General features: G+C 43.3%; 1 protein-coding gene across 1 annotated transcript; it reads left to right on the forward strand.

Annotated features, from left to right (window-relative positions):
- Positions 1-1,342: 1,342 nt before the first annotated feature.
- CIAO2B (cytosolic iron-sulfur assembly component 2B) lies at positions 1,343-46,657 on the forward strand. The gene is made up of 5 exons (XM_085613028.1): positions 1,343-1,541; positions 18,082-18,161; positions 21,499-21,624; positions 36,350-36,395; positions 46,301-46,657. The coding sequence occupies exons 1-5, from the start codon at positions 1,415-1,417 to the stop codon at positions 46,396-46,398; spliced, it is 477 nt and encodes a 158-aa protein (XP_085469154.1). The 5' UTR covers positions 1,343-1,414; the 3' UTR covers positions 46,399-46,657.
- The last annotated feature ends 25,432 nt before the right edge of the window (positions 46,658-72,089 follow it).

Below are 72,089 nucleotides of genomic sequence, written 5' to 3' on the forward strand. Positions count from 1 at the left end.
TGTTTCATCAGACACTAGCTGATCCAAGCTAACGTCTAGGGCTATTGGGATATAGATGGGGCATCGATAACCAGTAGGGATGTTCTCTTTCATCTAGATTTGCAGGAGGCTCTAGACAGGAGAGTTAGCGGGCAAGACTATAGCTGTTTTGGTGGGGGGCTCTGGCGGCGACGGTGGTTGCCTCCAGAGCTGTGGCGGAGTTACAGGGAGATCTGGAAGCAAATGGGTATCGAAGGGTACCTCTGCGCGGCACCATCGGGGGTGCCAGAGTCCAGGAGCCTCATGGGAGGTTCCTGGAAAACCATGTCGGCGCCCCGTTAGTCCTTCGGGCGGTTGTGGGCCTGAACAACCGGGGGCTTGCCTTGCTACGCTCCGCCCTGAAAGGGGCGTGAGTAATAAGGGACCATGATCCGGGAAGAGGATCACTGAAGGGGCAGCACAGATGGGGTTCGCACCAGTGCTGCTTGGCTCATCAGGCGGGCAGGCGGCCCTAATTGTTGCCTGCCCTTGGATCGTCCGTAAGATAACCCACCATATTACATAACGGTGTATGTAAAAAACCTGCAGCAGTTTTTACCTAAACAAAATTTGTGTGATGTGTTTTATTTATGCGTAGAACATGCAGGCTATTGTGAGGGGGGGGGGGGGAATGTTGCCTACTGCTGGTGCTATGGTTACGCAAGTCCAGAAAACTTTAAGCACATTGGAAGTCCTGACTACCGCAGAAGGCAGAATCTCAGAATAAATACCTTGCGTTATCAGTGCAGCAGTGAACAGTAGCAGCCTGGAGCAGCACATAGACAGTAGCTTAGATCTATTAAAAGATCGGGTAGCCTCAAAATGATTTACAGATTCTCACCTGGGTACTTTAAAGCGTCGTCTTTTATAACTATCTTTTTATTCTACTTCTTATGTAATCTTTTAAATAACGGCACTTTGTGGAAAGGTTTTAACTAACTGTGCAATTAATAAAACAAACTTGAAACTACATAGCTGCCAATGCTTCCCAGGTCCATTTGTAACTAATTAGGCAAGTCATGTTTTTCCTACGAATTTTGGAACTTGCAGACTAATTTAAGCAATATAAAAGGGGGACTGCAATTCCCAGGATTCTAATTATAATTCTAGTCACACATGAACCTGAAAATGTTGGCAGCTTTGTTCTGGAAAAAAACTGAAATCGTTTTTAATTTATGCCAAATTTACTCACATATGCGACTTTTAGGGTTTTCTCAGTTCAGACGCACCTTTACTTTGAAAGTGCCACTGTTTTAAGATGGCCGTCCAGTAGTTTTGCCCGGCCCTTCGTTACTGGGGCTTCCTAGAGTGCTTTCTCATCCGGGATATAGGTGACAGCTTCCGGGGAGGCTTCGGCACATTACTTCTTGCATCGGAGTTGCTTTCTTCCTGCAGCATGACCGGGGGGAATCAACTGGAAAACGCCAACCCGCTCATCTACCAGCGCCAGGGCGACAGGCCGCTCACTGCCCGCGAACAGGACGAGGACCTGCCGGACCAGATAGACGAGCGAGAGATCTTCGATATCCTGGTGTAAACGGGCTATATACTACTCTGTACTCTTAGTTCCCATAATCAATTTGTACGGTCTGCTTATTTCTTTTTAGTATCGACAGAGAAAACAAATTGGAGCTTTTTCAGGAAATTGAATGTTTTGTGCATGACTACCAAATGGTTTCAAGTAATTTAACTAAATTCTACCTCTGAGTTTACAACTCATTGTAATTTTAAAGCTTCAGGTCAGTTCGCCAGACCCAAGACCTCAACCCATAGAAAGCACTGGTAAATTCTCTGGGCTGGAACATGCTGTCCCTGATGACATGGTGTTGTATGGTAACCTTATTCATAGTCAGCGTAACTATTACCTTCTTTATGCTTTTCTGCTTCTATATTATTTTTAGCAGTTTGAATTTGCAGCATATGCTAATCGCTAACACAGCTACGCATCCCCTATTATGACCATAAAACATTCTATCTTAATGCCTCTTTTCTGTATATGGAAGTTACATCATGTCATAAATATAGGTTGGCATGGTTTTCTAGTTGGTGGTCTTTAGTTTTAATAAGCAATCCGTGACTTATTTTTTAGTTTTTTTTTGTAGAACATAGTAGGTCCTTGTGGTAATGGAGTTATTTATATGGGTAATAACCACTGAAAAACCCTTGGGTCTTAGTTGCCACATGGAGAAAGAAACTAAAGATTATCTTCGTTATGCTTGTGGGGGAATCCCTTTGTTCGGATGAAATCCCTCAAATGTGGAGGGGCGGCGCTGGGGCTGGTAAAATTTAAAGTTGATGAAAAAAACACTAAGCCGACCGAGGTGAAATCTGCTGCAAAGAACAGTGGGAAGTGCCAGAGGAAAGGCAGCAGTACTCCTGCAGGAGTTACAGATAGCAGTTGTTCAACCTTTTAGCGCTGTGAGGTCAAGGGCAGGAGTATAAAGGCAGGCAGAGCTAAACGTAATCCCCTGGACTTGAAAATCAGGATCACCCCGTCACTGCGGTCATACTTTAAAGTACAACCACTGGTGTTGGATGTTGTGAAACAGGGGGAGGCCCTCAGAAGGAGCTCAGTAGGCCAGCTGGAGTTAAGGCCCATCTCGGAGTAGATAGAGGCTGCTGGTAGCCCCCTCCCTACAGTACCAACTTTACCTGTAACTCCTGGAATTGCTCTAACAGGTATTTGGACAAAGGAAAGGATCTTGCAGGAGAAAAAGCCCTGGCTTGTCAAAGTATGGCAGCTAGTTGTAGCGCAGAGGTGGATAAAGTCCTTGAAGATCGCAAAATTAGGGGGCCCTCAGTAGCCTCTCTCGAGGCTCTTTTTTCCCACCCTTTCAGCAGACATCAAGAAGGGGTTTTCAGTCTCTGAGGCTAATCAAGGTGACATTAGGGATTTTTGTGAGTCGCTGGAGAAGAAAATCGACCTCCTAAATCCAAGAACAGTCCTTTTGGAGAACACAGTGGGAGAACTAAGGGACGACCTGGGAACAGCAAAAGCTGATATAACATCTCTCAAGAGGGAGGGGGTGGTTCTTTGGGAAAGGCTTGAGATGTTAGAGAATAACTCTCGGAGAAATAACTTGCGCATTTTGAATGTCCCGGAGGGGAGGCACCCCAACAGGACAAAGCCCACGAAGGTTCCTATGAACTTTCTCACCTATTCTTTAAAAGAAAAGATCCTTAATATGGCCCTAAAGGGGAAATCATTGAAAGCCAGAGATTTTTCATTCGAAATCCGTCCTGATCTTGCCCGTGCCACCCTGGACAGACAATGGGAGTTAGGCAGGAAGTTGGATGACTTAAAAAAGCTTGGTGCGGTTGCCCAGCTTAATTTCCCTGCAACTCTGAAAATTATGCACAACAACAAAATGCATAATATTAGATCAGTGCAAGAGGCGAATGAGTTATTAGACCGTCTCGGCAAAAATGGGAAATAGCTGACGGCCGAGTATTTATAGACGATACTTACACTTGGGATCTTTGGGGCAGATCTAGCCAGTAGGGTCCTCTTTCTTTAATACATATTTGGCCATTGCCTATTTCTATATGAGGTATTAGAGAGGCAATTATAAATACATGTGTATATATATTCACACAGGGACATACACTGGAACACTTAGTTAAGGGAAGTCAAAGGCGGGGTCCTAGTTTTCTCCTTTTTCACCTTTTCTAGTATTTGTTTATAAGGGGAAAGGGCGGGCTGCCCCGGGGTGCAGCAACTGGACTACATCTGTCCAGATAAATGGGGGAGGGGTTCTCCACAAGGTTTTTTGGGGGGGGGATTATGGGGGCTAGGGTGGGTTGCATGGGGTGGGAAGCATAGGGGTAAAAAATATAAAATTTCCTCATTCACCTTATTGTTTGTTTGTTCAGATTATCTTGGTCTCATTACGATTGGTCTGGTGTTGGCTTACTCGGAGACTCAGTCGACTCACAGTTCTCATGTTTAAAACTTCATAAGAACGATTCAGCTTTTGCCTTGGAATGTTAATGGCCTGCGGGTGAAAACCAGAAGGGCCAAAAATGTGCAGTATATAAAAGATTCTCCCGCGCAGGTCATTATCCTCCAGGAAACTCATCTTCTAAAAGTAAAGATGACTGGGATATTTAAAAATTTAAAGTGGGTGGAACATGTGATCTGTTCAAACCAGAGTGCTAATATCAGGGGAGTCGCTATATTAATCAAAAAACAAGCAAATGCCCGTATCCTAGACTTTATAATTGAACCAAGTGGCAGGTGGGTCATTGTGAAGTTGACCATTTTAGGTTCTCTGCTAACTTTGGTGGGCTACTATGGCCCAAACCAGGATGACCCTTCCTCTTTAAAAGACATTTTTTCAAATCTTCTGGAATATCCAGACCCAGTTATTTTGGCTGGGGATTTTAACATCGTCCTGAATCCCAAACTGGACAAGTCGCCTAGTAGTAGAGCTAGGGTGCCTTCTAGCTCCCGGATGTACCTCCAATCCATGATGGCACAGACTGCACTTTGACATTTAGAGGGACAGATCAGGTCCCCAGCCAGGAGTCTCATATTAGAACAGTAAATACGGCCACAAATCAAGAATTGATTACATCCTGGTCAGTCATAACCTTAGGGGTAAAGTTAAGGATATCGACTATTTGTCTCCTCACCTGTCTGACCACTCAGGGGTCTGGATGGATTTGGCCTTGGCAGATGGAGAACATCCTCGAGTCCGGACGTTCGATTGAACTCTACTTCTTGATGAAGCCGAGATGAAGTATTTATCTCAGGAGACTGAGTTTTTTTTTTTTTTTTTTTTTTTTTTTTTTTTTTTACACGAATCTGCGCTCGGCTGGGACTCCGGCGGTTTGGGACTCCTTAAAGGCTTTTTTAAGGGGCGTGATTACGAGCAGGGTATATCATAAGAACAGACAGTATAGGGAGGAGGTGGCTCACAAGGAGGCAGAGATGAAGATAGTAGAGCGGAGTTTAAATGGAGAGGCTGACTCAGAGAAGCACCAGGAAAATCTCGCCAAACTAAGTAAATTAAAGGATCAGTTGGATACTATAATTCGGACGAGGGTCACAAGCAGGTGGGAGGCGAGTAAGCTTGCTCATTTTGAGTATGGAGAAGGTGCAGGTAAGCTTCTGGCGTGGAAGGCCAAGTCCGACAGGACGCGTAATCTGATAAAACAAATTGATAGTGCAGATACGGCTACCGCTCTGTCTATGGACGAAGAGATTGGAGGTGCTTTCTTTCAGGGGTTGTATCGAGAGGATAGTGCAGTGGATAAAACCACGGCTATGGAGTGGTTGCAGGGGAGCATGCTCACCCCCCAGAATTTGTCCCAGCAGGAAGATCTAGAGCTGGACATATCTCGGGAAGAGGTGAGGAATGCCATTCTTGCCTGTAAAGGAGGGAAAGCTGTTTGGGGGAGGTGATATTTCCCACTTTGACACTGCTCTTTAATGAGATTTTATCTGTGGGCACAAGGCTCCCAGGTTCATGGGGAGAAGCTACTATTACTCTGATCTTGAAAGCAGGTAAGAACCCAGCGAGTTGTGGGTCCTATAGACCCATCTCGCTGCTGAATGCAGATTATAAAACCTTTGCCAGGATCCTGGCAGATAGGCTGGGTTCAGTAGAGGGAGGAATGCTTCACCCCAATCCAAAAAGTTTTTGTTAAGGGCAGGAATCTAGCTGACCTCACATATGATTTTGTGGGTGCAATAGATCTGGCTACTACCTTTTCGCTTCCCCCTCGCAGCAATGGCATTAGCTGCCACTAAGACCTTTGACAGGGTCAACTGGGTATATCTCTCGGCTGTTATGGAAAAATTTAACTTGGGTGAGAAGTTCTGCCGAGCCATTCAGCTCATGTATCGGGACCCATCGGCGAGACTCCTGGTAAATAGACTAAACCTTTTAAGATCGCCATGGGTACGAGGCAGGGCTGCCCCCTTTCCCCATTTCTTTTCAATCTGTATATTGAGCCCTTCGCTCAGCGTTTAAGAGAGGAGTCTAGTATTCTGCCTTTCAAGTATGGGGCTTGGGAGAGGAAGGTAGCCCTGTACGCCGATGATGGTTTTGATTGTTTATGCTGATCTCGTGACTACTTTTTCCCAGGTCATCAGCTTGGCACAGGACTTCGGGCAGGTATCCGGTTATGATGTCAACGCGGAGAAAACCGAGGTTATGACTTGGAACCTGGCGGAGTGTCAACATCAGACCAAGCGTGACATGAGGGTGAGAATAGTGCAGGACATCGATTAAAATCTCGGGAACCAACTTGGCAAATGTCTTTAGGGAGTGTCAGAAATTAATGAAATTGTGGGCCTATCTCCCCATGTCCAAAGGGGGAGGATTAACCTGGTTAAGATGGTAGTGCTATCGAAAATCACTTTCCTTTGCAATACCATTCCTCTACATTTTAAAAAACAGCCATAGCTAAACTTCAGCAGGCAATCAATTAATTTGTTTGAGCTTATAGGGCTACGGGGATTGCCTGGAAGAAGCTGAGATGTAGGAGGGAGAAGGGTAGCCTTGCACTTTGACTTGCAATATTATGCATGGGCCTTCCAGCTGTCGCACTCGAGAAAAACGCCAGACGACACAGGGGTGAGGGCAATGTTCTAGGGTGCGGGTCTATCTTAGGAGGGATTTCTGTTCAAATTTGGAGAACAGAAGTTCTTCAAAAAGATTAGGCTAAAAGTCCTGCTGGGGATGGCCCGAATATGGGCTAGTAATAAACAGTGCACTGGTCTCAACTATTTCTCAAGTCGGGCCACCCCCCGGTGGGACTCTCTAAAGCCTATCAGACTGCCTGAAAGACAGGCTAGCATTACCACTTAGAGCAGTGGGACTTAATGTGTGGGGGGACCTCACTTCGGAGGTTCAATTTTACCATGGCTGTCACTATATAATAGGCTAGAAGAGGGCATGTCTAAGTTTAAATATATTCAGTTGCAGAGTTGGTCCCAAAATTTTAAAAAACCTATAGGCATAGGAAACACCCTTGAGGAACAGCTAGTGGTAAGACCGACGGGGAGGAAGTAGGTTTCTTTCCTTTATTGGACCATTGAGGAGGCTATCGATTGGAGATTTTAAACTGGCTTAAGAACTATGGGGCTCTCCTTGCCAAACGAGCAGTGGGAATATTTGTGGCAAACATCTTGTTTGCTGCTGTAAAACCAGCTTGGCTGAGGAGGAACCACTTGTTTACGGTTCATAGGGCTTATTTATCTCCGTTAAGATTGACCAAAGTGTCGAAGGGGCCTCCAGTCAGCTGTAAAGAATGTGATCAAGAGAGTGCCTCTGACATGCATGTGTTTAAGGAATGCCCGGCGATAGCAGAATTATGGGTAAAAGTAGGAACAACCATCACCGATATTTTGTAATTTCCAATCCAAATCAATCTTGCCCTGATAATCTTTGGTATATCTAGTGAAATTATGGGCCCTGCTAGGTTGTTCCTTTTCTATGCAATACTGTTCGCTAGGAGGGAAATTTGTAAAAGATGGGTTGAAGTTGCACCTTCTTCACATTCTGAGTGGCTGTCTTCTTAAATTACAACATCCAGGACAGATCTGTGTAGAACGCAGAGTAGTAAAAAGAAAGCACTATGGGATTTCTTATTAACATGGTCCAATGCTTAGTTTTGGGGACTTATAATTTAGTGTCGTTAATGACTCAAGTTTTCACCTATAAAGAAATCTGGATCCTATGATTATGCCTCTTTGCAACTCCCTTGACTGTGTTGGGCCTCTTAGTCTTTCCTTTTATAGGCCAACACTAACAGTCACCGGGTCTACTTGAACCGGAGGGGAGTGTGACCACCCCTCCATCTTGGGGCCAGTGTCATTTTAAGGCTGTTGTGTACCGGCAGGCGGGGCGCTTCCGCCTTGTCCCCATCCAGTAGCCCACGTCTCTTGTATATTGAGTAGCGGTATGGACAGCTTATTTTGTTAACTGGGGTTCAATGTGAATGAGGATTTAAAAAAAAAAAGCATCCAATAAAGCAATATTTGCCATGTCATCCCATAACATCACTTTCACCATCTGAAGGCATTTCACAGTTGAGTATACTCCCAGATGAAACAACCACATAAAAGATCGCTCCCATATAGTGGAAAATTCAGTGTCCTTACAGCATGACGTATACTGTGCTTCCCATGAGTATCTGTTTTTGCTACATTATGAAAGGGACTTTTTTTTCCATATCTACTGGAACCATTATATTTATAATACAGAACCTGGGCTGACTCACCTCAAGTTTAACACTTAAATCCTCCCCTTATTGTGCAGCAAACATAAAATAATACAGCCACTGTTGTGTAAATGACTTAACGGAAACAATGCACATTGCCCCTCCACTTCCTTTTCCCTCCTTTAAATATATATAGAAAAAGACATCAGTTTGCTGTGTAGTAGAAATAAGCAACTGAAGCAGTATTAATGCTGTGTTCACCTAGAAAATCAAAAGCAATTCTTCATGTTCGGTTGTGGGGGGTATTTGATCTGTGAGCAAGGCTTGTAACGAGAGGTCATAAACCTAAAGATTTCTATTATTCAGAATTGAACGGTGACTGGACTCTCACTGTCTGCTTACCCATCTGGCTGTGTCTTTATTTTTATCCCACTTATGCTTAGTTAGATTTTTCAGTTTTCTGCTTCTGTCTTGCTTGCCAGATAGTAAATGTCAAAGGTGGAAGAAGTTAAGAGTTCTCATCTTAGCAGCACTGTTTGATGAAAAAACATGCCTTTTAAAAGACAGAACATAGGATACACAGCCAGGCAAAAGAAATGTGCCCTCAGTCATAAGTGATATCCATCTCTACCACTTGCATAAATAGAATTCAGAGGCACTCTGGTGGCAAATTGAGTGCTACAGATATTTTGATTTGGCTCACATTGTATCTCCTGGGACAGTATTTACAATGGCATTATATCACCTGTACATGATTTACGGTATCGTGTTTTTTTGTTTTTCTTGTTTGGCTGGGTAGGTACACTTTCCTTTGAGCACTATTTCGTAGTGATACAAACTTTACTAAATTAAACATCACATTTTAAAAGTTGTCTGTGTTTGTAATGGCCACATAAGTAATGTGTGGGAAAATATATCTTTCAGAGTAGTCTACAGCAACTTTAAAGTGTATTGTTTTTCAAAAATGTCCCAATGCATATGTTGCTGTATACCTCAACATACTTTGGAATAGATACCTTTCTAGTTGCCTATTTAAAAATCCAATTGTTCCTCATTCCCACAGCAATGTGTTAGAGGGTTTGGTTTTAGTTTTCTTAAGGCTAAATGTGTTAAGAAAGAACCACCGTCTCACTGCATGTTCACTTCTGTGGACATCAATTACGTTATTTTCTAAAGAGTGCTGATGGTGAAGTACTAAAATACAGACAGTGCTTTTAGAGGCTGATTCGTGCATTTAATTATATCTTTATTCCTCATTTATGACTTGTGGAGGGTTTAATCCTCCCCACTCATGGTAGTTTGCAATATATGTCATGTCCGACATAATGTCACTTAAGGCACACTATGTGAGTAGTCATGTATGAAAGACTGCATTGATGGTTAAGAGTTTTGGTTGTAGGTTTTGACTGTTTAGCTCTAGGAAAAAATGTAGGAGAAGGAGAAATCTTCCCGGTAAGGATATTTAGTTATCCAGAAATAGTTGTATAACATATAAACAGAGTATAGACCAAATTTTCTTTATCCAACTGCTCTCACCCACTTCTAATTACATGCGAGTTTGCCAAAGTGTAAAAGTAGATCCTTAATATCTTCCTTTGTCCTACAGTACTGTACATTTTACATTGCTCTTCTCCTGGATTGTTTCTTTAATTTGGGTGCTTCTGTATGCGTATTTGTAATAATTTTTTTAAAGAATATGTTCTCTTATATTTTACCATGGTCTACTTGTTATGTTGGCATAAATGTGCTTATTATTATAAGACTACTTGGAGTTCTTCCTCTTGAAGTCATTCACTTAATGAGTTTCCATTTGGGGAGGTTCTTTCATGCCACATCTTTGTGACATATATATTCTTCTTGAACATATATATTTTTTGATTGCAGTCTTCTATTGCATTGAAGTTGACACTCTTCCCACACCTGTCCTTATATTTGACTGAGAAGTACTTATCCAGTGCCTCACTATTACTTGTTGAACAACCTTAATTAAAGTGAATAAATATGATCATTGCCTTCACAGGTTCCCAGCCAACAAATGTTTAACACCTCTTACCCACTACTTACTTCTAGTAAGTGGCTGGCTTCATATTTCTTAGCTTATGTTGAGAAATGTTAGCCCGGGTACAACTGAAACATTGTAAAATATTGATTTATGTTACATTGAAATGTGTACATTTTATTATCACTGATGCAAGGAGGTACGGTTCCTCTAGTAGAAAGAGGGTAAAAACATATTTTATTATGATATTAGATCAAAGCTCTTCAACATAGTTGAACACTTATTTCCCTTCCACCCTCTTTGTTCCATTAAGTAATTGTGTCTTCTGTTTTGGTGTACAGGAATTAGATTTGTAACACGCACCTAATCACCTGTTCCTGCACACTTGCTACTATTGTATTTTCATGCTGTATGATAGATTTCAGTTTCTGACCAACGACAGAGTAAGCTTGCACGGGTGGTAATTCATTTATGCAAAGTCATCTCTATCTGGATGAAGCTTTTATCTGCACATAATATTCCACTTTAGTTAATTCTTGCTTCCTTTTCCATATTCCATTATCATTACACTTGAAGACATTTGGTAAATGGTAGTTGTCCAATATTGGTATATATTGCACCAGATTTAAACTTTCTAAGGCCTCGCTTATATTAGTCAAAATTTGGGCTGCACTTTTCCTTAATATTTTTTAAAGCATGGGTGTCCAACCTGATGGAGGCATCCCTGAGATTCACTTCCTTGAGTTAATGCCAAGTGAATTCTTCTTTTTTTTTAATTTTTATTATTAACACCAGTGAATAAATGGTACAATCAATTTCATAGTAGAAGGCTCATAGTTAATTTGGATTCAGTCTTTCCTAGCCACCTTTTGGTTTCCATTCTTGCATATCAACCACTGGATCTTTTGTCATTCTGTTATAAAATATATTTTTTTTATTTTCAGTGTAACAAAATATTTATGTAAAATGGGTGACGCCACCAATTTCATTATGAAAGGAAATTGAGGTAAAATTGACAGGCATATACAATTAACTAGGCCTAACAAAGACATTTGTAAATTGCCTACTCTTGTGTATTTCGATTTTAATGCTCGTCTACTTAGTTGCACAAGCCTCTCCCTTTTTGCCATACTTGACTGAAATTCCTAAATATTTATTTTTTATCAGACTTTGAATACTTCTTGTTTATATGTCTATATTAGTTACCTTAGTTAATTATCTTTTCTTAGTTTTTCTTCAAATCCTATTGTAAACTGTAGTATTTTCATATTATTAGCAATTTTGTAATTATTATTAGCAATTTGTAGAGCAGGAACCATCTGTTTGCAAGTTAATTACTAACAGGTGGTTTGAAAGGTCGCTCCCGCAAGGGAATCGCCAAATGTGCACGCGTTGCAATACAAAGCAATGCATACACGTTTTTGGGAGCAAAACTGAATCGGTTTCAAAAGGTCTTTTCCTATGCAGCGCAGGCGAGACCTAAAAAGGAATAGGGCTCAGAGCCGAGCCCTGAGGTACCGCATGTGTGATTTCCTTGAATTCTGACCAAAAAGGAGGCAAGGAGATTGCTTAGAATCTGTCCGACAAATATGACTTACCCATTTCAGGAAGGTACCATCCTCCCCTATCTCCTTCAATCTACTAAGTAGTATTTGGCGGTTGACTGCGTCAAGATCAGCTGATAAGTCTAGTAATATCAGTACTGCAACCTCACCTCTGTCCACCGTCACCCTCCGCTCATCCATCACTAAGATTAAGGCTGTTTCTGTCCCGTAGACTGGTCTTAAGTCCATTTGCGCCGGTTCTAGTAGTCCATAGTTTTCTAAATAGCCAGTCAAAATATGGCTGGCATATTTCTCGACAATTTTTACCGGGTAGGGGAGCTGAGAGACTTGACAGTAGTTACTGTGTCGTTTGCATCCGCCAATGGCTTTTCAGTAGAGGGGTGACTAGAGCTTTTTCCACATGAACGGTACCATGCCCATGGACAGGGATGGATTACACACTTTTAACAAGTCAGGGTGCAGTTCATCAGCTCTTTCTTTCCATAAAGTGGGAGGGATTGGGTCCAGTAAAGAACCTGAAGAAATTGACATGGCCAACAATCTAAAGTCCTCTTCATTTAGAGTCACCATTTTTTCTAATTTACCGCATGATCCTTCTAGTGTTGCTGTGCTGCTGGGCGCAAGAGTAATACTAGTTAAACCCTTGACACCCCCAGAATCACTTCCCATCTCGCAATTATTGTCCTTTTTGTATATCATTATTGATCATATCAACTTTGTTATTAAAAAAAGTCAGATAACTTATTGCACAGTTCTACTGTTTGTTTTATGCAGTCTGCATTTGCCACCTCTTTAACTATCTTAAATACTTACTTTAATCTATTGACCGCTTCAGTAATGCACCTAGTATTGTAGTTTTTTTTTAAAATTTCCTTCTTTTAGGTATTTAATGCAGATTTTTAACTGCATCTTAGTTTCTAGATAAGTCTTGTACCATAGCCTCTCCATCTTACTACAATTGGCTTTATTGTCCTACAGAGTTTCTGTAAACCAAGGCACTGAGGGTCTTAATTTTGGTTTCAATTGTTTTATTGCTATTATTATTTTTTCTAATGTTTCTGTAATGGACGTTTGTATGTTCTCATAGTTTACATCCACTCTATTGTTCTCGTGATGACAGTTTGAGTTGTCAAATAGCCTCCTCCCCCCCCCCCCCCCCCCCCTCCTTTCAGTTTCTTTAGTTTGGCCCATGCTCTTCCTTGTGCTATTTGTGTTGATGTTTTACTATCTCTGTAATATGGCCCTGGATAAATCGAAGATCACAAATGCGTGGTCCAACTAGCTTACTGGGGTCAGTTCCCTGACTTGAATCATACCTGGTGGAGCAAGGATTATATCAAGGGCGTGGCCTCCCTGATGTGTTGGGCCTTTAATCTGTTGCTGCAGGCCTAAAGCTTAACAGGAGCTTAAAAAGTCTCTACTTTGGTTTTGTAAGCTATCCTCAGCCCAAATATTAAAATCCCCTAACACCAGAAAGTTAGCGTGGGTCAGGGTCAGATTTGAGACCTGTTTAAAAAATGGTTGCAAAAAATCCTGTAAGGTCCCTCTCCCTGCTAGAGCTCTCACGTCCTTTATTTCAGGGAGAAGCCCAACAGTTCGGCTCCCCTGTAGTGGGTCAATTTGGAGAGTCACCAATGTCTAGTTTTCTTTGAAAATATATCCTGGTGAGCATGTAAAGCCCAAGTCAACGCCTGAGTCTGGGGGAATCCAGGTTTCTGTGATGGAAAGAATATCACGTTAATTAGAATCCAGCAACAGGTTAATTTCTGCTTGCGCAGCCCCTGTGGAGGGTATCAAGACAAGTACTTTCTTCCCCTCTTCAGATCTAAGCTTATAGAGTTCTTAACTGGAGTATGTTAGTCTCGGGGCTGACTGCTGTCTACCCGAATCAAAATTAGCAGCATGGTTGGCACTGGCTGCTTCCGGGATGTTGATTGGCGCAGAAGGGCTTGCCTTTGGTGTGCCTTCAGCATTCCAGCGGAGCAGTCGTGCCAGGTTGCTGCTTAAGTAGCCCTCCTTGCCTCCAACAAAATCAACAAGGCCTCTCTCACACTCTGTGCCCGAAAAATGGCAGTTGTCAAGCGGTTTTATCAAAACAAACGGATAGCAATGGTTGAAAATGATGTCTTAACTCAATCAATCAAACGTTTGTAGAGCGCACTACATACCCGTGAGGGTCTCAAGGCGCTGGAGGTGGGGGGGAGGGAGGGGGGGGCGCTACTGATCAAACAGCCAGGTCTTGAGTAGCCTCCTGAAGGTCAGCAGGTCTTGGGTCTGTCGTAGGCTCAGTGGGAGGGTGTTCCAGGTCTTGGCGGCGAGGAGGCAGAAGGATCTCCCGCCGGTGGTTGTTCTTCGGATGCGTGGGATGGTGGCGAGTGTGAGATGAGCGGAGCTGGCGGTTGGGGATGTAGAAGGAAAGTGGTTTGTTGAGGTAGGCTGGGCCGGTCTTGTGGAGTGCCTTGTGTGCGTGGATGAGGAGCTTGAAGGATATACTCTTGTTGACGGGCAGCCAGTGCAGGTTGCTCAGGTGGGGGGTGATGTGGCCGTGGCGTGCTACGTCGAGGATCAGTCGTGCCGAGGCGTTTTGGATGCGTTGCAGTCGTTTGAGCTTGGTCGGGGCACCCGCATAGAGGGCGTTTCCGTAGTCGAGTCTGCTGCTGACGAGGGCCTGGGTGACTGTTCTTCTTGTATCTGTCGGGATCCACCTGTAGATCATGCGGAGGGTGTTGAAGCAAGAGGAGACGACGGCGTTGACTTGCTTGGTCATGGAGAGCGTGGAGTCGAGGATGATTCCCAGGTTGCGTGCGTGGTCGGTGGGTGTCGGGGCTGCCCCCAGTGCAGTCAGCCACCAGGAGTCGTCCCAGGCTGAAGGGTTGGAGCCGAGGATGAGGACCTCCGTTTTGTCCATTTTCAGCTTGTCTGCTGATCTTCATCCAGTCAGCGACGGCCTTTATTCCTTCGTGGAGGTTGCCTTTGGCGGTGATGGGGTCCTTGGTGAGGGAGAGGATCAGTTGAGTGTTGTCGGCATAGGAGATTATGTTGAGGTCATGCTGACGGGCGACTCTGCGAGCAGCAATCTCCCACTGGTAGAAAACAATACCCCAGGCTCTGTGCAAAATTCGTTTGTCGTAAAAAGTATTTCAGTAAAACAGTTTCCCGCTGGTTAAAACGACTCCCCAGGCAAAATATTTCAGCAATAAAACAATCTAGCAGTAAAGAAAAACACAAAACAAACACGTTCACGCATCATGAGATTGATCAGAATATTTTTTAACGGACAATCAGATCTGCATAGAATACTAGTGTTTATTCCTATCTGTGCAAGATAAGTTTTAAATTAAGGTTGAAAACGAGGAAGATGAATTGAGGTATAGGGGAAAGTGTCCGCAACTTCAAGGCTGAAATTGCAAGGAGTTAGGCCAGAAATAACCTGAGTCAGGAGGAGTATGCTAGATATATAGACAAGACAACCGCAAACAAGAATGTAAGATATTGTTCATACATAATTAACATTTTACTCTTTAAATGTACAGATCAAGACATGTTGCAAATTAGACATCACCAGACACCTCCCTTGAAGGATCATGCAGGTTTGAATATTGGCACAATTGTTTTGACTCTACATTCTAGCAACATTGTAAAAATGAGGTCCCTTGATTTGGGTAATCATAAACATAATATTCTAGTATTCTAATACAATATAGTTTGTGATATCTGCGAACTGCAAGAATGTAATTTATTATAACGATTTTACCACTGAGGAGGAAACTTCGAAGCAACCATGGGAAAGTAATTGAGGGAGGCCTATAAAATCTTACAAGTGAGTTGTTTATTATAAGTAAATAATCAATTTGCCTTTTTTCCTAGAGATTTGCACATACGTTGACATTCCCGCTACAGGTCAAATGGTTGTTCAGGCTCAAAAACGTACAGCATTACTTTTGAGCAAATACGTTTTGTTTTATGTACGGCACACTGCCATGTAGCAATCTGGACAGACATATCCCTGTTAACATATAAATGTACATAGGTATTGGTATTTGGGTGTCTGCTGAGCATTTATATCATATGCGATGTAGCAATGTACACGCTTATTTGATGGTCACAATCTGACATATTGCAGTTTGTGATGGGCACACATGGCACATGTAGCTGGTACATAATGTTCTTCGTAAAGCTTGCTGATGTTGTGAGCATTTTATTGTGATCCTGTTTTCATTTCATTGATACTTTAGTTTGTTGTAATTATTTTATTTGGAATTATTTATGTTTCAATGTTTTTATGATATCCTGGTGCATATTTGTTTTTCGCAGCCAAACATTCTACACATGACCTGCTAAGGTATGACCTCACTGATGCACAAAGGAATGTATGTCGCACCTATCTCTAAATTTGTCGACTGCAACAGTATCTTGAAAAAATAGCCTCAGGATATGGATCAGGCACTCAACAGGACTAAGCTGGGAAAATCAATAATTCGCAGCTAGCTGGAATGAGGCAACACAAACAAGACTGCTTGTAGGCTTGATAAAAAGGTGATGCGAGGAGTGTATGTGACTGGAAACAAGGTATGAGTTGCATCCATAAATAGGTGCTAAGGGTATACAAAGGATGAAATATTAAACCCAAGAGATGGCCTGTATGAAGAAAAATGAGGGGACTTAGCGCACTGGGAGACGAGATCTTAGGACCTTGGTGTTCAACGGGAGGACGCAAGTGGATTGAGCGCAATATGTGCAGAGTAGAACACTTATTGAAAGCTGTGGCTGACAAGCATGTCTAAGGAGGCGGATCGCGCAAGTTTAATATGGAGTACCTTTCGAAGTGTTGCTTAGCTGTGAAGAATGAGCAAGAATGGTTTTTGCAATTGATTTGATACTTGCTGGATAAAGTGGGTGTTAAAGTGAGTTGTAAGTGGTCAGCCAGTGGGGGAAACCAATTATCCTTGGAATATCTTTATGCTACTCTCATTTGTATACAGTTCATTTGTGCACTAGACTTTAATGGGTTTTTTCTTGTTTCCTTTCCTATAATAAAATAATCGAGCCCAGTGGTTGGGAGAAAAGTAGTGAGATCTGGGGTTGAGTCTACTTCCTTCATTGGCAATTGTTTTGTTTACATTTGAAGTAGTAGCACCCCCCCCCCCTCTATTGCCTTACCTTCTCCATGGTTAATTAGGTATTATTAAGCTCTGGCAGCAAAAGGGTGTGAGTATCACAGTTGTGGCACAAGCTAATTGTGCTTTTCCAAGTGTAAAAAGTTAGAAAGTGGGAAGAGTGCACCAATGCCCAATTTAACCATATTTTTCAGGCATACAGAAAACAAACTTTATGATTTGCTCTTGTGTCAGACTATAATCTCTATTTTACCCCCGACTGTTTGACTAAAGCAAACCTGCCATCAGTCAGACTCAGAACACCAAACTCGAGACAGTAAGTTTCTGTTCGCCACTTTTGGCTATAATCAGTGCATCAGTTAGTATTTTCACTTGGGGCAGAGTTTAACAGTGTGTGTACAGATGTTAAGTAGTTTTAGTAGACTGCACAGAAAACGTTTGTTACAAATGAGCAGCTGTGCATCTCGCTGTTGAAATGAATTCCTAGGGTGTGGGCAAAGAGGAACATATCATGACTTGTAAGGAGTGGGCAGAGTTTTGAGGATGTATGTTTTGATGGTTTTAGCTACAGGAACCACAAAGCCACCTAATGCTAAATAGTTGGTAGTTGGATGATACTGCAGAGCTTCAGTTTGTGGTAAGAGTTGCGATTTTGGTGTCATCTCTCATGGAGAGAAGCCATACTTAAAGAAGGTATAGCCATGAAAGGGAGTGTCCAGCAGAAGAAGATCGGTGAAAGAAAAAAGAGCCTTATTTACCAAGTAAGGTATCGGTCTCTTAAGAATTCCCAAGAATCTTAAATCGGGGAAAATGGCCCGGCTTATGGGTGGTTTGACTTGGAGTAATTTAGTTTTAAAGCTGGATTACCTGGCTTAAAACAGTTTTAAGATAGTCAGACCTGATGTACAAAGTTTTCCATGTTCTACTGCAGTCTTAAAAAGTTCTTACATCTGGGAAAAAGGAACACCTTTGTAAATCATGCCCTTGCTATACTTGCATAAGATGATCAATTTGGGGTCTCGGGCACCTTTTGTCAATTTTGGTAGCCTAGGTAAAAATTGTGATAGATATGACTTTTTCTTATTGGTCATGCTTGTGTTTTTGTTGAGGGAAAATAAGGCTAAATCAAAATTAATTGGGGAATTTTGCTCTTCTGTGAAATTGGTAAAGCTCGGTCTACATGGTGGATCTTTTTCCTTAACATTTCTACATCTTATCCGTTCAATCAATGATCCGGAGCATCCCCTGAGTTTAGAAGAACTGAATGTCGTAGAACAAGTTCGGGTCAAAGTAAGTGGGATTTTAATTTTTTTAAATGTTTATTTCTTTTTCAATCCCTACACGCTTTTACATGTGTTCCTGAACTCCATAGCTATCCAGAGAGGTTCTTGCCTCTACTTCGCTTTATCTTCGCCTGTTTCCCACGTGTATCAACATATTTGTAAATGGGGAAGATGGAAATCAAAGCTATTGGGTTCGTTTTTTTTGTGTGTTTGTGTTTTTTTGGGGGAGAGGGGGGTGGGAGGTGGTTGTTTTTTGTTTTAACCTTGATACTTAGTGTGGAAAGTTTACATAGACCATTTGTTGCTTACTTAGTCTCCATATAAAGCAGAACCACGTTGCAACCTCTTTCAGGATCAACACTTCATCTGAAGTCATTATTGCTTTTACACTCATTGATTTTTTTTTTCCCTGACTGATTAGACTTTTTTTGTTTTACTAGTTGGGTGTGTCTTAAGTGCATTGAGAGAGCTGAATTGATGATCATGTGCTTCGTTAGTGATTTTTTGCAATCCTAAATAAAAGTCTTAAGTAAAAGCGTTATTTTGAGGAATTCTAATATTAACAATCAATTTACATAGATAACCTAATAGTGTCAATCTTTGTTTCTAAAGATGGCATTCCGTTTTAGTGCTTCTGTGCTAATAGGCAGTCCTAACACATTGAATAATGCTTTTAATGTTAGCTCGATTACTAGGCAATTAGAAATACAAAGTGAAGTCTCGTACTCCCTCTACTCCCCAAGGCTACCCTAAAGATAGGTTTGTCTGATGTCTGTTCTGGCATGGTAAGCTTGATCGGCTTGCATTTGGTATTCTCTAATGTTTGAAGACACTGCAAAATTGGTGGTCTATTAAGACAAGCTTGTCAGTTGCTAGGCCTTTAGTTCACTTCTCGCGTCCGGATACTGGACTTACACTGTAGGAAATGTTAATGGTGTCACCCAGCCCCTCCAAGCACTAGTGTTTCTAGCTGATTATGTACAGTTTTACATCCTTCACTTAAAAACTTCTTCAGTAGATTTTCTGGTTTCATACTATGGAGGGTCCTCTGCTAGCTGTCTAATGGCCTATATGTTTTAAAACCAAGGCAGCAGCACAGGGCTCTGTTGAGTTTGCCTCATTAATGTTAATAATATCGACATACCCTATAGGATTTTCGGACTGCAGTGTACCTTCACAACTTCTTGCCTTCTACGGCACCCTCTCTGTGAGGGGTCTTGTTCCTCTGCTCTACCTTACTGTCACCAGGCTTCATCTCTCCAGAACCCACGCCATGTTGGGGGAAATTTAGGAGACCCAACAGACGTCTATTCTTGATCTTGGCGAGGTGAAGGTGTGCTGACTGTGGGGTCCGCTTCTCTCCCATTCCTGCCCCTTAACCATCATACCACTTCCATTATTTTTTAATTACAATTTTGGCTAGCTGGAAGCCAATCCTGCACCGTTAAATTGAGAATGTAAATAAGTGGTTTAGATAACGATCTGTATACAGTCTCTCTCCTTCACTCCACCGATTGTTTACTTCTGGGCCAAAGCAACCACACAAGAAGGATTTCTGTTAAGTTAAATAGACTGAAATTGGACGTGGAGGTTTTCACACTGCCCCTCCTGGTCTCCCTCAATTTCTACATCTTGTTCTACTAACCTCTTCACTTACACCACTCTGCCATCTTCTTACTGATTTAAAAACTTGATAAACCTGAATGAAATTCATTGATAAGGTAAATAGATATCCTTTATGAATAAGTCGGCTATGCACACCCCCATTCCTTCTCATTTATCTGTTGTTCCCCTCTTCCACCAGTCTGTCACAAGTGTGTATTCACTAGGAGGCCATCAGTATTTCTGGCCTCAGTCGTTAACTTCTCTATTTTATCACTGCCTACCTTCTTGCTTCTCTCTGTGCTCTGTCTCCCATCACTTATCTTCTCATTTCCTTCTCTGTATTCTAGAGTGAAGTCACAGAGCTGACGTTGGAATAGCAGTCACCAATATTGCAGACCTCATTGGCCTGATGGAGTTTGCAAAGAATATCCACAAAGAAGCTTCAGAAAACCCAAAACAATGGTGCCAAAGTCCCACTGGGCATAAATTGTCTGACATATCCCAGACTAACTTAAAACACTTTAGTGGTAATCCTTTAAAGAAAAAGCACAATTTAACGTGGTTCTTATAGCAAACAAAGCAGAGTGTGGGGCAAAGTGTCCACCTACCACTCATGGCACTGGATTTTTCCTTACCAATTAACATGCCCACATAGACCACCCAAGGTTGAGCTGATCAAGACACGAGGCATTTGAAGGCAGGTCACAGAGATCCAGGGAGTGAGGCTTTAAAATGGATTACCAATATATCTTGTTTATTTCCCTTAGTGGAGCACAGCAAAAGAGGATGCATTTTCTCAGTTGAATTGATAGACACACTACCTTGTCATCATGCAGGAAACCATCATTATATAAACACCTATTTATCTCCAAATAATGACCACATACTTGTTTACCAAGGTCCACTGTAGCGGTGCAGGGAGGGAGGAAGAGAATGTCCTATGGAGTATGCCTTCCAAATTCATAAAAACTGAGATCAGATAAATCTTAACCACATAATTGCCTGCAACTCCTTCTGCGCCTCTGTTTATGGAAAGTTTGTTCTTGGTCTTCATTTCGAGATGCCTATATTAGCTGTGAATGAGGATCTTGTTGAAAAGAATGAGAGAGTTAACATTTTAGATGTGGCCCAGTAGCTGAACAGATTTGATTATCCATACGGCAAATGCTGAACAGAACTACCCAAATATCTTTGAACCCTGACTGCATTACCAATGTTTCATAAAAAAAAAAATGAAATCCTTGCTGGTTATCAAAACCTACCAATCGCTTTGGGGCCATTATAGCTTCTCCACTTCTCCCTGGCGCCCAAGAAGGTAAAATAACACACATACACTTAGTAAACTGTGTAAATGTATAGGTCTATGTGCAATACTTCACTATGCTTTACTGACGTCTTTGTGTTTCTGCAAAGGGCCAAAAATTAATATAGCAGAGTGTTTTTTAAACTTTACTTATACAACCAGTGATGTGTTTCCACAGTGAAAACTTTATGAAAGAAGTATTTATTTCAGCTATCTGAGATATATTGCATGTTGTACACAGCAAATATGAATAGTTACTTTAAAATAGATTTGAGGCTATTTAAGCTCCTCAGATTAGTTTTTTACCCATATTGTTTAGGGAACTTCTTTATTTCAACAACCACACATTCATATTAGGAATCTTTTGTTGGTGTTTTAGTCTTAAATGTTGATATCTTGTGACAAACATCTCTTATTATCTTTACCTCTCCGGTAGGTGAATGATGATGAAAGTTCGGCATCTGTGGCTTTTACTCCCACCATCCCTCACTGCAGCATGGCAACATTAATTGGTCTGTCCATTAAAGTGAAACTTTTGAGATCGCTCCCAGAGAGGTTCAAGGTGAGTACATTTTAACAGCAAAGCCACTGACTGTGGAGTATGCGTGATGAAATAAATTGTTTGGCTCCCATTGGAATTTTTTATTTTAATGAACTTGCTTGTCTCCCTGTTGCAGGGCAGGTTCTACAGAGAAAGAGAAAATATTTGTTATTGGCATTTCTGTGCCACGGTCTTCCATTGGTATGGCATTGTTTTCATTAGTATGGGGCAATTGTCCAATAATTCTCATTTTATATAACAGGGTGCTTGACTTGGCATTCTCGAGCAAGAGGGGCATGGTCATAACAGTGCAGTTGCACCTATTCTGGTCAGTGCCTTCAGGGTTCACTACACTGGCAGGGTACAGGGTCTTCCGCAGAAACACTGACCGCGTGATTACCATCACACTCTGTAGTTTTGAAGCAGCAACCAAGCTTGCTTTAGAAGGGGACAAGGTCACGCCTAGTGGATGGTATAGTCTAGAACAGTACCCCATGTCAGAACTGATTTGTTGGTGGTGTCATTGTATTCCCCCTCCCAAAAGGCAATAGGGGTGGAGGTGGGACTCACAATATGCTTTTTTTTTTTTTCCTGATCGTGCAGTGTTTGTGTGTGCATTTTTTCTTGTGCATCCGTAATGTAGCACCGAAGAAGTTGCCAAAGTCATTTCCTCGTTTCCAAATGGCATATCCCTCTATTTATGATGGAATGGCCACTCTATATTGAACAGGCCAAAAATGTTCACTTGTGTTCAGTGTGTTATAGAAGGTGGCGATCGAGCTTCTGTCATCACTTGCATTATATGGATGTGCCCTACATAAAGGGTGACCAAACTCTGTTGTCTTGTTGAGAGCACTTTTGTAATGATGCCCTTTGTGTTTCAAAGGGCATAGTCGGTGGGAGATTTTATCAAATTTCCAGTGGCTGCTGCTCCTCGTTTTTAATTGTGGTATGTATTATGCATATGCCCCATTTTTATGGCTTCTTGACTGGCGCAATATTAGTTATTAACCCCTTAGTTGCTTGGCCTCCATGCCCCCTTCCATCGTCAATGCTTAGCCCTTTCTTGGCTATTTGGGTTAGTTTGCGCTTTATCCATCTTATCCACCAGTTGAAGACAGTGCTTTAGCTAGAATGACAATTGCCTAAAGCTAGTTTAATGACCATAATTCTTCAGTCTGGTCTGGCTTCATCTGAGGCACTACTACCGGTTTAAGCCTTATTTGTCCCTTCTTGTCAGCCAACCTGTGAGCAAGTGGCACAGACCAGTCCTTGGTGATCTTAACCTTTTTGACTAAACACCTTACACCTAAAAACCTTTTGGTGCAGGCACTCCAGCATCCACCTTCTTAGTCGGTGTAACACTAAACTCCAACAGGGATAGCAGTTCTTCTGCTCTTCTCTTCCCCTTACTGCAGCTGTTCCCAAACAGCTTTGATTTAATCTTCCAGGTCCATGATCAGCCGGTTGGGGGCAGGATATGGTATTTCTTAAAGGTCAATCTGATAGGTTTTTACAAATTGTTTAAAGGGACTGCCATTGAGCGAGTGCTGTACTTGGAGAGAGCTTAGGGACGATAATTCTGTTACTTTCTTGTGCTGAAGAAGGTAGGAGGTCTTGGGCCTATGCTGGACCTCCAGCCCCCTAAAATCTTTCTGAGAGAGGACATTTTCAAAATGCTCATGTCCTCTCTCAGAAAGGAGTTCCGCCGCAGTCTGTAACAGACAATCTCTGTACAGCAGCCAGTGGGCTCTTGATCTTACTAGGGTTTATTGTCACGGGGTTGAAGTCCCAACTGAGGTCTTTGTAGAGTATTCCTTTGGGGGCTATCCTGGTCCCCATAATGTTCAAGACCTTGCTACCACTCCAACGATTCTGGGACATTCAGGATATGATCCTGACATTTCTGGCTCGGTCCTAGGTTTTGGTGAGGATAGTTCTGAGGCTTCTTGTGCTCTTGGCCTCCTGCAGCCTCCTCATCCTACATGTCAGATTGCACATGTGGACCCTGCAGTGTAACCTAACATTTCATTGGATTCAACATTGACATTGCCTCTCCAACTCTGCCCAGATCTTGCAAGAGACAGGCCAGGACCTCCAGCAGTGAGAGACGAGTGCCAACCTGACAATTGGAAGGTGACTGTCCGTTTCCAGCCAGGATGTCTCTGTTGTAACTGTGTTGTTACTGGGTTGGGTAAGCCATGTGGGTAGGCGGAGATCAGGCGCCTCTGATCTTCAGCAGAGATCCAGCTCCACATCAGCCATTTGGAACCTTTGCCAATCAGCCTAGCTCTGAAAGCCTTCCTTCCTACTGGTCATCAAAGGTAAGTTGATACAGGTTCTAACTGACAACCCAACCACCATGTGGTACTGCAATAGGAAGGGTGAGCTGGGTTCCTGGTGTCATGTTTTTTTAGGATAATCCCATCCTGTATACCCCATTTTACTTACATCATCCCATCCACACGACTATATCGATTCTAAACAGGTAACCTTTTACCCAATAGCTTGCTCCTGTCTCTTCAACACCAGGCTTTAGTCTTCTATCCGAATCCCTGTACCTGACGTACATAAACATGCCCCCAGGCACAGCAGATTTATTCTGTATAAGGGTCACCACTTTTTTTTCATCCTTGGCCAACAGCCAGCTGTGCGTGATCGCACTTGTTTAGAAAAGCATTGGCAATTGTTTTCAAAACATCCATGATTGTTTTAAAAACATATTGATTCTAGAAAAAACACTGGAGTAACCACTTTAGTATAAAAGACCCTCACTTCCCCCTACAAATTAGAGGAGAATTCCTTCCAAGCTGACACTGGGTCCTGCATGCTGAATCTTTGACACGCAGCGGTCTGACATCCCTTGCGGGTATGTCATCCTCGACGCAGAGACTGCGTCCGGTGAGGGGGCTGGTTCTTCCCTAGGGGTTTCTTGGCTACAGGTACACATAGCTATACGCATATACACCGACACATCCTGGCTAGGCTAGGTACACTTAGGCAAATTACTTGGGGTGTGCATTTTAGGAATTTGCAAGTGCTACTGTTTTTAACTATTTATGTTCATCTTATTAGCACTATGGTAGAAATGTATCTACTATTCACTATATTGGTACTAGCAATCTCTTTTGTATGCTTCTGTCTCCTGATTGTCATAGCACATATATTTTACACAAGGCTGTCGCTGGACCAGTAAATACTTATTGAAACATCCTAATCGTCATCCTGTGCATTTTCTGAGAGCAAGCAAGCATGAGTGTCTGAGCAAAACGTACTGTACTGTTTTCCACCATCCTTGAGGAATCAGGATTGTCATGTTCAGTGGTTTTCAGAGACTATCTACACCACTGTAGAATACATGGGGGTGGTAGTGGCACTGTAGAGCTAGCTGGTCTAACGGCTGACATATCTTGGGTAGGGGGTACGGAAGTGGTTGGGACACAAAGCCCTCAGTTTAGGTCATACAAAACGTGCAGGTCCTGGGGGACTCCTAAGAGCTACACAACACTGGATCCTGTGCCAGGAACCTGTACGTCTCTGGAGGTGGCTTCACCGTTAGAAGTTATTTCTGGTAGCCAGCCACCTAGCTGGGTCCCTGAATGCCAGAGTAGATTAGTTGAGCAGACACCAGCTTGCACACTACAAGTGGTGTCCCCATTCTCTGGTTCCTTGAACAGTGAACCATGGCCTGGCAAAATCTGTTCACCACTGTTAAAAGCATGCAGTGTCAAAGATCCTGCACCATGGTGTTTCCTCCAAAAAGATCATTGGGAGGGGGCGTGGCTTTGTCACCATGCTGTAAAGACGTACTGTGCGGCAGCTCTCTTGGCCTGGCTGGATATCCTGTACAAATCTGCACCCAAACGAAGGCATTGCTTCTGTTTTTTTGCCTCCTCATATCCAAAAACAGACTCGGTACATGGAGATGTAAAAACTTCCTCCGGGTTGCAATCGCACCAGAGCTGCTGTTGGATGAATATGACTGAGGCCTATGCTGTTGTGGATCTGAGCATTTTTCAGCACAGGAGACCCTGGGTGTGTTCCTGCTGGACAATGCTGACCTGCTGCGAGGGCCAGGGAAAATGACCATGTGAGGCAGCTGTTTTTGACCTTGGTGAGAACTGCACTCGGCTTGAGAGCTGAGCGGCTGTTGGACAGAGGGGCCTGAGGCCTTCACTACACCAGAACTGTGCAGTGAGCGGCTGGACAGAAGGGACTGGAGCTGGGCTGCGAACGTGTGGCTGAGCGTATCCCCGCTGCCACAGAGTGTAGAACTGCATAACAAGAGATAGCAACCTGCTGAGAATGATTGCAGCTGGGGCCAAGAGAAGCTGTAGTCGCTGACCACAGACGGTAGGTGCCACTCGGAACAGTGTGAGTTTGTGGAGAGTGGTCTAGGTGGTCCCCCTCCTCATTGTGAACAGGTGTTGGGGCTGCAAGAGGGATCCCGATGCCGGACTGACATGGAGAGCGCCTAGGAGGCCTGCAGGGGGGGGGGGGGGCTGACTGAGGTGGTGAGAACCACCGGGAGGCACATGGGTACCTCCACCCTAAGGCCATTATGGACTGGTACCATTGTGCATGGAGACCCCAACCCCACAAATACTTTAGCCCTAAGGCTCAACAGAGTTTGCTGTCTCATGCTTCAAGAACATTTGCAAGCTCAGCACTGTGAAGCCCGGTGCAAACTTAGCTGTTCTGGCTCCACAAAAGTAACCTCCCTGGTGAAGGGGACCAAAGGAGCAGCAGTGCCTCAAGAAGTCTGCCGGGAGGACATGAATCATGACACTGATGGCCCCACTTTTTTGGACGTGCTCAAGGCAGTCCAGCTAACAAGTACGTCACTGGTATACAAAGTTGATGCGATGGCGATCAACCTGAATCTAGTTCGAGCTGATTTGCATGGAATCATGGATCGGGTGAAGCACATGGTGCAACAGGTTGCAGATACTGTGCAAGATCTGTGCGACACCACCAAGGTAACAGCCTTTCATGCAGGATGAAAACCCTAGAATTTCGCATGGAAGACGCGGAGTGTAGGTCATGCAGAAATAACACACGCCTGGTGGGACTCCCAGAGCGTGCATAAGGCGACTGTCTGGAGCTTTATCTCGGGGAAATAGATTCTGGCCATCGGGCCCCTTGCTGCTGGGGTCTCAAACGAACAGTCATCTTCCACCTTCTTAACTATAGGGACTGAGATGTACTGCAGCAGGTGGCAAGAAAAGCTGGTAATCTGCACATTAAAGAGGCACAGCTCATGCTGTTGCCGAACTTGAAGCAGTATTTACAAAAACTCTGGCAATCTTTCGAAGCGGCGATGCAAACACTGCAACATGAAAAACATGATGTTCTAACTGGCCAAACTGAAAATCCTGGATAAGGGTAAAGGGCACTTCTTTATGGAGCTGCCCAAGCCTGGGACTTGTTGGGCACAAGTAGTGGCACTGCAGATGGTAGAGACCGGCAGGTGAAGCGGCACACTACTTCCCAGGGGGTCCAGTTAAGCCATACGTATGTTACTGAATCCCTCCTGCCACACGAAACGTTGATTCTGCTGACTCCGCTGCCCATTACTCTGTGAACAATGGTTGAAATACCGCCTTCAGTTGAGGTACATATGGGGGCTTACATACTAGCACTACCACTTTCCCCCCCCCCCCCTCCCCCCCCCCCCTACATGAGTGGGACCTGCTAATAGCAGTGGAATCTTGAGCTACGCCCCACGCAAAACAAACATATATATCAACATAAGAGTTAATTTTCTTTACTTGCCATGCAATGAAGGTTATTACCTGTTGGTATGTTTTCTTTTCTTTGTTCTCCAAGTTTGCACTGTTTGCATTGTTCTTGCCTACTCAAATACTGGCCGCATCAGTATCTGCAAGGATATACTGTCCGGTTGGAAGGTAGAGGCCTGGACGCCCCCAAGGGCACCCATATGCAGCAATTCTTATTCTTACACTTCGTTGACACACACAAGGCGACCCAGTAGGAGAGAGGCTGAGACACTTGCGACGCCTCGAGACACTACGATTGCCCACCCCAATCTATAGTCAATGGACGAGATCATACTGCTAACATGGAATGTTCTGGCCTTAATCACTACTGCAAGAGATTCAGGGCGTGAGAATATTTGCGCAGACATGGTGTACAAGTGGCTTGCCTGCAAGAGACACATCTGCTGATGGTGGAAGCACAAAAACAGACACGTAAATGGATGAGTGCTTCCTTCATGTCAGTTACCGTACACACGTGAGTGAGTGGGTGGGCATATGGATTTCTCCAAGCCTACTGGTGAAAATGTATGCCCAGAACATAGATGATGGTGTGTTATTTCCCCAGTCTTGGACAAATGCTCGCACCACATATAGGCATGCCACTAACCTAGCTAGGCCACCTTAACTGTCTTGTGCACGGCGATCTAGATTGCAACTCCCCCAAATCCACCATATAAACCTAGAATGTCTATCTTGCTTTGTCAAGAGACGGAAGACCTGAATTTTGTGGACACCTGAAGACAGAGTAACCAACAGAAGTGGGAGTTCACACACTACACGGCCCCCAGCCATACATTCTCCAGAGTAGACTACATATAGGCAGATAGAGGCCAAGCGCAGTATGTGACGCAGGTAACTCATATGGGGAGAGCACTCTCTGACCACTTTCCTGTGTGCGTGTCCTACTCCATAGCTACATATAGAATACTTATACCTACGCGGTGGCTGCCAGTGCCAGCCTTACATGATGCAGAATTCAAATAGACCATGCGCGAGACAGTTGCATAGTATTTTAACTTGAACGACAATACAGCCAGCACCAGAGCAGTAAAAAAGAATGCCCTTAAGGTGCTGGTCCGCGGATTTGCCAACTCAAAGGGTAACTTCAATAATTAGGACTCTGGACAAGGACATCCAGAATATGGATGGTGAACTTGCACACTAACAAGACACTGCCTGGGAGACCCTCAGGCCGTAGCTCTGTTTGAAACCTTATGCGCAGATATAACGAAGAAAAAAATGGAGAAGGAACTGCTACAGAACCGTACGTGGCCTTCATGTCCCAGGATGTTGAAAAAGCATTTGGCATACTGTCCTGACATTACATTTTTGCAACACTAAGGGCCATGAATGTTGGCCCAGCATTCATAGCACTGACCGAGCTACTATACACTAACCTTCTCGCCAGGGTGAAAACAAATTTGTTCATATTGGCGGAATGGGAGTTGAAAAACGGCATGCGGTAGAGATGTCCGCTGTCCCCTCTGTTCTACGTGTTAGTTTCCAAACTACTGCCCTGTTGGCTCAGGTCTCTCTGACAGACTGGCCATTGAAGTGGGAACTGTGAAACACCTATTATCCCTATACGCCGACAATCTGCTTTTATAGCTGTGAAACCCTGTGGTTCTTCTGCCATGCCTACTGATTCAAGGCTCTATGAATTTCTGGACATAACTCCCCTCTGTCAGTGGCTGGGCTCATTGCAGTCTCTAAAATGATTACCTCAGTTTCTCCACCTTTTTTAATGCAGCCTCTACATGGTACCCTAAGAATACATTGAGAGATTCCTCTACCATAGAAACACATTTATAATGGCCAAGAAAAGGAGTAGTGTAAAAATGGGCACACTAGTATGCACATAAGAGGTGAATACAGGTTCCAGGGGTGGAGGCGTATTACCTGGCCTAGGAGCAGCAATTTGCAGCTGGCTGGTTCGAAACTTCTGCCAGCACAAATGGGAGGCTATTGCAGGGCTGCGCTGGGAAAGAACTTCTGCCTCAAAAGCTCCTTATGTTGCCACATGCACTGAACAAGGCACCCCCCTATATTACGGGACTCGGCACTCCTATGGCAGAGATACTACAGGTGATTGGGCAGCCATATGCCTAAGAACTATCGTGATGGTGGATACCCTAATTTGCCCTTCTGGACTGCAACATGTATAATGTCTGAATGCAAAAAGGGAGGTTGCCTCATACTAGCGGACATCTGGGAGACAGAAGTAATGACCTTTCTTAACTGCCATGACGCATTTTCAGGTATTGAATGGGCGATACTTGAATTATAACGCCATGAAAGGTGTGATGTGTGAGTTTTGGGATGATTTTTATTTGTTTTTATTTTACAGAGTTTTATATAGCGCGAATGTGACCCGAATCGGGTATCGGAGTGCTTTACATAGCACCAGGTGCATTACACATACTGGACCTACTGATCCTGGCAGACTGCGTAATCATCACACAGCTACTTGCAGCCATCCGAGAAACCACACGCAAACATCCTCTGCACTTGTGTGTGAAATAGTATGCCAACTGCACACCAAATCCTTTTTGGACACGCAATTGAGACAAACTACTGCTGATAAAAATATATTTTTTAAAGGTATCTAGCAATGCTAGATTTTGCTTACGCTCTTTCGACTCTATACACTGCACAAACATGACACCTGAAGAGTGGCACCACTTAAACCCTGACATTCCAAGCCAATGTCCCAATTGTGGTGCATAGGAAGCTATATATTATCACCTGGTCTAGGAGTGTATTTAAATTGCTGATTATGGGGGAGGGGAGGTGGTAACTTGATACTTGGAACATAGGTCATTCGCTGATTCCACCAGCGTGTCTCCTAGGTATTGATGTCATAAAAGCTCAATATAAGATCATTAAGAGATTTATACAGCTTTCTCTCCTGTTTGCGAAGTGTCAAGTGGCAATCCATTGACTGAGCCTGAAACTCCTGGAGACCCAAAGCTGGATACATGATGTGACAGAAAGGACAACAGCAGAGGAAATCAGAGTGTCACTGACTAGAACTAATAAGCTACAGGATGATCTTGAACTGTGGAAAGCATTGTCGTGTGCACTGATCTACCCCTGAACCATGTACACGTTCCCGCCTCTACCTCGCCAACCTCATGTGAGAAAAGGTAGGACGGACCAGTCCCAAGTCATATTAATTGCCCGGACAGGGCCACAACAGTGTACAAAGACCTCATGAGCCTGAGCATTTGCCTTCTCATTCAGCTGCCACTTCTGGAGGACCTGCTGCTCCAGCAACATGAGGAGGTTCCCACATCCAAATTTTTATTCAGGACTTCTCCATCTTCATGCGTGAACATTGAGAAGTGACGGTTGACTTCTTTTGACTTGCAGCCTGACATGGCCTATGTAATTCTTGCAGCCAGATGCCAGTTCATGAAATTCATCTACGCTGCGTGATGGGATAGGTTGGTGGCCTGGTGTGGGGTCCATCACCTCGGTCCTCTGCAGACCTAACTTTGTATTGTTACTCTCTATGGCTTCTGACCATCAAGACAGTCTTTATTGCCATCACTTCTGTGCCACACATGCAACCTTTACATGTCACTTTTTTCCACCAAAACATAATTGGTGCGGAGGACTTGGTATACCTTCATACCAAAGATATCGCCCTTCCAGGTCAGTCAGTTGATCACCCTGACACAAATTTTCACTCCATCATACCTCTTGAGAGAAGATGCGAGGCTCCATCAGTTTGAGCATAAAAGTAGTTCACGTTTCTACCATCACTCAGTTGTGGGGTTCAGTGCAGCCATGAAAGGCAAGGCAGTTTCCAGGTGGTTAGTCTACTGCATTAAAAACTGTTACACGCTAGCTGAAAAAGAACCCAATGAAGGCCTGCAGGCTCATTCCACCAGGGCCACTACGACTACATTAGCAAGGGGAATGCTGGTTCTGGAAGTCTGCCAGGCTGTGGCATGGGCACCAGTGCATGCTTTCATTAAAGACTAATGCCTTGACAGTCCTGTTTGCATGGAGGACCATTTTGTCTGCTCGTCCTGCAAGGCTTCCTAATTTGAGTCCATTCTCCAGACCCTCCCCTTTTTGAGGTAATGTTGTGGTATCTGTTTTAAAGGTAAGGGGTCTTTGGTTAGAAGTATGCATCAATTTAACAAATTACCTGGGGTATTAACCAGAAAGAGAATTAAGGAATAATAAGTTAACTTGCTTATTCCGCCCGAAGGCTTACAGACAGGTGAAAATACCACACCTACTTTAGTTAAGAAAATGCAGAGATTTTTGTGTTTGGCAACTATTCTAGTAGATTCATTCGTTTTTATTTTTTTATTTTAAATAGTAAGACCAAGTTACTAAGAAAGGAAGTAGCCTTTGCCTGATCAACAAAGCAGATCAAGCATTTAGTGTTTTAAGGGAATGTTTTTTTCTAGTGCCCCGTAGTTGCAACTTCCCATCATATCGTGGAGTGTCCTTTCATTGGTGAGACCGATGTATCTTGTGCAGTGTGAGGTGTCCCAGAGAAATACAAAGACTGCCTAGGTTTATGCAATAGCTTTCTTTTCCACAAACGTTTCACCAACAGAGGTCAGATAAACCATTAATGGTATGGAACGTTTAGCCCACGAGATCTTTCGAAGAATAGAGGGAGTATTTGTTAGAACAAAACACACTTTAGAGGTACATACAGATACATGATATTCATAGTTTTTTAAGGCAACCCAAGCACTTATTCCTAGGTAACTCAGATGCACTCTGTTTCTCTCCTAATATGATTTTGTGCTAAATTATATACCCTGATTGTAAATCAGGTGACCAAAGATCCACCACTAATTTCACCGCAAAAGGTAACCCCTCATTCCATTGCTTAGATTAATAAAGATTTATTTCTGACTAAGGAACATGCAGAAGGTCAGTCTGTAGATGAGGCAAGTTGGTTAAAGGAAACCAGCGATTAGACATGAAAATGATTGCTTGCGATATCATGAAAGGGCAGGGTATCTTGATTTTGAGACGGCCTAGCATCCTAAAATTACTAAGACTTTGTCAGCATTAAACATATATTTGTTGGCCGGGATTATATTCGGATATTAAACACTCTGTGCTCAAATCAAAGGATAACTTGGTAAACCTTTAGTGTTTTTTTAGACCTTTGTTCCTCCTAGACTCTGACATATTGGTGTCAATGGATTTTGTTAACATACACAAGATTCTATGGTGGTACAGTAATTTTCGTAGTTGTGTATCATTTGACTAAGATTGGGCATTTCATTTCTTTGCTTAGTTTATGTTCATCCAAGTAGTTGGCACAGATTATTTTCACTGCATATTTGTTTGCATGGTATTCCATAGGTGCTGATTACTGATAGAGGGTTTCAGTTTATTTTATGTATCTGGTTATCTTCTATGTAAGGAAGAAGACAACGTTCTCCTGACCGCTGGTTAATATCCTCAAACAGACTGACCGGTGGAAAGATTGAATAAAGACTGTGGTTGGCAGAGTTAACATACAACCCAGAGCTTACATCTTTGGAATGTCACCTGTCTTTTATACGCAGGTCTTGATTCCCCTTATATTTCCACGCGATCATTCTGTCTATATTGGTTCCATCTGTGCAAGAATATTTAGCCAAGTTATTTGCCATTCAGAAATATAAATAAGCAGCTTTGGAAAAAGCTGAAGAGGCATATAAGTTTATGCATAACATTAGAGATGCTCTGCATCTCAGTTTGTGTAAGTGAGATGGTGTGGCTGCTTGCAAAACAATTTGCACTAGAATAAATCCTCTAAATGTCAACCCAAGTTTGTGGGTTCGTTTGTGCTCTAACAATGTGAATCCTGTTAAATTCAAGTTGTCTTAGTTTATGAAAACCCATCCAGTTCTTAATATGTTTGTTAAAACCTTGCTCTGCAAAGACACTTCTTGATTCACATCGTATGGTAGTGGAATTGAATTCGGAAAGCAAATATGCGTTCACAGAATTTTGGATGCAAGAATTAGAAGAGGAATGTTAGAATACGTGGTGGATTGAAAGGGGCTTGCTGATGAGGAGCAGCCATGGAAACTTTCCAACCTTTATGCTTCACACTTGTTAAAAGACTTTCACGTTCGATATCCTGACAATCCAGGAGCTCGCTGCCAAACAGTGGTCTTTAGGTGGTGGGCACTGTCAGGAAGTGGAGCTGCAGGTGCCGTGTACTGCTCTGTGTGATTCATGCGCGTGGAGGCGGTGGGTCAAGCCTGTTCGTGTGGATTTCTTGTAGTCTGTAGGAGCAGTGGTCATCGCAGAGTACTAGTGCGATTGTGTGTTGTAGTGGCCTGTGTATGGACAACATGCTGTGCTGCTCATAATAGATGGGGAACTACAATTCCCAGCAGGCTGGTCTCTTGCTTTTTCGAGAGAGATGCCAATTATCTTGGGTTATTGGGTATTGCTTCCTGTGTAATTGACGTCATTGATAATAATGTTGCAATGTTGATGCAGCCAGGATTTACTACTTGGATGTTGAATCCCATTTACTAGAGACTCGTTTTCTGTTGAGGAGTGATTGTAACTAGACTGTTGGATCACAGAGAAGTATCTTTAAATCCTACTGCTGACGAAAACGAAAGTTTAAACTTTAATCTCAAGGTGTTGAAACTGGGATTTAATTCACTAAGGAGTAAAGCAAACCTTTTCAAGATATATTGTTGATTTAAAACAAACTTTGAAGTTGACCTAATACAAGGAGTATGGTGAATATTTTACATTTGTTTTGTTGATGGAAACAAACTTGATCTATCCTTGAAATTTCTTGGCTCATTGTGTATGTATAGCGCCACAAATATGACACATGAAGTATTCGAGTTTCAATAAGATATGTTATCTTTGAGTTCAAGTAGACTATAATTCTTCACAGCCAGAGAGTGCATGGTGACAACACAGTAGTTTTATAAGCATAGAGACGCGTGTTGATTTTGACATACTTATTGTTTGTATATTTATTTTTCACCGTTTACCACACACTGTACTAAAAAAGGTTCTCTTCCTGTACCCTCTCCTGTGCTCTCCAGCCTTTAAACTTCTTACTCTCACCAAATCACTCAGTGTCCTACTATGAAAATGATGTACACAAATTTCAAAGGTAGATTTGGTGGTAAACATAGGTTTATTACCAAATGTACCCGTGTTACGCCTGACAGCATTAAACACGTGTGTGGAGATCTCGGCCACAAAGGTGGAGTTCTGTGCAAATGTAATCCCATTCAAAAGTGGGAACATTGGTGTTCTAATTTATGGTTACACTTCTAAGTCTAAACACCCACAAACCTTCACAAACTCCGCTTAATACCCTTCGTGGAAACGGTAGGACTTTTACTCAAACTGCTGGTGTTAATGCCGTTCCACAATGAGAATGGGAATGAAGCACCCCTAGATTTGGTGGGAGTGTGGAAGAAAGGCTTTCTCCATGATGAAAAATATTTTCCATGGGGACACCAAAAAAAAGTGTTGTCACGGGCGCTTTTATTTCCACTGTGCAGGGTTCTGCACCATAGAACACTTACAGTGGGAATCAGCTTCTGCTGGGAATATCGTATGATCTTCTGAAAGGCACGCGTGGAAACCTGCGGCTGATGCAGCTTTCCATGCGTATTTCTGTGAACGTTTGTGAATTCCAGAAAGTTGGAAAATGATGTCCAGCCAGAGATTTCTGCCTGTAACTGTCCACCCTTCTTTCTGAATCGGGCCCGATATTTTACTCTCATTGTTCATCAAAGTCCTCGCGGGGCAAACTCTCTCGTCATTACTCCAGCATCGTTAATGGCTCCCTCACTCAAGGTATTCTTCCAAAACTCTTGAGATAGGCCGATGCATCCTCCCTTGCAGAAACCTGTACTAGAATCTGATGACCTCGCCAACTACTAACTCTTCATCACTAATCAAAAAAAGCAGCCTACACACAGCTCCTAGAACTCAACAGCAGCCATCTCGAGCATGACTCCTAATCCTGCTTCAGATCATGCTTCACCACCGAGGCAGCTCACTTGCAAATCATAGACCGCACCCTCCTCGCCACAGATCAGGATGCTATCTGCTTCCAGATACAAAATAGTGTGACTAGTGGGTACATTCAACCTGGCCTTCAGTTGAAAATGTAAACCTATTTTATTGGAACTCAAATGGTCCCACGGATTGTCAGGACCATCTTTTTTCATGCGTTTGACCTGAATGAATAAGTGGATGAATAAAATGGGCATTGCGATAGAATGGATCTGCCAGTAGGTATCCTAGCTGAACCTGAAGAGAAGGTCTTGCAAGGTGACAGCTACAGAATATTTCTAAAAATGTAGGTTTTCAACTGTCTACATAAATATTGGTTGTTAAAACCTGTCTCAAGTCTGTTCCAGAATGTTACCCTATTTTAAAAAGTATTCCTAGAAAGAAAGATTGATTGGGGGACATTGAATGGGACATGGAAAGAGGGCTTGAAGCGGGATACCTAGTATCGGTTTGGGACTGGAGTTTGAGATAAAAACACCCAGAAACAGCATTCCGAACTATTCACAAGTTGCTATCCGATAAGGGCACGATTATAAGAGTGTACGCTAGAGGGCAGCAGAAGACAACATTTCATCAAAAGCAGCCGTTAACTTGGTGCAGTTTACACCTGTAAGTGAACAACTTCCTATTTCAGGACGTTGTGTTTTTAGATGACCTTTCTTGCTGCTGTTATGGGAATTATGAATCACGTGTTAGGGAAGAATAATTGCAGGAAATATTCCGGAGATATGTATTTTACAGTTTACTCCTCAGATTGCAGTAATCGGTGGCTCGAGGGTCACGCTCAGTTTCCAAACTTTCGTGAAATTTGTTAGCGAGTTTTGTTGGTGTCTGTTGCAGTCCAATGTTTTTGTGAAATGTTCACAGTTTTTTTACTGTTTTGTAATTTGAGTGTCTTTATATGCTTGTGCTTTTGGTTTGCCTTCCAGGTGGATGTTCACATAACACCGGGAACCCATGCTTCAGAACATGCAGGTAGGCAGCCGGCGTGGGGCTGAAACTGTCTGGAGAATTGTTCTACAGCTAAACCCAAACTAACAGGAGCTTCCGTTTTGAAAATCTCACACTTTTGTTTCATCAAAGCTCTGCTCATCGAACACCTGTGCTTAGGGGGGCTCCAAAACTCTTGTTTTACAAAGATGAAACCAGTGTCCGTCATAGAATAGCAATAGCGTAGAAGTTCTTCTTTTACAAAGATAGCTCCCTAAGGGGAAATAAATGACCCCTCCAGTTATACTGGAATACAAGCCTTTATGGGCTATAACCTGCAATACTCGCAGTAACCTGCAGGCTTACTCACTGCGAGCGAACTCAGACTTTTACTTCCATGTTTTCAACTCTGATGGCTTCGTGCTAAATATTTCAAACTTTGTAATGGTTTATTGCTTTGATGTGAATAGCACTGCTTAGAATCACAAATATTAAGTGCATCAATGAAGGAGTCAAAAATTGGGTTCTAGAAGGAATATTTAATAATTGGCTGTGATTTCTACTTGAAAAGAACACGTTCCCGTACTATTTCCACATTAATGTAGCGATCCTGTCCATGGCTTATTGAGTCAGGTGGTCGAAAGGCAGCGTGCTGTATACCACATGCGTTACAACAAACAAATGATGGACGGAATGCTGACAATGCAGACATTCTCCCCCAGTCAAGAGATCTGGGTTAAATCCATCGTTCTTTTGCCCACTACGCCACCCCAGTTTAGACATGGCCAGTAGCCAACTGGGGTGGTGTAGTGGGCAAAAGAACGATGGATTTAACCCAGATCTCTTGACTGGGGGAGAATGTCTGCATTGTCAGCATTCCGACCATCATTTGTTTGTTGTAACGCTTTTCGCCCTAAGTGGGACGGGTATGCCCAGACGTGGGTCCCGTGCTCTTCATGCCACTGGAGTCAAGCTATCCTGGCTGATGACGGCTGATAGCCAGAAACCGGTCCTAGGATGCTTGATTCCGGTCCAGGGAAGACATGGCTTGGCAGTTCGGGCTGGACTGTTCCCATGAGGCACAGGGTCAAGACTGATTTGCATATGGCCATGTCTGAACTGGGGTGGCGTAGTGGGCAAAAGAACGATGGATTTAACCCAGATCTCTTGACTGGGGGAGAATGTCTGCATTGTCAGCATTCCGTCCATCATTTGTTTGTTGTAACGTATACCACATGCGTCATCAGCCCAGAGTCTTCATGTTGTTTTAAACTACTGTGATAGGATCCAAGCTGTCTGCTTCAGCCCCAGCATGTAAAGGAAAAAGGTTCCTCTAGACTAGCGACAGGCACAGTAGCTCATTGATACCTTCTGGTGGTGTTATACATTTTTAGGGGTGGGCGGAACTCGGAGTTACAAAATTCTGTGGAGTTCCACGAGCAGGCGTAATATGGCATGCTGCGGTGCTTGCACTGATCTTTAGCGCCGGGAGGTTTGTCCTCGCTGTAAAATTAGCGCGAACAGCACCATGCGGCGAGCCAGAGAGCGCTGCTGCTTTTTTGCTGCTTGAGTAGATTTTATACTCCAGTTGCAGCTCTCTCAACGCAAATGCCCGCGACCACCCGCGTTGTGAAATCTCTACGGGAGGCATTCTAGCAACCGACAATCGCGCTAGGGGATGCAAATTCTCGATCGCCAACTTGTGTGCGAGAAAAATCTCTTCCGTGCGGCAGTTGGTGGGGTTTTGATGGAGCTTCGCGTTCAAGCAGAACTCGGCAAACTCTGCCGGCGGAGTGGAATAATTCACCACACCCTATAAATTTTTCCCTATTATGAAATCTTGTTGCGTCAGTTGTTTCAGCAGTATCTAGAGACAATTCGCAAACTCAACAGTCTCCCTAAAAGTTAAATGGTTTTAAGACTTAACTTTTCTATTGATCGTCTTCTTTAATTGCATTCACTGTAGTTCTCAGCACTAAGGTGTTCCAAAAAGTGAATTTCAGATGAGTAAAATAATTGGTTGAAAAGCACTATCACTTAGTGAGAGCAATGTTACAAACAAACAAAGCTATTTATTCCCTGCATTAGTTAATAATGAACTGGTTGAGGGAGAATTAGCTGTATTTTGTTTGCTATTGTATATATTGAAAATGTTGTATTCTTGAGGTAATAAACACAGGTCAAGTAGAAAGATTATTTTAACTGAACAGGAATTCTAGATCTTGATTGGAGAAATAAAGGAGCAACATAAGAATAAAAACAAGTAAGCATCACTGTGATGCATACTACATGTTGTTCCATCGCCGAGTGGGGATGTTTATGGTCCTCGAGAGGTGGTGCCCTGTGTGAGTCAGGAGCTCTTTCCTCTCTCAGAAATGGCTTTGAATGATATTTTACACCTCTCACTGACGCATGTATGGTTTCGGCCCGGCATCTTACTCTCGGTATTACCTTTAGTCTTCAGTGTAAGCCAACTCTCAACACCCAATTTGTGATCAGCATTTGTCTCGAAACTCCCCATCTTTTCCTTTGAATAGACATCCCAATTGTGAGAGCCTTGCATAATTATGGTCAGTGCTTATCGGGGTAGTGGTATCCGTCTGTTTTGCTTTTTGGCTATGGTTTCTTGTTCGTGAGAACTGTTGCGGGACAGATGGAGATGTTTGAGAGGAAGATCTAAATAGTACATGAGATGAATGCAAAACATGTAGGCACGGAGTAGATGCAGTAGTGACATTATGAGAATAGATACTGACTGTCCTCTGCAGTTCTTTCTGAACAAAATGATCCCTCAGCCCCCTCAGATATGTTAATCTGCAATGATTTGTGAACATAATACTGCAAGTGCAGTCAACTAGAAAAATCAGAAAAGGTGTTCTGCATCTCCACCCAGCCCCATAGGAAAGATTTTTACCTCAGTCAAGACTAGAGGATACTCTTCCAGCCCGTTGCTTCCTGGCAAATGTTAGGAATAGTTAACGCTCTTAAGGCGATATCACTTTAAATCATTCTCCAGCTTGGCATTAGCCCCTTAAGAGACTGAAATGTGCCTGCAATTGTGTAGTATCATTCAGAGCGATTGGTCTTTGTTCTACAGTCTCATCTAAAGTTGCATTGGCTTAGTATTTTGGCATTGTAACAAATTCTAGCAGCCCTAACTAGAACCAACTAATTGATTGCAGGATGGTCCGTAAGGTTGTATGACACCTGCTGGAGTTCTGCAGTGCCAGCCAGAATTGACGTTGGTTTGTGGCCAGTCACAGAGTGTTTAGATTGGCTGACATTCTGCCTACTTTATCGAACTGTTTAGTAGTCCAGGAGGGGTGCGAGGTTCTCTGCACATGTGATATAGCTTTGCTGACCAAGTGGAATCCTGGTGATTCTGCGCTTGATTTCTGCCACTTGCTGGAATATTGAACTGAGTGGATTCTACTTATTATGTGTTCAGGAAGAGCATTTTGTGTGCTCTCAGTTAAGATTCAAAGAGCCTTTATTTATGGTGCACCCAAATGACTCGTGAGCCATCTAATGCACCGTAGTTCGGAAATGCCACCCTCCCCCTTTAAGATAATATATTCAAAATTTTGACAGCCAGCTGCACAGAGCCTGTCCAGGTAAAGTTCCTCAGTGTGAAGTTGGCATTTCGAGTAGACAAAACCAAGAACAAATTTACCTCCATCAAAAAAGACCACTCATTGATTTCCTACCTCCAGTGTTCTACAAAATACAATATTAACCCCTTCAGTGCCCCGCCCTTTCCCCCTCCTGTGCCGGGCGTTACATTAGTGGGCGGGGTTCATGACGAGATAGTCTCGTCATGGGCACAGCGCAACCGTGCTCCATGACGAGACTATCTCGTCATGGGCACAGAAGAGGTTAAGTTCACAAGTGACCATCCTAGAGATGCCAAAGTATTCCTACAGAGGCTTTTCCTATTCATTGGCATCGTGCACTGCACCTTTCCATTTGAGAATTAATCATGAAATGGTAACCAACAATAGACTAACAAACAATCAAGGTTCATTGTAGAATGTGTCCCGACAAGTTAGCCATCCCTTTACTTTTTGGAAAATAGTTGTTAATTTTCCAAGGATACATCAAGGAGTGAAACAGTTTTGAGGTAGTAACAAATGAGAAAATGGGTATTGAAATTCAATCCAGAGAAGTAACATTTAAGTGGAGTAGCTCATCAGCTGAACCTTATTGTCATAAAATGATTTTATGCATTCTAGCAAAAGAATGGGAAAGTTTACAGAAGTAGTATATTCCCAGATTCATAAACTTAGAATAAGTCTCCATCTTCTCGCCAGAATGTCTTTTTAAGCCTAAAGAAATGTAAAGGCCCATTCATTCACATGACCACACAAAAGAGATGGTAACATTATCCAAAACTATTTAGCTAATTTGAAGTGATGAAGGAGCTCCTACATCTCACAACTGAGAACTTCGAGTGAAGGAGATTACAATTTCTCCTCTTCTTTCATGTTATCCGTGCTTATTTTATTCCCCTTCCCAATAAGTATTCTGTGCTCCATCAAAATACATTAGAGAAAACATCTGGACCAGGAAGAACCTTGAATATCCAACAAGCTTGCGGTAGCCCTGAGAAGAGTCTTGCTACAACCTGGCCGTCTATTATAGGACCACGATGCTGAGTATTCTTAGCCTAGCGTAATGATAGGAGCTCAATTCTGACCTTATTGGATTATCACTTTTAAAAGAAATGTTGGCAAAAGCACAGCATTTCGGGCATCCTTCGGATTACTAAAAAAGGCTATGAGCTTTCCTTGAAGGTGAACATGAGCAAATTGTTGCTCGACTCTTGGGATCGGCTAAGATTCAGTGTTTGGTTTTGAAGTCTTATCCCTTAAAGTCCACCAGACTGGCATTTTCCCTCTGCATGAAGAGGTATTTTCAACTCATGTCCTGGGGACAGCAGAATGCTTTGTAAATTTGGCAGAGACCAAATAAAATAGCTTCATAAATGAAAAATCTTCCTTCAAAACTGTGGAGAAAAAGAAACTTCATTGCCCACAGAAACGGCAGTGGGGCATATGCAGACACATTGGTAAGAAAACGTTCCTCAAGAAAGCCAGTAATGTTGAACATTCAATGTCTGTATTTATCAATTTCTGAAGGGTGAATATTTGCTAATGTTTCAGCCCACCTTTTGGGTGCCTAAAGTGGTTTCAGTTTGTACAAAAGCGTCCAACATGTCTAGTTTAAATTAGTTCTCAAGGGTGCATCATCTCAAAGTTCCAGAGCGATATCTTCTGGATCACCATACATCTTTATTTACCCCCTCTCCCGCACCCATTCAATTCAAATCTGGTGTACAGAATGTAGAGAACACAGCTCAGACTAACTTAAATTGACTCGAGTGTTATTCGCTCCTACTCAAGACGCTCAGACTTGGAAAGTTTACAGACCTGATGAAGAGCCCTCTGACTGCTGTGTACTGGACAGTTCTCCGTAGAAGGTTCAATTTGAAACCCAGCTTTAAAAGTACCTTAGCTGCTTGCATTTATATTCTGTAAGAATGGCAAGAATAATACAGCTTGAAATTTAATGTAAATGGCCTTGTTGGTCAAACACAGAACAGAAGTGTTTGTGTGGACTTGAAAGCTCAACCTCAAAGACAGAATTCCTGTTATTTGTTGAGAACGACAGACAAAAAAAATAGTCCAAACCTGGCTCTTTGGCATGTACCGTATTTAAACCCCACTTTCGCCCATTGGAATATCACTTCAATTCACCAGACACCAACCACACCCTCCAGAAAGACATTGCCAAAAAAGCAAAGTCAGCCTGATGCATGTTATTAAATAAAGCGTATCTGTTCCTCCCAGAAAGCAATTTCAGAATTGCTGTTTAAGCCCACGTGCCCTCACATCTGAATGGTGCAAGCCTCATCCTCCATAGTCTTAGACTTCACACTAGCACCTCCTCCTGCCCACCCCTCCCCGCACGGATCCAACATGCCACAGCACATCTCTCCTGGGCCTGAAGAAACAGGACTACATCACATCCATCATGATGCAACTGTATTGGCTCCTCTTGCACAATCTTCAAAACCAGCCACATTTACATTGTGCTTAATTTGTGTACGTTTTTTTTTTCTTTTTTTTTCTTCAAAGTGCCAGGGCCCTCATCATGAGGCCACGGAATCATGCACCACTCATTGCCCCTGCCAGTACAACACAATTACTGACATCACACTTTTACAAGTGTGACAATTCAACCTATTCTAGGCCCCCAAACATATAAGAATGGCTTGGTGCGGCAGGTATTAGTCATTTTGAATGTATATTGAACTAATAAACGGCGCCACCATGTGGCAGACCGTCATAAGCACCAGTGTTGGCATTTAAGTGCTGGTGCCGAGCACTGGAACCCACTGGCTCAAATTAAGCACTGCCTGCTGCACTCCCCCCAAATCCGACTGGCAGACTGCAGACAAAGAAGGGTAACGAGGAAAAAAAACAAGGCAACAGGTCTTTTGCCATTTATGCACCCAGGATTGGGAACCACATCCCTGATCCATCAAGAATGCCCACACCTGCTCCAGTTTAGGAAAGCATTAAAGACGCACCGTTTAAAGAACACTTCATCAAGATGCAGTGACGGTGCAATTCTGCTCCCAGAAACCAGCTAAGTCTCCATTGACTCATTGGCTGTATCCTTGCCTCTGACCACAGACAGTGATGCACAGCCTTTTTGCTAGTTTCGTTTTGTACAAATAAAACATAATTGTATACATAGAAAGACACACCTTAAATCCTCCTGTGAAAAGGATCAGATCATCCACGGTCCACCAGGATGACTTATCTTTGGATACTCTTACATAGGGACACTAGATGACGCCAATTCCTCTGAGGGCTGTGATTGGATGTTAAGTGAAATGCTAATTTTTTAACCCCACATGAAGATGGTTGTTCAATCGCTCAAAAAAGTAAATGGATCAAAAAAGCGGATTTAAAAGGATTAACAAACACAAATCTCTATTTGGAGACTTTAATAAACAGGTAAAATCATTAAGTGCAGTACGAAGGCAGCGTGATGCAAGCAGCTACTTCATAATGCAATAATAACGTAATTTTCCATTTAAACTCTAAGAATACACCCTGACAATTATGGTATAAATAATAATTAAAGTAAGAGTGCGGTGCCGGCTTGCTGAACAGACAGCAACGAGGAAGGTGATTTATTTGTGTCGGGGTAATACATGGTTATTTGGACAAATCACTCCTACGCGTATACACTTGTATCCTAATCAACCACGCTGGAGTACTGAACGATGCGTCTTTGTCATTTGAAAGTTGGCATGCACCCAAACAAGTGCACAGTCCAAGTTGTCTCAAAAGGATAATCGGCCATTACCTGCAGGGACAATCTTATAAGGTCAGACAAAATGTCATGATTTCAATGTTGACGTTGCCACCTGTGCGGGCTAATGTCTTCATTTAACATCTGGCTTTCAGAAAGTGCAGTAAAACAATTCAGAGGCGTAACAAACAGTCCAGGGTGAGCATAAATACCCTTCGATCCCACAGTCCTCATTTTATTTACAAATACGCAGACAAACATTTAATGTGTGTATTTTGAAGGCTTTTCCCAAAGGTTGTTTCAAATTTTCATGTTAATCAAACCATTGAGTTCCCTTTCTTATTCACCGATATGCACTTGTCTTTGGAACACATGCATAAGAAGAGGAGTCCTGCATTAGATTGGTGTCACAAAGCCCTTTCATTCTACAAGCAAGTTGTATGTGGTGTTTGCACAGTCAATCAAATTAGGCTTGGCATTTTGGGTAGTAAGTTGGGAAGATATTTGTTATTCACATTTAAAATGACCACTTCAGGGGCCACTTGGACCACAATCTATGGTCCATTATGGCTTATTTAGGTATTTTACTCCTTATGTATATGCAGAGAGATAACGCTGTCCTTTACGAGTCTACACTAAACACTATTGAGTGACTATTCAACCTGGAAGAGTCTGTAGTGTATTCCGAACTCTCATGTTCCATTCCTCTCCTTTCACTCACCGACCACCACTTTCTGGAACTGAAAATTGATACATGCTGCAAATAGAAAATATTACATACCCGCAGTAACTTGTTTGCTGCTCTTTTTGTGGTAGATTCATGGCAATCATCCTGGGAGGAGCAAGCCAAAGATCACCCCTGCATACAGATTTCAAAGGAACGCATACAAATGTCAGACTAGGGAAGAAAATATAGTGAGGTGAAGTCTGTCTCGAAATATATTGTCGGCTTGTATGGATGAGTCTTGTCTATAGCCAAAATATAGATTTTGAGTAAAACAAGTTGTAATTTTCCAGGCACAATACTAGATGGCAAGAGAAGAGTGTGCATAGCATCTTGAACCTACAACAAATCACACTACAAACCGATGGTTTCAGGCAAATAACATTTTCCCTATTGAGTTTATTCAGCAACCGTTCAATTGAATAATCTACTTCATTTGCACAATCGAAAGACAGGAACGCAAATAAATTTGTAGGTACAAATTTAAATATCCTGTGCAGCTTAATAAATCTAGGAAGTTAAAAGTAATTTAGCAATGGAGATTTCATTTTGACTGGAATTTGCAACGTTGACACCATCTAGTTTCATTTACTTTTGTACAGGGAAGCAATGTGAGTAGCACCAACATTGTTTAGATCATGAAACAATAAAGACTGTTATTGGCATTGGTGTAGCATACAGTCTGCCATTAGTGTGACCTCATAAGTTTATTAGTGAGCCAGGATGACTCCACACATTTGAGTGTTCCATTGCAGACCTGCGTTTGTGCTTTTGATGGATTTAGGTTGGGTGGTACTATGTAATTGAACAGGCTGAGGGTCTATGTATGATATTGGTACCAAGGAGGTGTCACTGCTATGGAATGCCTCGATTGCCTAAGCATATAAAAGCAGGGGTGGGTGTGTGTGTCATAGGGGACTGGGTTGTGGCAACAGGGGCCAAAACCCTGTTATTGTCCACATGTTGCAGAGCTGGTATATGTTTTAATTGATCCTTCTTTCATCCCCACCCCCACCACTCCTTTGTCGTCACTCACCTTTATCACTGCTCCAAAATTGTGAAATATGCTGTTAACGGTTGTGTATGACTTCAGTTGAATTATCAACGTGTCTTGTTTGTGGTGTAATAAGATACACATTTGAAATTTCATAATAATGCTTAAATTGGTGTATGGTCTGTATAAAAACAATTTAATCAGACACAGCATTTATGCTCACTTTCACGATCATATGGTCAGCTCACGCTTATTATTTAATGGAACCTATTGCATCTCCTGAGTATCCAGACTCTCTACAAAATTTGTGACCTATTGTATATCTTTTTTTCTTTTCTAACTACTAATTGGTTCACTTCAAAAGCATAAATGGCTGGGCCAATCTGGTAATATTTGCGTAATGCATACATACAGGTTTCTGTAGTATTCACAGCTGACCTCTGTTATGGTCTGCAGATCAAGTTTTTAGATTTATATAGGCTCAACTCTTTTATCCTTCCAAGGTTGATACATTGAATACCATTAAAATGGTTCGTGTTGACACATCCGTTTAGATCCCTTAAAAGAGACTGCTGTATTAAGCATTATATAGAATAATCAGGCAAATAATGTAATGCTTATTGCAAATGGAGTGTATCTAATTAACTTGACTATTGTTACTATTATAAATGTTTAATAGTGTTACATGTAAGCAGAAAAGAGTGCAGCGTTTGTCGACATAGATAAACATAAAATTGTGTACTAAACTGTTGTTCTCTTTGTTTTGTATATATCGTTACTTGAACGTGTGTGAGTACGACCCAACATTAGAAAGGCGGTTTAACCCATGTTTCCTGGTTTTGACCAGGTTCGTAGTTGTTTGATAGCAAGAATTTAGTGTGTTTTTATTTTCATCCCTTCTTACAGTGAATAAACAGCTGTCTGACAAGGAGCGGGTTGCTGCAGCTTTGGAAAATGCCCATTTGTTGGAAGTCGTGAACCAGTGTTTGGCATCTCGGTCCTAACTGTGGAAGGAGGGTTTCGTAACAAGATGCACCTCCCAACAATTGTGTTTAACACGTCTGCATATTCACATTGGCTCTTTCCTAAAACTATTGCACTCTGCCAATTTACACCCAATATCACAATCAACAATCCTCACTGTTATTCTTTTGTTATGTATATTTTTATTTTAATAAAATCAGGGGTAAACTTTACTTGGGGAGACTTGAAATAAAATGTTTAGTTGCAAGAATTTGTAAATAAACTGTTGTCGAACATAAACTTGAGGGTTCTGAGATTCTTTTACTGTATCGTAAAAAATATAAATGCTTTAGTATTGCCAGTAGGCTTTTTTTTCTCTCCGAACATTTCCCTGTTTAGCTGTGTATACCTGTGGGTAACAACTATGTATTTAACTTGATGGTAAATATGCCCATACTAATGTGGTTTCCTCTCCAATAATCGTAATCCTAACTGGCATGTTTGCAAGATGGCCTACCATCTACAGAACAGCCTTAGCCCAGGGTTTAGTCAGGTTACTGATTAAAAAATCTTCACTCATTTTATGTGCATAAATAGGGCCGAGGCATGTGGTACTTAGTGAGGCCTGGATTAAACCAATAGGAAAAGTGGGCTATTGGGGGGAGGTGGCCAGAAGTGGATGGCCGATGGCCGTTCTGTCTGTCTGTGTCTGAGGATGGATGGATGGATGGATGAAAGTGTGAGGACAAAAGCTCTAATGAGGACAGATAGTTAAATCAACGAGTATGGATGGGCTACAATATTTCACTTCAAGACATCACAGCAATATTTCTCTCGATGAATGAAACCAGGGCCAGGTGTATTTGTAGCTGAGACTTATGCCCTGAAATAAAGTCAAGAAACTAGAAGGCTTAGCAATTCACTCTAGATTAAAGGTATTAATCGTCAAGTTTGAAAGAAGTGTTGACACGCAAACCATTGAACTCTTAAGTCTGCTCAGAGTAATCGTTTGGCAGTGTTTGTAAAGACCCTAAATAAACTCCAGTGGGCTTTTGCCATTCTACACTTGGCCAATGGGCGGGGGCCACAGACCCTAAGGGAGTATAAGCTATTTAACTGTCAAGGTTAATATACCACGTTTAAAAAAATAAATAAAAAATACTCCATCCACGTGTTCATCTCTGACTACCAATAAGGAATGTTTTGATATTTCTGGAGTTTTGACATAGATGTGTGGAAAGATGAGAAGACAAAAGGTAACCACAACAAACCAGATCTGCCTAGGTAGAGTGGATCGAACTGTTGGAGAGCTCGGGGAACGTTTGAGGAAAAACAAGTTAAATAAATAAATGAAAACGGCAACCTTGCACCAGAAATGGCACCCAAAAGAGATCACTGAAATGCAGAACTGGTAACATCACCCATTAAACCAATTGTAAATTCAAATTTGCCATGTCTGTGGCTCAAATGATATTCGATCATTACCCTGAGTAGGGATACAAGAATCTGCTCTTCTGAACACATTCTTAGTATACTCTGTGTTGTACTACTCAATTGCACTCAATTCAATTTTGTTGTCTCTGTCCTTCACTACCCACAGTAAATTCAACATCATCATTCTGTATCTGCCCTGCAGATGTACACCTTTATCACTATGCGTAGTTTATAGAATGTAGGCAATCCATTTGAACCCACAGAAGTTTTCAGAGCCTTCACAAATTGCCAACATGAACACAAGATTCAGTGTACTGTATTCCTATTACCAAAAAAACCACACTTTTATTCTCCATTTTTTCAGTGTTTTCCTTATTAGAAAAATACATTCTGTTTCGTACCACATGTATGATCACTTTTGTATCCACCCAGGATTAAAGACATCTGAAATGGAGAAAGTCTATATGTATTGTGTTGATTACAAAGGCACCAACCACGGATTCTCCCTCAAATGACCACAAACACCAAAAACATATTGTACCACTGTATGTGGTACTTTTCACACAATCTTCTTCATACATCCCATTAAATTGCTGGTTGCAGAGGAACGCTGTTTTTATTTCTCCAAAATCATCTTTAATTTAGAAACCATTTAATTTCAAATGAGGTAAATTTCACACCATTCTCTTTGAAAACACACCCGTTAAATTCCAGAATATGGTCTGTGGTGGGCGAGTTTAAAAACAATTAAACTCCCCTCTTCATAACTCGTAGTACTTACCTGATTCGGATGATCTTGGTATCTAAATTCATATAAAAAGAAGTGTTATTTTTATAAATTGGAGTTGGATTTCTCTGAATGTGTCTTACTCTTTGTGCACGCAATAAATGCTTAGCACTACCCTCTGATAAGCCTGCCTGCTTGCCCACACTACCACAAAAGAGAACATTTAGATTATCATTTGTGCCTCTCTCAGCCCATTGGGGTTTGCCTGGACTCTTTACACAGTGTACCTCATTTTGGTCCACTATATAAAGAGTCAGCTTCCTACATTGACGATTCAGTGGTGGGACACAGGACTTTGCATTTGCTGTGCCACTCTGTCAGTATTGTGATTCCACTAAAGAATTCTCAATTCACTTTAGTTGCCAAAAATATTTCTCGCTTTTTGCCAAATTTTGAATTTGAACTTTTGGTGCCTTGGTTAAGTCTCCCAGTCCTGTGTATTAGAAATGTAAAAAGTGTATTAGTAGTTTGGCCTTAAAAGTGTTCAGAGTCTTTTTTGTAATTTAAAAAGGTCCCAACTACATTAAAACCATGTCTGGACAGAGGGTAATAGCCAGGTGCTCAACCTACTCCTTACATAAAACTTAAGTTGGCTCAACTTAAGGACTTCTGCAAAGCATAGACCCTTGCCATGGGGTCTAAACCTAACAAGGCTCATTTACAGACCCTGCTTGCTGAGCATGATGGAGCCATGACAATGGAAGAAACCCCTGAAGATGGAGGGAATGGAGATGCAAGTGAGGGTGAGGAAGGTTCCAATGCCCCTACTGACAGTATTGAGAGTAACTCTAGTAGTGCCCCATATGAAGTTGAGGAGAATCCTGACCTTCACAAATTAGCTAGGAGACTAGGTCTAAAAGCAAACCTCTTAGCTATAGAAAAAAAAAGAATTGAGACTGGCCTCTCTGCCATCGCTGGTGGCAGCAACAACTTAAATAGGGAGAAAGAAGTCGCTTTTGACCACCCAAAGAGATATTCCTTAAATATAGAGAAGGTGATGATCTCGCCAAAAGGTTTACAGCCTTTGAAAGGGCCTGTAAGATGAGGAAACTCAAACAAAAGTATTGGGGCTCTCTACTCTGGGAACTGTTTTCAGGAAAGTGGAGGGATAGATTCCTGACACTTAATGAGACAGATGCCGAGTCCTATGACCTCATTAAGGGAACCCTGATTGAGAGCTTTGGACTCTCCACTGAGGAGTATAGAATTAAGTTCAGGGAGACTCAGAAAACCTAGAGTCAGTTCTGTGTTGAATCTGTAGACTTTTCAGTTAAAATACTGGGTAGTTGGGTAAAGGGAAGTCAGGTGCAAGATTATGATGGCATTTATAATTTGCTTATGAAGGAACATCTGTTAAGTAACTGTACTTCTGAAAAGTTGCATCAATACCTGATGGACCTGGGTTTGGTCTCTCCCCAAGAAGTTTGATAAGGCTGACCATAGGATCAAGACAAGAATATACAAAAAGGGTCATGGGGAGGGGTAATCAAAAGAAAGGGGACACCAAACGAAAGCGGTTGTGAAGCCCCTTCACTCCCCTAGGAGAAAAAGGGGGACCACTCTAAAAATAAAGATAAGGAGTCCTCTGTAGGCCTCCAAAAACCTGTCCAGGATGTTGGGCCGCAAGACACCTCCCAAAACAAAAATGGGTCCCAGGGTAAGGCCTGTGATCCCAAAAAGGCTTGGTGCTTTGACTGTAAACAGACAGGGCACCGAACCTAGACCCACTAGTATACCTCCAGGGGTCGCCAGTGTAGCCTTTGAGGGGGATTTCTCGGATGAGGACATCCTTGTAGCTGTAAACTGGCAAGTGGGGCCAGAAGGTGAATTGGTGATTCCACAGGGAAGCAGACGTACTTGTGAGTGGAATCCCAGCCACTGCCTTGAGAGATATCTGTGCTGGTCACACCATTGTGCATGACAGGTTGGTATCCTCAGACCAGTATATCCCAGGTGAGACTAGAAGAGTAAGGGCTTTCCCAGGAAAGGTTACTGACAGGTCTGAATCCTTAGTATCCCTAGAAATAGGTTGGTCCCTTAGTTGGAGAAGGGTGGTAGTCCGTAAAGACCTCCCCCTCGATTTTATCTTCTTGGAAATGACCTCCGAAGGGTAGGTCTAAGCCCTAAGGAGAAACTGTTCTACTGCCAGTCCTCTCCCAAGGATTCTGAAAGTCCTGAAACTACAATAATTACAAGTACGCCCCAGAAGAAAAGAAAAAAGGTGGTGTAGGAAAGGTGGGCAACTTTTAGCCAAAGTTCCAGTGTGCAAAGGAGATCCTACTCCAGCAGGGGAGGAGTCCACAGTTGACACTAGTGAAGCCCTGTTCTCACATAAGGAGAGCAAGAGACTGCATACCCAGTTGCAGTCTCCCAAATAATCATTATTCTCCCAGTCAGGCATTTGGGTAAGAAAGAAGAAAAAGGAGATGGATGGAGTCCGAAAAGGACGCTACTTTCTAGGCCTGCCAAGATATCCCAAGATATTGATTAGACGCCTCACTCACTTCAATGTGACATGCTTCAGCATTGGTGCCTATCCGCACCCAGATAGGATGGTACCACCAGAGCGGACTCAACTAAAAAGCTGGGAGTTTTTAGATAATGTCTTACTGGATAATCAGGGATCCAGATCAATAGAGAGAGTTAAAAATACCCTGTGGTATACCCAAACAAATTCTTTATTATTAGGGTACGGGGGGCATGGATAAAAAGTGTTCTAGGGTTTCTATTGAGTTTGAATCTCTCAGTTAACCCTAGTGTGTCTATGCCAACATATTTTGGCCCACACCAAGAACCCAACTGGGTCTGGAGCCTTCATGAGGGCTAAATTTCGTATCCCTGCCTAACTACACCTGGATTCCCTGCACATACTTGAGGCATAAGGCTCTCGCCTGAATCAGTATTCCGTCGGTGGAGGGTACATAAACGAAAAGGCATGTCAACAAGGAAGAGAATTGGTTAATGTACAAGTTCTGTTATACAGGAGCCAAAAACATATCCGTCACACTTTAAATTTAGGAGACGTTTTAGTGTTCCCATATCATTATGGATTTTGGGTACCTGTCCTGGTTGCAAACACCTTCCCTAACCATATGGTGCATATGATCTTATTCTAGGTGAGAGCGCTGTCCCATATGAATAGCTCTAGTTTTGGTCATTTACCTATCACCCTGTGTGTGGGTGGTAGGTCAAATACTGTGCAAACGGTTGTTTAACACCAATTCTAAGTTAGCAAAATATGCAATTCCCTCATGTGCAACACATGTATAATAGTTAAGTGTTCAATACCCAATCATCAATCAGGATTTATAAAGCATGGCTAATCACCCGATATGATATCCAGGTGCTTGCAGGTCCCAGAGGCTTTTTTGAACAGCCAGGTCTTGAGGGCCATTCGAAATTCCGGAAGTGAGGTTGAAGGCCTGGAGGTGTGAGGGGAGGCTGTTCCAGGTCTTTGCAGTGATGTGGGAGAAGGAGCATCCTCCAGTTCTGCTTTGGTAGATGCTGGGAGTTCGGGGCAAATGAAAGGGAGGCAGAGCGTAGTTTTCTTGGCAGTTGGTGGAAATTCAGGTGGTGGTAAATGTATGCGGTGCCTTGGTTGTGTAGAGCCTTGTGTGCGTGGGTCAGCACCTTGAATTGGTATCTCTTCTGTACGAGGAGCCAGTGGAGTTGCCTGAGGTGGGGTGTGATGTAGGCTCATCGGGGAAGGCTGAGGATAAATCTGGCTGCGGTGTTCTGTATGGTCTGAAGACTGTGGGAGGTGTGGGACTATTCCTACATAGAGGGCGTTGCCATAGTCCAGTTGGCTGGCAATGAGGGCCTGAGTCCTGGTGCGTCTCGTGTGCAGGGGTAGCCACTTGAAGATCTTAACGTAGCATGCGCAGAGTGAGGAAACCGGCGGAGGAGACCACTACTGGCTATCACACTGAATGGGGCTTGGTCCCACCTGACTTTCTTCAGCATAAGTGTGGTCAGAGGCAGAGATGAAAACGCAGAGAGCAGGCCGAAATCCCTTTGGAAATGGAACGTGTACCCTAGAGACCTCAGAAAAGAAAACTCGAGAGGTAAACATTACACACTGAGTGTTTGATGTGGCAAAAAGGTCTACTATGGATGGCGCACAGCTCCAGAAAATGCATGTTGTGTGCTGCTCCATTGGAGACCATAGTCCTCTGATCTCCACATCATTCAAATGACTATCCCCTCCATTACTGATACAGCCATTATGACAATGACCTCTGGGAGAGGCAAGGAGAATGGCTTCCAATCCTCATGACTTCTCAACCGAAGTCCTGAGACAGATCATGTCCGAAATGCATCCCAGATACTGGGTGCCCTGTAGCTCCAAATTCCACAGAACGGTCCAGATATATTATGCATACTTGTAAAGTGTGATTTACCCGGGAGGGTATCCAGTGCTGAAAAAGCAGGCAGATGAAGACTGGCTTGGCCTAAGTGATGATCCAAGTCTTCGTTTCCTGCAGAATTCAAGAACTGAGGAGGTTGCTCTCATGTGCAAGGGCAAGTCGTTCGAGGCTTTAAGAGTGAGATTAAATAAAACATGACCGCTAGTTATGGTTCTATGTATGCGGGTTATGTGTACAAGTAGGAAACTGGCTGAGCAGAGGTGCCTGTTTAGTTTGCGAAAGTTGTTGAGGTTTGTAAGGCCAATGTTGAATAACGCTTTGATTGTGTGACGGTTCTGTGAGTGTTGGTGGGGAGCCAATTGAAGATCTCCCTTAGCATCTTGAGTGAATGGAAGCAGGATGTGGAGACTGCATTTGCTTTGTCGGTCATGGTGAGTTGGCTGTTGATAACTATTCGGAGGCTCTAGGCGTGGGTAGCTGGGAAAAGTGGGCCGTGTTCTGCGGGCCACCAGGTGGAGTCCCATAGCAAGGTGTTTTTACCAAAGATTGCCACTTCCGTTTTGTTGTTATTGTTGAGCTTCAGGCAATTGGTTCACATCCATCCGACAACTTCAGTCATGCAGGTGGAGAAGTTGGTCTCTGTGTGTTTGGCCTCATCGAGTGCCAGCAGGATAGACAATCTTGGATTCAACTCACTAGCATATCCAAATGCCTGCTGAAAGGCAAACTGAAGAGTTTGAAAGGGTTGTCTGGAGAAGACAAAGCAGTGGATTGTTGCTGCTGCTTTTTCGTGCTTTGGCACTGCCTCTGCCCATGGAAACCTTCTCTTTCTGCAGGATAGGCTGAGAAAGTTATTGCAGGCCTGTGGAGTAACCTCTGAACTTCCTATACTGCTGATGGAACTGGTGGACTGACAACCTCACAAAATGAGCCCTAGCCACGCTATGTTTCAAATATTCCAAGGTCTCTTCTGCCTTCTTCCTAAATAGTCTGGCCCATGAAAGGACATGTGTATGATGCCAGAATGTCTCCCAAAAATCCGGTGGAGAGCATCCAGGTGGTACGTCACTGGTGCCCATGACACAAGCTACTGAATAGGTGAACCAAAATCTGTTTGGTTGCGTCTTTTCCATCTTGCATGAAGGCATTACACATGTGCTTGGCCAACATGGGAAAACTTTTGCTCACTGTTTCCCAGAAGGATAGGTGGTAGTGTCCCAAAAGCGAGAATGCATTCAATGAGCTCAGTGCCAGTCTGCCCAAAAAAAAAAAACTTTATTGCCCATTGCATTAATTCATTTTTGATTCCCTATCTGGTGTAGTGGAAGGAGAAGAGTTAAGAATGACATTACATGTGAAGGCCTGAACCCCGAGGCTCTCCAAAGTAGAATGTTGTGTTAGGAATTTAGGGTCCACAGGCACTGGCCTACTGGACCTAGCCAAAGACGTGAATCACTGCTGGAATAGAATAGTTTTGACCAGGCTGCCATGATTTGTTTCACCAAAGCTTTATTAAATGACAACAGAGGCTCAAAGGTGGAAGTTCCAAATTGTAGACTCTGTCAGGCCTTAGTCTCTTCAGTGGGCGAGTGGCGGTTCCATACCTTCTGTTGGCCTCCGAACCACCACTGCAAAAGTTGCATTCTCTTTAGTTGGGGGCAGCAAGGATGAATCTGTGCTGGAGGGGTGTTCATGGGAGGTATCTAGGCCATTGTCATTCTGTAAATAAGGGGACAAATCATGGGTATAATGTGGGGTGAGTAAATTATCTGCCTTCTTCTCTTCATCATCCTCATGCTGGTGTGGTTGAAGCTCTTGTATAGTATCAGAGTCTGACGCAAAAATAGCCTCTATTTTCTGGAAGTACTTCTGCTGAGACATAGGAACTGGAGCAGAGGCAGCCTCTATGTTTGGCTGCGTCTTGGTTATGGTACATAGAGCATACTCTGGCCAAGGTTGGATAAGAATCTGGGACGGAGCCAAAAATGGATCTGGACTTGGCACTATGGGATCTGACGGCAGTGCAGATGAATGTGTAACTGGCATGACCTGCGGAAGAGGAGTAGAGGCATGGCCTCGAGCTGCAGGTAGAACAGGCTAACTTTGCCCTAGGTCAGTCAGCACTGGGGAAGGACATACTGGTTGATGTTAGACTAGAGACCCCTATTAATCCATTGGGCCAGAAGGCATGCCAGAGGCAGATGGAATGAATGTGAAGATATACAGCATGGTCCCCTGGAAGGCCTCAATGATGGCCCGGTGATCTCAGGACTCATCTGCTCTAGATTCAGCATCAGGTCTGAAGAAGAAAACAAAGACAAAGTCGGATTTCTAGAACAGAGACTCCAGGTCCTTCCACAAGAGCAAAGAGTCTCATGTGCTCTACCTATGTTTCTTACTTGTCTTGTCTTTTGACTTTGACTTACCTGACATGGGGATTCTCGGACAGAGTCAGCCTGGCCATCTAGGGTGGGATCAATCCAGTTTTTTGTGTTCAGTGATGCAAAACTTGGCTTCTCACTCCTTTATGGCTGTGAGGTGCATGAGGGAACATTTGTCACAGGACATGGAGTTGTGTTGTGTGGTTTTGCACCACATGCAAAAAGCTTGGCTGATGAGTGGTGATACCCCGAAACCAGTCCCAGGATGCTTGTTTCCAGTACAGGAAGGACCTTGCCTGGCAGTTCGAGCTGGACTGTTCCTGTGAGGAGCAGGGTCAAGGCTGATTTGCATATGGCTGAATCCAAACTGAGGTAGCATGGTGTGCAAAAGAAAGATGAAGTTTCAGCATTCTGTCCATCATCTTGTTGTGTTTGCTTTGTTTGCCCTAAGTGGCCAAGGGAATGCGCAGACATTGGTCCCTTGCTCGCTGTGCCACTGGATTCAAGCTAGTCTGGCTGATGAGAGGTGATACCCCGAAACCAGTGCCAGGGCGCTTGTTTCTGGTCCACGAAGGACCTGGCCTGGCAGTTTGGGCTGGAATGTTACCATGAGGAGCAGGGTCAAGACTGATTCGCATATGGCTGGGTCCAAACTGGGGCGGCATAGTGAGCAAAAGAAGGATGGATTCAATCCAGATCTGTGATTGGGGGTGAGTGCTTGAAACGTTTCAGCACTCCTTCCATCATCTTTTTGTGATGCAAAGTTTCAAGATAGTCATTTTGAGGGGTGATGTTCCTGCACACTGCAAAAATAATTTTGAGAAAGCAAAAGAGCTTAGTTAAAAAGTACTTAAATCGGTTCAAATGAAGCTGTATATGTATTGAGGAACATGGGGAAAAAATAACAGATGGCAGCGTGGAGGTGGGTGTGCCCTCAGTGGCTGAATGCAGTCATCTCCTGAGGGGGGGACGGAGTTGTGGTGGAGGCCTATGATGGCAGCTGACGGCCTGCAGGAGCTCATGCAGACCTTTCCGGGTACAGTCTGGTGCCTGGGGTGGGTCCTACGGTGAGGAATTTGCAGTTAGAAGTATCCTGCTATGGTAGGGCAAGGAAGAGACCAGGCTAACCCCTACACAGTCGAGATGATTGACAGAGATCCTTGTTGACACCACGTAACACGTGCAGTTCTAAATTCAGATGATTTTGTCGGATTTTTAGTATGCTGCTCCACTCACCTAAATACACAAAGACAAAGGCCTCCCCTACACAAGTGCGTGCAGTCTGCAATCCTCAAGTGCAATGCAGGTTGTTAGATCTGTGTGTGGCAGTGCTTAATTTGTGCCGGTGCTTAGCACCGGCACTTAAATATCAGTGCCGGGTCTACTCTACATGGATTGCTGCACGCACTTCATTGATTTTTATTTTTGATATGGCAGAGAATGTTATGTTTTTCAACTTCTCGTAAGCACTCCCGAGTGACTCAGTCTCACTCCCCGCGTGAAGCTGTGATGAGCGAGCCGCCTGCCCTGGCTGAGACAAGAAGAGAATGCAGATCCATGAAGGAATCTCAATCTTATTAATGGCGTGGCAGCTGCGGCCCCTTAGTTCAATCACAGTGTTGAAGGTTGGACGGGGACACTGATTTTTAGCTGGATTTTGGACCTGCGGAAGTTGGGGCTGTGCGCAGTAGGCGCTGTGCGCAGGGGGCAGCGTGCGCAGACCTTTTCAGATTGCGCGCATTGAAACGCGGCCACGCCAAGCATACCCACACGGCCACACCCCACCACCGAATCCCCAACGGCCATTCAAGCTAGCCAGCGCGACCCCACCCGATGACAACGTGAGGACTGGCAGCAGTACTGGCAACAGCACCAGGTGAGGCAGGCAGGCTGGCAGGTCAGGCCTAATCAGTAATGAGAAGAGCAGTGTGAGCGGCGTGCAGTCAGTGTGTTTCCGGGCCGCTCACTGGGCCCACCACGAACGAACCAGAACCAAATTTAAGCAAGCATGGCAGACCTGCAGTGCAGTACTGATGAAGTTATGTAACTAGTAGAGGCGAGGTAGCGTAGCCGCCATGCCACGATGTCAAAATTGCAATAATATGCCGTGGATGGGTGGCGGTGGCCCATGCCAAAGCAACGCTGCATTTTTTGGGGGGGAGCATGGTTGTGGCGTGAGTCGACGGTCGTTAGGATGTTTTTCAAGGCTTGATAATTTAATAACGTTGATGCATCGTTATGTCTCCATTATGTCTGTAGGAAGACTGTGTCATTAATTTTGAATAGATCTTAACGGTGCGAATGTTGCAGAAGTAAATCCGTAGGAATAGCCCACCTCTTGTTTTTGCCAGGAGCTATAAAGCTTTTATATGTATGTGGGAGTACTTCCATGTTCTGCCCCTAGAAGGCCTTTGTGTTTCACACATGCCCATGGTAATGGCGGCGCTGTTCAGAGAGTCAATGTAAAAGTTCACACATGAGTGACCCGGCCAGATGGAATTGTTGCTTGTTCGTCGAGTCATTAGTAGTGTTCATAGACGTGGGAATATTCGCACCAGCCAGGTTAAATGACGCCTTGCCAAAATGTATAGATATGTTTAAGAATCCTTTTAGCCCGTTGAGCAATTTTAGATTTAAACCCTCCTTTAAGAGCCTTGGATGTCTGTCTGTGTCAGTGTTTTTTCACCTAACAAGTGTCACATCTAAATGCGTGTGTGATGGAGGGCATGACAGAGAAGGAAAACAAAAGTGAGGTGCGAAAGAAATGACATTTCTATAACAGGACATGTAGTGTCATAACTAAGCCAAAGCGAAAACGAAAAGTGTCAGTTCAGAACAAAACTGTGGTTAGAACAAGAAAATAAATAATAAAAGCACAGATACAACTTCGTTGCACCATATTTTTTTCACACGTGCTGAATGCGGGTCCTGTATTGATTTTGCAGAGCACAGTCAACCCTTGATCACCAAAAATAATCATTAAATACCAATTACAATAAAGCACTTAGAACTAATGTGATTCTTTTCAAAATCTCCAAAGGGCATGATTTGTGGCAGCTTTGCGTTTGTGCTGAACTGGTTGGTGTAGCAACAAGTAACTGTTTTTCGGTCGAGTAAAGCTTATTTCCATCTGCTTTCGGCTAGTGGAAAGTGTGCACAGTAAAGCATTGGGGATTCTTATTTTTTTGTTTTATATAGTGCGAGCTTGTCCCAGAGGTATCAGAGCACCTTACATGAGCACCAATTGCATTACAAATGGACACATTATTTCTTTTTGTTAGGCATGGGGAGATTAAGTGATCTGCTCAGAATCACAGGATGTTGAGTGTCATTGCCCAGACTCAAACCCGGTTCCCCAGCTTCGAGGTCGACTACTCTAGCCCTTAGGCCACATCCTCACTATGTTCCTATACCCAGAGTTCGACTGGATCAGAAAATACACAATTAGGGGTGTGGCCGATATCATGCAAACTAGATTATTGTGCTTAAGAAATTCATAAAGTTGCATTTAAAAACGGAAATTAAAATAGCAAAATGTTACATGAGACCTGTGCACAGCACAGCCAGGCAAGACACACAAACTAGCATGCTTAATCAATAGTGATGTAGGGAGTGTGTCATGGGCCCTAGTAGTCAGTGCAAGGAAGGATATGGGTCAGCACTGAGAGTGTCTATAAGGGAAATACCTTTTTGTTCTCGCAAACTGAAGCTGCAACTAAGTACTTATAGAGTATGAAAGCTTGCAAGAGAAGCAATGGTGATGATAAGACTTAGGTGCCCCGAGGGTGTGTTGGTGACTGTCCGTATGAAAAATAATGTGCTTAACAAGTGCAACTTTTTGGTCTTCTAACCCCAGTCTGGTAATTGGCAAGCTATCTGTTTTGGTCACCTTCCAATGTTAAAGGTGCTCTCTCAGGTGCGAATAAAAACAAAGTTTACAAAATATTTATTAAAATCTTTAAAAGTCTTTAAACTCAAATAGAGTTGTTATTTTGGTAACAGTTGTTTTCATAAATTCTGTTGTGGAAAGAAGACTGCTTATTCTCTTTGCATCTGTTATATAACACGATTGCAATTAAACCTTATTCAGTTTATTTGTTTAGAGTGTTTTCAAAACATTTTGGTTTATTTTGTCACATACGCTATGTCAAAGTTGTATCCCTGAACTCGTAGACTCTGTTAAAAATGGCATACCCCAGTATTGTCCTTTCTCCAAATGGGCATATAGAGCACTGAAATTGTCCCTTTTCAATGCAGTAGTGATTTTAGCTAATTTATTCCAAAATTGTGCTTGAAATGCACTTTTGATTTAATCTTTTTCAAAATTATCACAGGGCAGGGGAATCTCCTATCAAAACCTTACTATGAGGAAGGCTCCTGAAATTCAGATCGGTTATTACATCTGACTTTTAGCAGTGCCTAGTTGAGGATGTGGGTGGAGCTAATAAAGTAAGTGGGTGGAGCCAGGAGAGGACGTGGGTGGAGCTGGGGAAAGTAGGTGTGGCATCTGACAAACATTTGAGCACCTGCACTTCATATTTTACAAATTAAGCACTGGTGTGTGGCATGCCTTCTTTGCTGCCAGTCACACGTGAAAAGCTCTCTGTCTGCTACAGTCACACAGGAAGTGCCCACTTAGTTCTGTCTTGTTCTTCCGGGGACACACTTTACCCCTGGCAAGCGCCGCTCTGCTCTGCACCCACCCTCTTCCCTCAACCAGTCAGTCTCCACTTTTCCAGGAAACATAAGCAAGCGGGCACTGGGTGAGTCACCAGTGAAGCGATTAGCCAGCCACGCTGCAGTGATCCCCCCCAGGCGGTGTGCACAGCTCTACCCAAGCAGCAGTTAGGAGTACAATGGCTGAATTTGTGTTACCATGTATTTTTTATAACACTTCTGAAATAGCTGGGTGGTACATGCTGCCAAGTCTGTCAGCCCACGGCGGTTTCTCCAGCTACAACATAACGCATTGGCTTTCACTTTCTTTCCTCCCTGGCTCCTGGATTCTAGACACAACTTCACAAGTTAGAACACACAGAGATTACAGTCTAAGAAATAAACCTGACTTAGTACAAAGAGGAAACTGGAAACAAACGAGAACCCCCACCCCCAAACCAATTCCACCAGCTGTCATTAACAAAAAAAAACACACACAATATATATTCCATGTCATGTACACCAGGCTGCCATGCGCACTCCTGACAGCTGGCTCAAGTTAAACCACTACCTGCTACAATCCTACAGGCTGACTCCGTGGCCCCCACTCCAATCCAAGATGCCCCTATCTGCTCCAGAGACCAATCAGGAACGTGCTGTCAGCCATGACAATTGCAAGCCTTGAACGAGCGCCAATAAGAAGCTAGCTCGTATAGTTGTACATATTCCCTCTTGTTGTACATGCATTATGATGTCAGGAGGAGCTGAGGTCCTGGTTAGCCAGACCAGAAACAGACATGCAGAGGGACAGTTCTAGCCCCGCCTCCTGATCTGCCAGACACTTTGGGGCATATTTACAAGGCACTAGCACCGCCGCAGAGTCTTTTTTTTTTTAACGCAGCAGCGGCGCAATCAGTGCTCCACGCTGCTCCATATTTACAAACTGATGCTTTGGGCCCAATGCGTCAGTTTGTAGAAGCATGCGTCACATTATATCTCCAGCAGGTATAAAGTATGCAGGGTAGGCGTTCCCACGTTAAAAGCCACGTAGAACTGACGCAGTGAAATTTACAACTTTTCACTGTCAGTCTACGACTTGACTGCATCAAAATCCCTATGCCTTCTCAAGCCAGCCCTAAGGATTTACTCGGGGCCTTTAACCAGTGGCGTAACACAGGCCCCTGCAGCCCCTGCGGTGCGGGGGGGGGGGTCCCAAGTTCCAGGTGGTCCCCTCAGCACACCACTCTGCCCAGAGAGCTCCTTAATGAGTCGGAGGGAGCCCCTCTACGTTCCTTGCAGGGGGGCCCCCTCAGGTTTTGTTACGCCAGTGCCTTTAACATGTGACTTGCCTCTGCGTTTTTATGCATTGCTGGAGTTGCCTCAGTCTTACTACCAACCAGTGCTTAATTTGTGCCGGTGCTTGCCGGTGCACAGTACCGGAACTTATTTTGCAGGGCCGGGTCTATTGAATTTTCCCTCTCTGGGCGTTGTGTCCACTAAAAATTAAAATTAAATTTACCTGCTGTTCTTGTTCTTCGGTCCCAATGCCTGTCTGTGTATGTCTGCATGAGCTGAACCACCCGGGTCCAGGCACAATGACTGCATCACGTTAGTGATGTCAGCAGTGCACGTCTGCCTTTCCCCAAGGCACGTCTTCATTTCCAAACGCCATTGGATATAGGTGATTGAGAGCGGGCTGATGGCTGAGCTGGCGTGGGGGAGGCAGGCAGAGAAAGTTCAGGACGTGGACGTGGTTGAGAGAAATAAAAGTGCGTAGCGTACACGAGCTGCAGTCACTGTGAAACCACAGTGTGCAGAGATAAGGGTTTAAACGATGCAAACAGTTTGTTCCCGTCCTGGGCGTTGGGAGTTCTGAAAGGTCATAGCGAGTAACGGGCATGTGTTGAGTTTAAGGTGAGTGTCATCTGAAGATTATTCTAGAATGGTTGAGAGATTCCAGTTTTTTCACTGCCTGTCTCCTCTCTCCGTGCGAGCCCTCGCTGCTCACTTCCCCAATAGCAATATTTTAATTTATGATTGCACATACAAAACATTGGATGAAATGCAGAAGAAAATAGAACAGTGTCAAGCTAAATAATCATTAAAAAAAGTTCCATACATGCCTTTCCCTTCCATTTTATTTTCTTGCATTTCTTTTATCCTCTCCAGAAAATAACGTGCTCTTTTTGTGCAAAGAGGCCTCTTTAATGCGAAAACGAATGATTTGGTTCATATTCAAATAATTTTGTTGTGCATCAGAGGCTTTGCTACGAAGTCCTTATATGTCAAAAAGCAAGCAAATAAAACGAGGGGTGCACAAACACGACTTCAACACTGGGTGCTGATAAGCAGGGCATGCACATCTCACTGCTATTTGATACCTAGGTTCATACACTACGTATATGCATGGAATACAACCTTGTGCCTAGAGGACGTGTGTAACATATTCAGCACACAAAAAGCCCACTTTACCTCGAGCTACAAGGTGTGAGTGGGCTTCGCTTTGTGAACTTTAACATTCACCGGCTGTCCTGCAGCGATTTGATCTGCAGGCTCCCCGCCGACTGATGATTGCTGAAAAGGCAATTGGTGTGATGATGTTGAATGGTGTCTATGGGTAACACTTGCATTTGTGTGCTAATCTGACCGCCAATACAGACAGTCACTTCCACAAACACTTCTGAGACAGAAGGAGCCGAGGAAGACAACGGCAGCAGGAAACATGTGGACGAGGAAGGGCAGGGTAGCTGATTAGAGAGACGATGCTATAGTCCAATGGAAACTATTTTCTCAAATGGCTGGGAGCACAGAGAAATATTGTCATGATGTAAATTTCAGGTGTGACCAATTATACATTTTGACACAGAAAAGACAATGAAACCAGGAAAAACCTGTTTAATATTCAATACTTTAGTGGCTCCCTCTTTCGATAGCTCAGGATGAGAAGGGGGAGGGCAGGGAAGGTGCAATGCCTGCCCCAGTGTGAGAGTCAGGCCCTGACTGATCTCCAATCCCTCCCCAGCAATGCCTGCTCTCTCAGCCTTCCCCACTCTACTCCGTCTCTCCCCAGCAGAGCTTGACCTCACTCTCTCCATTCCCTTCCTGCCTGAACATTCTTTGCTCAGCAGGCATTGCTCTCCCTCTTTCTCCCAAACCTCTTGCCTACAAACCTTTTGCTCTCATCCCTTTTGCCCCCACTCTCCTCAGCGACTCCTGCTTTCTCCCTCCCCTGCCTGCTTTGTTCTCAGTGTTGCTTTCTTTTATCCCCTCCCTCTCATTTGCCCCTCTCTTCTCAGCAGTACCTTCTTTCTATCCTGTCCATTCTCCTCGATCTGATGTTTTTCTCTGCTTTGTAAAAGAGGGTGTTGGACTTTCCCTGGTGAGACTGACCACAGTCACACCCAAATCGTGGTGCAGTGTATGCACAAGATGAAAGTCAAAGGACTGTGGTGCGAAATTGGGTTGTTGATTGAGGGGGGAGGCTGTGAGCCCTTTAGAAACAACAGTCACAATCCCTGTCAGGGTTAACCTTAAAACCTACTAATTTAATTGTGCTTAACCCCCTGATAGCTTGGCACAAAAGCATGCTGGCTTAAATTACAGGCAATGTGTTCACTATTTATGCAGCACACAAATATTATTTGACAACACAACACAAGAAATATTCCACACCAATTTAGAAAAAGAATAACATGTAATAAACTATTTGACACCAAAAGAACAAAACTCACATTATTAGAACGGGAGATGAGCAATTTGAAAGATTTAAGGTAGGCCTAACACGCCACCCGTGGTCTCTAGTTGTGCAAGAACGGGGGAAATGCACAGGTTCAGGCTGACTGCTATGATAGAGGGACCAGGATATAACCCAGTATTCTCATCTCCCCAAATCGGCACATAGAGTACTAGAATATTTCATGTATTCCCTTTCAGTGCATTACTATTAGAAAATATATGCCAAAATTGTACTTCAAATGCACTTTTTGATTTAACTTTATATCAAAACTCTCTCTTTTCTCGAGGAAGTGGGGCTCCTATCAAAACCTTACTTGGGGAAGATTTGCTGGCTGAAATTCAGATCAGGTATTGCATTGCAGCGCCAGATGTGGGTGTGGACGGAGCACAGTGAGAAGTAGTTTGAGCCATGGATGGTGTAGGTGGAGCCAGGGGAAGTGGGTGTGGCTTCCTATAAAAATGTGAGCACCTGCACTTAATATTTTACAAATTAAGCACTGCTACCAACTCCAGCAATCCATCACTTTAGCGCCCAAAAATGCATTCTGACGCATGCGTGAATCCTTGCTCCATGGACCACTGTATTGTACATTCTGTGCATCCATGGTGTAGTTCGTGCATTTGTGGCAGGCGCAAGAAACCTGACGCATCGATACCGATGCATCATTGCTTCTAAATATGCCACTTTGTTTCCAGCAGTGTAAAACTGCTATTCATTACTTCTCTGTTATGTTTTAGAGTTGACCATTGTCTGTAACTCTTATTATCCCACCCTGCAGTTCCAGCTTCATCATATGCACAAAGCAGAGTCTTACTTTGTGGAAATTTGCTAAGTCAATGAGAATGGGTTCCTGTGTTTATTGAACTTTATTGGACTATATTCGCCGAGGGAACTGAAGGACAGTATGGAATAACAGAATCTGGGAACTGTGTTATTCTAAAAATGCACAAAGTACTTTGAAGAATTGAGAATATATGAGAATAAAGTGCCCCCCACCACTGACCCACTCCACTGATTTTCCAATAACTGTCTGTAAATAAACTCTTGTCTTTGCTGGTTTTTCCAATATATTTTTTCTAAAAATGCGAGCTATTTTACACCACCTAACCTCGCTGCCAAAACTGCAGGTTGCACAACGGATGGGAGAGTGGTTTATTTTTCTACATAACAGCGTTAATCCTGTGAAGACAGAATTCCTTAATGTCTTCATATTTCATGCAATAAATACAAATCCGCAGTGGGAGACTCACGGATTTTTGGCTTCAACATCTGTACCTAATTCAAAGTAAAAGGATTTTGTGGTTAACATAGATGGAGCCCTGGCACTCCAGCCTCCCGCTCAGGCACTTCGTTTATCACAGTTTTCTATCTTACAGTTTCTACGCAGAAAAAGATTGTACTTGACTCAATGACATCTAAGAGCTGTGCTTCATATCTTTATCTTGGCATCACTGAACACTTTCATGCTTTTTATTAAAGTAGAACTAAGGAGACTCCAGATATCACAAAGTTCAGCCGCTCCTTTCAGACTTGGCTCACTCCTGTCATAGCATGCCAGATTTGAAATAATGACACTGGAGCATTAAGGTTTATTTCGATCTATTGTATAGCGCCAAAATGTCTGCCTTAAGGCGATATTGGAGACACTTGTGTACAATCAATTATAGAGTTGGAGGATGTTTGGTAGGGATCTCATGGTTCTGAGGTCAGTATTAAGGTTTTTATTGGTTGGCATCAGTGGTCACCAGAGTGATATAGGTCTTCGGGATGCATTTCGGAAGCCCCTGGCATGGGCATGTGTACAAAATGGAGGTGGGGTTGCTTTTCGCAGTGAATTGCTGATATTGCTGAGACGGTAGCACCAGACACTGAAGTGAGGAAACAGGGGAGTTGCTTAGAAGTTGTTAAGGTGCTTTCTACTCTAGAGGATTATCAATGATTAAATAGTCTTCCTGTACCATCATTGGATAGATAAGGGGGTGAAGTGTGAGGAGTGCAGTCTCTGTTGTCAGGGATGAAGGGTTCCTTTGAAGGGGCGTCAACCTTCGTCTTTTCCTGAGCTCCGTTTGCCGTGGCCGTAAACAGCCAGGATGCAGCCTGCTTGCACCTCTTTTGTACTTCCGGGGTGGGTGCTCCAACTGAAGATTGCCCACCATGAACGATGTAAACGCTGGGTCAGAAAGATGGCCTTGTTGGGGCACATGAAAGTGAAACTGGTTCAAACCGGTTCAACAAAGGCAGCTTTGGAATCCACATCCACCCTCTAATTGCAGAAATCATGTACAAATGGGAGCTGCTGACCAACTAATGGTTCCAGTTCCAAGTTCTCTTTGACTAAGGAAGGGGATACTCCAGAGAGTTCTCAGAGGACTACTGCACAACCAAGGCTTGGTGTCCGGTGAGTGAACATCACCGAGACTCAAATCTGGAGGAGGAATTGTTGAACTAGTTCTGAGAACCAAGGAGTCATGCCTGTGCGAGAGGGAAGGAAGCATCAACCCTGCAGGAGGAGCTGACCGAGGAAGGGACTCAACATCAAATATGATTAACGACATCGGGTGTGCTGATCTTTCTGTGCAGCTGTGCTGGAGGAACCGCCGTACTGCTGAAATGTGTTTGACGGTCTCATTGCGTTATCCCCATCGTCTCCGTCAAGTGGTAGACTCAACTCAAGCTGGAATAAGTGCCTGGTTTTGGTGCCCACTATGCTTGTGCCCACAGCACTGCCAAGCTGTGCTGCGCTTTCCCAACCAATCCCCCAGAAATGAAGATTACCGAACCTGAGGTGCCCCTGGGTTCTATGTCACAAGTAGGGGACCCTGCAACACTCAGAAGCGTCCCAAGGGTGCCATGCTCAGGGTCTTAAAACCTGGAAAGCTGACTATAATTTATAATCGGTAAAATGCATGTGAAATGTTCATTACATTTTTATTTATGATGTAGCTTATTTTGGTTTTTGTACAGTGCCAACACATTCATGGGGCCATTACACACCACTAATAAAAACACAAGATCACAGTCCTCTGATATAACTGCATGTAAATCTGCACTCACATCCCCTGGGGCATTTTTCATGATGTATCACAAATAAGTGTGTTGGCATGATACATCCTCTTTTTTTGATTTGAGTTCCGAATATTAAAATGCCAGATGTGCTTAACTTCTTAAAGCAAAACTTCCAATCCTTAGTCTGTGTTTTATCTTTTTATGGATAACTGATGGTTTAAAAAAATGAATAGACATTTTGTAAATGTTGGCACATGCATTTCCTGATATATATAGACATGAATGTGTAGTTTATATATTTAGACATATAATGTATGTCATACGTTGGGATGGGACTGTCCCCTTCATGGTAATCAAGCGTGTCCCCCTGCCCTGAGTGCCTGACTGTGTGTATCTGGGACCTTGACTTTTTATTTTTAGGTCTCGCCTGACCCAGCGCATGCGCTGGTCTGGCGAGACTTATTGAGAGGGCTCCAAAAAGTGCTACCAGGCCAGCCTAGAGCCACAGTGCATGTGCGCGGGCGCGCGCGCCGCGCTTTACCGTGATTACTTTCACTTTCACGGCCGCTTTGATGTTTGATCGTGATCACGATCACTTTCGCGGCCGCACGGCCGCTTTGCATAGACAATAGGTCTCGCTTTTGGGACCTTATAAGTATTTAGTTATGCAACTTTTGCATGGCTAAACACTTATAAGGTCCCAAAGGCGAGACCTATTGGCTATGCCAATGCTTGTTGGCCTTGACATCACGCTAATCTACTTTGTGCTCAGAGGCCTCGGTCTGTTTCACTATCCTTGTCTTGTCTTGTGACCTGAAGGGGTGCACCAAGTGTTCCCTCATTTGAGACAGAGGACTACTGTCCTTTCGTTGGGATTAGAATATATAGAGCGGTGGTGACAGCATACCGTGTTTTAAGGATCAGTAGTGTGACTAGACCTTTTTATCTGGATCATTGGAGTCAAGGACTACTGGCCCACTTGAGTAAAGCTTCCGTGCTCTTGTAATAACATCTCGAGTGCATGCTAAGCATGGTAATGTTGTGGCCTGTGTGGTACATGCATGGAGTATGTGTGTGAGCCAGAATAATGAAAGCAATTGGGATCTGTTTTGGATGTCCATGGCCTTGCAAAGGACTGTGCTCCCAGACAGTGGGTGAGTATCTCTTGCATTCCTGTACCTAGAGGGAGGAGACCTAGACACTGAAGTGAAGGGCCTGGGGGGAAGGGGAGACCCTCCTTTAGATATTCTGTCAGGCTTATTGTTTAGCAAAGAGCTGCTGCTTAGTCTTCATGAACACTGCAATTTAGTGGATGTAGGACTGATGGAGGGGACTGCATACCCTGTTGTGAATGGTGAGGAAGCCTTTAGGTGAAGCCTGGCTTTTTGTCTTTCCTTGATTACTACTGCAGTAGGGCTGATTATAGCCTTTTTGTGGATGACACACTTCTTATTTTAAGAACTCTTATTGGATTTGGTCTTCAGAACTTAGTGGGTAAGTGCCTGGACTTCTGCAATTTACACGGTCTAGAGATTAACATCTCAAAAGCTAAATACATGACCCTTAGCCCCCATAAGTCCTATGAGGAATGTAGGGGGATTAAGCTTCCGAAGGTTGATATTTTCGATTACTTAAGTGTTAGATTTCATAATTGTCTGAGGTTGAAACCCCATATTCAGAAGTGTGGCATAATATTGCTTCACAGATCTGCTGCAGTCATTAAGATGTTTAAAGCTATGACCTCCCCACCTCTATCCCTGGCAATCAAAGTATATCAAACCAAGGCCTAAACAGCATGTTTATATGGGACAGAGATTTACTTACTAGGGATGTTAAAGATCTACCCAGGAGAGAGTCAAACCTCCTTAAGTCTCTGTTCAGTTTGCCATAAAGCACCCCAGACCTACTGCTTTACATGGACTTGGCTCTCAAACGTATAGGGGACATAGATGTATTAAGTGCCCTAATCTTATTGACAACTCCAGAGCTTAATTCTTACAGGAATGGCCTTTCTGAGGCCATGAAGCTCGACTTGGGCTATAGCATACCAAGGTTGAGACATATTAAATCTTGGTTAACAGCGTTGAGCCTGGAAACCTTTTGGTAAAACCCCTCCTTAGTTAATGGAGGGCCATGGGACACCATACTATCTGCTTATTGTTATCATGTTTTAGAACAGTGGCATAGAATTGTTAAACAAGATAGTCCTACAGATAAATTCCTAGCCATCAAGCCCAGTCCCTCCTTAGATATGTATATGGATGAGACTGTTCCCCGAGAGGCCAAAACTTTAAATATCAGATACAGAATCGGAAACCTATGCGCTAACAGTTTCATATACAAGTGGAAGCCCAATTTGATTATTGATTATGGATTCTGCAAAACCTGTAACAATGTTCTAGAAATCATTGATCATGTCTTATTCTTCTGGGTTCCAGCTATTACGCCCCAAGGAACTGAAGACCGGACGGCCCTCCGCCCTGGTTCAATGAGACTCGATTGAGCTCCATATACACCAACAACCATTGTCTGCTGTTATACTGTCCTTGTAACTCCTGCCGACACCCTGCCCAGCCGTACAACAGGAATTGATCCTTATTCCTCAGACAACAGCCAAACACCCTTTTTCAAGGTATTTTAATGAGATTCTACAGGCCACCTTTCTGTTTTTGGCACACCATGATTCAATCATAAGGCGTCATTAATTTAATCAGGCAATAATTTATTGTGTAGTCCTGAGGATGATCCCATTGCATTAGGAGCTAGGGATCGAAACGTCGACTTTTCAAACAGTACCGTGATTTATCCACTGTGAAAATTGTATTGTGGTTACTGTTGGTTAGAGCTTACTCGAGATTTTACTGTATTGTAAGCCACCACTTGCTCCCTATGTTTTTGCCTGCTATTCCTGCTTTCTTTCATTTCTCTTCTGTTAAAGCTTGGTGCAGGATTGTGCCCTTGTTTTATTTTCCCCGTGGTTTTCATTCTGTTATATTCCTTGTGTATTGTTCGAAATAAATGTTCCTCTGTCCGGCTGGACATTGGAAGACTGTCCATAGTTCTCATTGAAGTCTATGTTGAAATGTCTCTATTATCTATCACTAAGCTAAGGACCTTTGTTCTTTACAAATAAGTAATCACCCGAGGTCCTAAGCTACCCGCTCGGGTCCCCTTGTCATTTAAACTGTTATTCTTCTGCCCAGCATACAGAACAGCAAGAAGAAGGTGGCTAAGACCTCTATGTTTGAATCTGGGCATTAGGCATTACAGTGATGTATTAACAATATTTAAGTCTGACTCAAGTAGATTTTTTTTTTTTTTTTTTATATTTTTTTGTCCTCATCTCACCAATAAGCTTCTGCAATATCTGAAAGAAAAAAGCCAAACGTTCAAAACTATGCACCCAATGGCTAATGCAATCGCTTAGGCCATCCAAGCCAGTCTCCTTCGTTGAAGGCTTGGTGTAATCATAGGACTGAGTTAAAACGGAAAGGGGGGCCTACATCAAATTCCGATCATTACCCCAGGAGACCATAGCCGACCGGATATTCACCCCATTCTCGATCTCGCCGCCCTGGTCTAGGCGTGCCATGGCAAATATGGCTTTCAACCATTCCTCAGTCATCGGGGGATGAGGCTCTTTCTATTTTTTACAGATTTCCCTTCGGTCTATTAAGACCAGGTATAGTAGTAAACCTTTTTGATCTTGCTGAAGATTCTTTCCATTAACACCATCATCCCCAAATATTACCAGGGGGGCGTTTACCATAATTCTGGTCTTAAAAATACCACTAAAAACTTCTGCCACTCCGTTCCAGAAAACCCTAAGTTCTGGGCACTCATAAAAGATGTTTATGTCGTTTGCATTAGGAAGGTTACATCTGGGGCACTTAGGGGTAGATAGAGGGGAGAACTTAGCGATCTTTGCCGGTGTACAGTAGAGCCTATTGATGACAAAAAAATTGTTCTTTTTGAGGCTAGCTGGTTTCACATATTTATAGAGAAGCTTCAATGAAGGCTCATAAAAGTCTTTACTCACTGATTCACATGTAGACAGATTCCACATCGTATGCAGTGGAGGTAGACCCATATCTTCCACCTCCAATAACTTTTTGTACCAGCAGGAAACCTCCTTTCTTTTGGGACATACATTTTGCAAGGTTTGTTCTGTCTCCCAGTCTCCTCTTATGTCCTCCTTTTCTGCTGTAAACCAGGAAACTAATTGGAGGAATTCAAATCTTAAAAAACTACTACCAATCTTCGCTCTTAGAGCCTCCCAGGGATACACTCCATCAGTAGAGACGAGCTCTGACCAGATGTTAATGCCCGCCCTTTTAATGGAAACCGCAAAGCTATCCTTCTAACAGGCTGGGGTGCCCGGGGAATCCCACATTGGGGCAAAGTCTGAATAATACCCAATCCTCCTTCTACATCGAACCTTGTACCAAACCCTAAGAGCGGCCCTCAAGACTTTCAGACGCACCTTTTTGAAAAACCTAGGTGCTCCAAATTTGCACAAAAAACTCAAGTAGATTGATTGTTTTTGGTCCGATGAAATTCTTGCACGTAGTGTGCCCCGTAAGGAAAAGTCAAGGTCTTTTATTTTGAAGAACTGTGCTAACATCATATCCGTGATTCTATATGTACATATTTGTCCATGCATCATCGTACAACTTTTCAACTATTGTTAGCATTGCATATAGACTGTATCACATGTTTTTATGTGGATAAACTTAATTACCAATTGACACAAACAACTGAACCACAAAATGTATTTGTAGATGGTGTCTATTGTTTAATGAGTTCTGCTTGGTCTTGTAGATGGTTCACTGGGTTTCTATGCATTATATTTTCTTTGCATGTCAGGTAGTCATAATATTTTTGATTGCATGTGTCGTAGGTGCACATAAAAGCTCCTTTTGTGGAAAGCACTCTATGTTGCAAAACAGAGTGCTCCTTTGGCTGGAATCAAGGGTGTTCGCCCATTCTGGAGGTTTTCTTTGACGATGGTGATGTGCAGTTGAGGGAGTACTTGTTTGCCAAATTTGCCCCCACCCGATCACAGGGCTTCAAATTGACGCAGGCACTTCATTGGGCAACCAGATCCCACGCATGTCTGGGTGCCTCCCCTATAGAGTCCCTTTACTTGAATTACATGTGCCGCAGAGGTATCTGTGGCTCTATTGATATCTACTACAATTGACTCCCCTCAAAAAACATGTCTATATGTTACAGTGGGCAAGGGATTTGGCTACTGAAATATCTGATGACACTTGGGGGGCCATTTGGCAGAGAACGGCTCGATCGTCGATCTGTGTCTGTTACAAAGAGAATTACTATAAAATACTGACCCATTGGTACCTAA

This window comes from Triturus cristatus, chromosome 6 (genome assembly GCF_964204655.1).
Source record: "Triturus cristatus chromosome 6, aTriCri1.1, whole genome shotgun sequence".
Taxonomy (NCBI): Eukaryota; Metazoa; Chordata; class Amphibia; order Caudata; family Salamandridae; genus Triturus; species Triturus cristatus.

Bases quoted from the DNA above. Each gene is read 5' to 3' on its own strand.
- CIAO2B (XM_085613028.1), top strand. From the start codon at position 1,415: ATGACCGGGGGGAATCAACTGGAAAACGCCAACCCGCTCATCTACCAG. The intron at 21,625-36,349 runs GTGAGTACATTT...TTTGCCTTCCAG, and splicing joins CGCTCCCAGAGAGGTTCAAG to GTGGATGTTCACATAACACC. The intron at 36,396-46,300 runs GTAGGCAGCCGG...CCCTTCTTACAG, and splicing joins CCATGCTTCAGAACATGCAG to TGAATAAACAGCTGTCTGAC.